At 37.9% G+C, this 72,089-nt stretch overlaps 2 protein-coding genes and 1 pseudogene across 2 annotated transcripts; 1 reads left to right on the plus strand and 2 right to left on the minus strand.

The window, feature by feature from the left end:
• Positions 1–19,718: 19,718 nt before the first annotated feature.
• On the minus strand, positions 19,719–38,259 carry SMPDL3A (sphingomyelin phosphodiesterase acid like 3A). The gene is made up of 8 exons (XM_047759421.1): positions 37,962–38,259; positions 31,445–31,658; positions 30,761–30,905; positions 26,276–26,372; positions 25,299–25,468; positions 24,660–24,840; positions 23,210–23,334; positions 19,719–20,342 (listed from the first exon to the last, which is right to left on the minus strand). Exons 1-8 carry the CDS (start codon positions 38,071–38,073, stop codon positions 20,028–20,030), a joined length of 1,359 nt encoding a protein of 452 aa, XP_047615377.1. The 5' UTR covers positions 38,074–38,259; the 3' UTR covers positions 19,719–20,027.
• A 3,329-nt stretch (positions 38,260–41,588) lies between these two features.
• Positions 41,589–46,435, minus strand: FABP7 (fatty acid binding protein 7). The gene is made up of 4 exons (XM_047769340.1): positions 45,814–46,435; positions 45,180–45,352; positions 44,455–44,556; positions 41,589–41,960 (listed from the first exon to the last, which is right to left on the minus strand). The coding sequence occupies exons 1-4, from the start codon at positions 45,884–45,886 to the stop codon at positions 41,910–41,912; spliced, it is 399 nt and encodes a 132-aa protein (XP_047625296.1). The 5' UTR covers positions 45,887–46,435; the 3' UTR covers positions 41,589–41,909.
• Positions 46,436–63,495: 17,060 nt separating this feature from the next.
• LOC125121009 (DNA endonuclease RBBP8-like) lies at positions 63,496–65,186 on the plus strand (annotated as a pseudogene).
• Positions 65,187–72,089: the final 6,903 nt, after the last annotated feature.

Here is a 72,089-nt window from a genome sequence, read left to right on the forward strand (position 1 = left end):
CTGGACTCAAGTCTCACTAAATTGTAATTTTTTTTTCATTCTGCTCGCTCCCTTTGCTTCTCCCCTCCTGTTATAGAACATCAGTGAAACACATTTGTTGCTGTTGTTACAGTGAAGAGCATTCAGTGATTCTCAATGAAAAGCAGGCATATCTTGGTTTTTTTCCCAGGCTTTATTCTTTTTCTTTGATAGATTTAAAAAAGAAAAAAAAAGCAACAAGAAGAGACTGTTAGGTGCTGCCAGGTTCCCCATCATGCGATGCTGATGTAACAGGCTGGAGGCGCCCTGACTGGCTGCCTGAGAACTGGTCATGCTCTCTTCACACATGGAGCGGCAGTCAGCTTACAACTAAATCACCTCTGAGCCCAAGCTGTCCCCACAAAGGCCACCAAAGAGGCAGCATTCAAAGGCTGACAAAGCATCCCTAAAGTATGAAAGAAGGAGACCCAGAGGCTTGCAGGAGGGAGAGGTTTTCACCATTAATCCCCACTCCACTGGGCACTGTGCAAACACCAGAGGGAGCATGACTGATGGAGTAGCATCTGAAGTTCACACTTGGAAAAAGCTGCAAGTTCAATATCAGGAGTGAGGGAAGGTGCCAAGATATAAAATAAGCAAATAAATGAGGGTGGTAGAATAAGAAGGGGGTGCAGTGTTGTGTGGTAACACCCAGAACTGATGCTGGTTGTGGCATCTTAAGCTTCTAGTGAACTCTATCAATTATTTATGAGCAGAAATTTTGTGAATTGTGTACACTTTGCATGTCATTTTCTTTTCTTTTCTTTTTTGTCTTTTTTTTGCCATTTCTTGGGCCACTCCTGCGGCATATGGAGGTTCCCAGGCTAAGGGTCGAATCAGAGCTGTAGCCACTGGCCTACACTAGAGCCACAGCAATGTGGGATCCAAGCCGTGTCTGCAACCTACACCACAGCTCACGGCAACGCCGGATCCTTAGCAAGGCCAGGGATTGAACCAGAGTCCTCATGGATGCTAGTTGGGTTCGTTAACCACTGAGCCACGATGGGATCTCCGAAATTGTTTGCTTTCATTTAGACCAATTTAAATCACTTTAAAAGCCTGTGGTTATTATCGAAATCCAAAAAAATAACAACCATCTTACTGGTGTTATTCCTGAGACAAAGGATTGAATCTTGATAGTGATCAACTCTGTTTCAGAGAGTTGTACCAACAGTACCGCAGTCAGCTGAAAGGGTTAAAATTGAATTTTCAGTGCATTTGAGGAATGGAGGGTGGGGGAAGGGGTGACAGGATTTTAATCGTATCACACAATCAAATAGAGTCACCAGGTATAGCCTTTCCTCTAGTTTGTGTATGAAACTGTGATGGAGAGACACTTTGCAAAACATATTTTATAATCCAGAGTAGTCTTGCCTCTTTGTTTTTTAGAAGTTACTACTCATTTAAAAAAAGTTTATTCAGGAGTTCCCTTCATGATGCAGCAGAAACGGACCCAACTAGGAACCACGAGGTTGCAGGTTCAATCCCAGGCCTCGCTCAGTGGGTTAAGGGTTCAGCACTGCCGTGAGCTGTGGTGTAAGTTGCAGACCCAGCTCGGATCCAGCGTGGCTGTGGCTGTGGCTGGCAGCCGTAGTTTCAATTCGACCCCTAGTCTGGGAACCTCCATATGCTGCGGGTACAGCCCTACAAAGCAAAAAAAAAAAAGTTTATTCAAAAAAATGTGAAGTAATTCATCACTAATCACATGATTGAAAGTCTTTTTTTTTAAGTTTAATAATCATTGGTAAAATGTGTATTCTATGCTTTGCTAGTGAGACGTAAATTGGAATACACACTCTCATATGAAGAAAAACTGGCATCAACAGCCTTAAAATTTTTCAAATCATTTGATCCAGTAAATATCTTTCTAGAAGTTATTACTAAGATAATAAAAAAATCTACTAGAAGATTAATATGTAAGATATCCCTCACAGCATTGCTTGTGACAAAGCACTGGAAACACTCTAGATTTCTAATATTGAGTGAATACTGGTTACAGTATTGACTATATTATTCATTTTAACTCCAGAGTCAGTTATTACTCATGTTTCAGAGGACATTCACCACCACCCTCCCTCAAGAGATTGTCATTCTGCCCCAACTCCATGCTGAGTAGGCTGGACTCAGCTTTGTGATCTGGCTTCATCCTCTATGCCATCTCCCAGGTTCCTGCCTTGTTGCTTTCCTTTCCAGTTTTCTACAGTGACTCAGAACTGCATCTCTCTCCTCAAAACATCACACTTCAGGGAGTTTCCTGTGGCACAGTGGGTTAAGGATCCCATGCTGTCACTGCAGCAGCTTGGGTCACTGCTGTGGTGTGGGTTCCACTCCTGGCCCAGGAGTTTCCACATGCCACACACCCATAGCCAGAAAGGAAGGAAGAAAAGAAAAGAAAAGAAAAGAAAAGAAAAGAAAAGAAAAGAAAAGAAAAGAAAAGAAAAGAAAAGAAAAGAAAAGAGAAAAGAAAAGAAAAAAGGAAAGAAAAGAAAGGGAAAAAAATTTCACACTGCAAAATCTGGTTCCCATCTTTAATCCCTCAACTGTCCTCCCTTCCTCCATACTCTTCAGGGAGCAAGGTTGCACATTTCTCCCTCCAGAATCTGAAAGTTATTGGTATCTAGGGACTCAGTTAAGTAAAAGCATGTGCTTAGGAATCCATGCAATAATTTAGCTAAGCCAGAGCCAGACATGCAACAGGATGTCACTTCCTTGGGAAATCTGTCTGCCTGGGCCAGAACCCTCATCAAGGAGATGAGAAAGGAGGCTGGGTCCAGAACAATGGGAAATAACTGCTTGGAGCTATTTGATCAAGGTCTTGGTCTTGTGGTTCTACCAAAGATAGGGACAAAAGATTAGGGAGATGCAGGCACCAGTTAGTAACATACATCATCCTTATATCTGGAGAGTGTCTCTGAAGGCAATGCAAGATCTGCTTCCTTGGGCTGGCTTTTTTGGTTGGTCAGAAAGTTCCCCATCTGCACCCGCACCTGCAGCTAGCACTCCACTTTCAGGATTGTTTCCGTCAGATCCCAACTAGTTCCTCTCTCCTTAACAATTTCTGTAAAGGAAACCCCATCTCAGGGTTCTTCAAACATTTTTACATACACACTTTCTAAAGAAATTTATAAATCTATGTGCTCTCCCACACCTTTTTATGTTCACATGGAAAACCACTTAAATTTAACTAATGGCAAAGAATATAAATCCTGATTATTCCAATTTTGACACTTTAAAATAAATCTGTTAAAAGCTCTTTGAAAAGTATCTAAAGTGTGATGGGTCCAAATATGTCAACTAGGCTAGGATGCACTCTTTTCCCCAGAATTCCCCTCCTAATGTGTTTCTGTTAAGAGTGAGGCACAGGAAAATATTTTGCAGGAAATTTGGGCAATAGTGGCAAAGTGGAAGCTACTTTGTGGCTCATGCATCCCTGTTTCCCTGCTGATTCACATTGTTGGCAGGTATCATCACCCTGATGGGCAACTGTTTCCCATGCTCCTTCAGCTCCTCTAGCTCCTGGGACAAGCCTGTGTTCAGCTCTGTGGTCAAGGTACCACCCTCTCTTACAGGCCACCCTCGTCCAGCATGAAGTTTTGAGGACTGACTCGGATCCCAGTCTGTTCTTGCTCAAGCTCACGCTGAAGGGGTCCTGCTCATACTTGCTCTTCCCAACTTTTCCTCCATTTCCCCTTCCCAACTGTCTGCCTTGTTGACTTTAAGCTCTACCACTTCACAGGAACTGTTTACCCGGTTCCCCAAATTGTATCAAATCAAATCCTTGTGGAAAATCTCTTATTCTACAAAAATAGATAAATCCATATAAAGAGATAGGTTAATAGATGGACAGACCCCCCCCCCAAGAGGTTCTGATTGAACCCTAATGCACAAAACACCATAGTAATTTGATTCCCCTTCATTATTCATTAAAAGAAAACACATGATCCATCTCTTCCTGGATGGTCAGAAAGTTACTTCACGCATTTTATTCCTTGAATTCACATTTGCATTCCATTTTAACTCAAATGTTGTAATTTTACATTTTACCCAAATATTGATCTCTCAATCAGACTTCTCTTCAACTAAAATAAATGCATAAATTATTTTTTTAATTCCCTGTGGCCATAATACTTGAAGTACTAAAACATGTCTTATAGATTTTATTTCATTATTAACAGTAAGAAATTGATCAATATTACACAAGTACATTATTATTTATTAAATATTTATTTTGGTTAGCAATTGCTGCTGGCACCCCAAAACTCAGTGATTAAGTCAATTTATTTTTCTAGCTCATGTGTCTGTAGCTGGGTGTCTACTTTGTTCTAAGTTGGTATTGGTTGGACAGATTATCTGAAATAATTCTCCTAAGTGTTCCTCTCATGCCCTCCATGGGCAAGTTCCCTGGCCAGGCCACTTCTTTCCCATGGCCATAACGTAAACATAAAAAAGAAAGTTGAAACATGTAGGTCTGTTGAAACCTAGTCTCAGAACTAAAATACCATCTCTTCCACTAGTCCGATTGGCTAAAGCAAGTCACAAGGTCAAACCAGAGGCAAGGGATTGGGAAATATACTCTACGCCTTTTGTGGGGGTAACTGCAAGATTTCAAGGCAAAGAGAGGAAAGAACAAATATTTGGGGCCAATAATGTAGTTTACCATGGCATCTGTTAAGAATATGGAAGATGCTTTTTTTTTTCCTGTTAATTTATATATTGTTGATACATCATATGTTTGGATAAAACAAAAGTGAGCATTTATTTTGTACTTTTTTTTTTGGCTTTTTTGGTGCTGCATCTGCAGCACAGGGAAGTTCCCGGGCTAGGGGTCCAGTCAGAGCTGCAGGTGCCCGCCTACACCACCGCCACAGCAACACCAGTTTCCCCATCCGCTGACTGAGGCCAGGGCTAAAATAGCATCGTCATAGATACTAGTCAGGTTTGTTAACCACTGAGCTATAATGGTGACTGCTGTACATTTTTTTGTGAATGTATATTGCATACTGAGAAACATTATTTACATAAATAGTAGGGGGAACAATTTCAAAATAGAAATATCATCTATTCCTTGAATCCCTTGAATTCAATGAAATCCCATAGTGATTCATCATAAAAAATTATTTTAATAATCTATCAGTATCTCAACTTAGAAATTAGAAAGAATTAGAAACCAACTGACTTGCAAAAAAAAAAAAATTGTCCAATCATTAAGGATATAAACTTCCTTGACATTGTCATATTTTTAAGTGTCCCTTTATTTGATATCCAGTAAATTTTTACATGGTGGAGTCATGACCCAGAGAAGATCCTGGATGGAGGAGAAGAATTGCTTTCTTTATAAAGTGGGAGAAACATGATTATGACTGGGACAAAGAGAATTTGATGCTTTTATTTCATGTGCTTCCTTAGGCAGTTAAATTTTGGGCAGAGTGCATCAGGGAATGCCTTAGCATTATTTGCGCGTGTAAGCATACTGTCTTCAAGGTTTAAAGTTGTTATGGTCATAGAATTCTAGAAGTAGAATACATATGAGGAATTTCCATTCCATCAAGCTCTTCCATCTATATTTAGACAAACAAAAATAATGCTAATACACACACACACACACACACACACATATACACAACACACACGCCAATTCTTGAACTTTTTGGATAAGGCCCCAACTTCTTATTACAAATCACAGAGGAATTCTTTTCACAATTACCTGCATACCAAAGAGCTTCTTCATTTGCAACAAAAGCCGGATTTTCAAGCTTTTCCTTGGCCAAATAAAACCACTATTTAAATATAAATTCAAATCATTTCTGGAGTTCTCATGTGGTGCAGTGGGTTAAGGATATGGCATTGTCACTGCAGTGGCTTGGGTTACTGCTGTGGCTCAGGTTCAGATCCCTGGCTCAGAAACTTAAACATGCCATAGGCACAGCCAAACTTCACCCCCAGAACAAATTTAAAAAAAAAAAAATGCTTCAAAGAGAAATGCAGCAAAGGGAAAAAGCTTGTAGTGGATTTAATAGTAGAAGAGACATAGATGACTGATTAGATCTGCCTGAAAACTCTCCATCAGAAACCAAGTGTGTCAAAAATTTCCTGTTGCTGGAGTTCCCGTCGTGGCGCAGTGGTCGTGGCTCAGTGGTTAACGAATCCGACTAGGAACCATGAGGTTGCGGGTTCGGTCCCTGCCCTTGCTCAGTGGGTTAAGGATCCGGCGTTGCCATGAGCTGTGGTGTAGGTTGCAGACGCGGCTCGGATCCCACGTTGCTGTGGCTCTGGCGTAGGCCGGCGGCGACAGCTCCGATTCAACCCCTAGCCTGGGAACCTCCATATGCCGCGGGAGCGGCCCAAGAAATAGCAACAACCACAACAACAATAACAACAACAACAACAAAAAAAAAAAGACAAAAAAAAAATTCCTGTTGCTAAAGAGTGCATTTCTTTCAGACAAATTGATGTCATAGCAACAAGAAGCACCAGGAAATGATGAAAATAATCCGGGTCACTGATAACATGAACATACAGTTTACAGTGGTCCTGAGTAAATTCCTTCATTATAAATTGCCAGTTTACTCAATAAAAACACTAAAATTTATATATATATATATAAATTAGTGCATTTGATTGATTTTTGTGTAAGGCATTTGGTAATCACAACCACACACACAAAAGAAAGCTTTTTGTTTTCTTTTTCCTCTAAGCTCCAAAGGAAAGTGTGAGAGAAGTAGTTTTTTCTTCCCAGGAAAATGTAACTTGTAGTCTTATCACTTCTAGCTACTCACTGCTGCATTAACACATGAAAGAAAGAAATATTTTCTTTATGATCATTTAAATAGAGGAATGAGAATCCCTTAAGAGAGATGTTGAAAATGGCAAGAAGCCATGCTAAGAGGAGTCCTCTGTTTTAAAGGCTCAGAAAGAAACTGAAAAACAGTTGTGAGAAAGTAAGAATGATTCATATAGCTCTTGAACTTGGCCTTTAGGGAGAGCAGATATATTCTACCCTGTGTTTACAGCATCTAATCCCTATCCCCTCCACAAGAAAGCCTGTAATGAAAGCCAATTACCTCACAACATGCTGCTAGAAAGAATGATCCATCTATTTTCCATTGTTTACTGAGTTACAAGGGTTACCATGGTTCAGGCAGCCTCATGACAGGCAATGCTAAACATGCAGTGTGAATGGAGATTACATAAAGGCACCAGGGATGGTGTGGTATGAGATCCAAAGGTTCCCTGTATTACAGCAACAAAACAGTCTGCCTAAATGGTGAGTATAGCAAGAGAGTGAAAAAAGCTCAAGATGACATAACTAAGTCACGTTGTGTGTAAAATTTTATAAGCTACCTAAAACAATTAAGAAATAGTTGATGTCATTGAAGCAAAAAATGGACATTTTAGATAGTAAGAAGGGCATAAATAAAACAACCTCCAAAATGTTGCCCCTGATCTTTATGACTTGATTTAAGCATGCCAGTATTTTTTTAAGACAGACTGCAGAAAAAAACAACAGTTGTGGCTTTAATAACTTTCACTTTCTTTTGCTTCATTTTGTTTTGGTTTTCAGCTTGGAAGTTTTCCTTGAATTAACTTTTTCACATTTTATTTTACTTTTCAATATTTTATTTTATGTGTATATATCTGTATATGTATACAGACATAGGTATGCATGTTGGTGTATGTGAGTGCTAGTTTTTTACCTAAACTGTTTGTTAGTTGCGAACATCATACCTTTTACCTCCTAAATATCACAGCATTTATTCCAAGAACAAAGGCATTTTCTTACATAACCACATACAATTATCAAATTTATGAGGTTTTATATTAATGCAATATTATAAAATATACAGCTTATTTTCATTATTCACCAATTATCCCTGTAATATTAGCTATGGAAATTTTTGTCCCAGTCCAGGACTTTGCATTCCATTTATTTGCCGAGTCTCTTTAGTCTCCTTTAATCTGAAATGATTCCTCAATCTTTCTTTTTCTTACATGACATTGACCTTTTTGAAGATTACTATCCAGTTGTCTTGTAGAATGTCCCTCATTGTGTATTTGTCTGATGTTTCCTTATGTGTATGTTTATTTTATGTCATTCAGGCAGAAGTATATATCATTAGTTGATCACAATAGGAAGCTCACTTGTTTATCAGTGACATGTGACTATGAGTACTTGGTTGAGATAGCATCTGCCAGGTTTCTGCACTATGAAGCTACTATTTTAACTTTGGTAATCAATTTGTAATCTGTAGCAATACGATGATGCAATATATTGTTCCTCTTCAAACTTTCATCCAAGTTTCAGCATCCATTGTTGTACTTGCTTGGAATAATTATTATGTGATGGTTAAAAAATCACTTCAATATCTTTTGAAAAAAGCTATATTAGTAGAAAATATAAAAGAGTTTGGATGCTGTCATTTCTCATTTTTGAGTGAAAATTCTTTCCTCTCATGACAGTACCTTACTATGTGTGTGCAGGTGCATGTGGGTGAACTGACTGAACTTAGTTAAATATATAATGAACTCTTTAAAAGGAAAAGATAGGAGATCCCATTGTGGCACAGAGGGTTAAGGATCTTGAGCTGCCTCTGCGGTGGCTCAGGCCACTGCTGAGGTGCTAATTTGATCCCTGGCCCAGTGAAGTGGATTAAGGATCCAGCGTTGCGACAGCTGTGGTATAAGCCACAGCTGCAGCTCGGATTTGATTCCTGGCCTTGGACCTTCCATATGCCACGGGTGTAGCCCCAAAAGAAAAAAAAAAAAGATGAAAAAAGATTTCTAGCAACATATTGAAAGTAATGATTCATTTAGCATGTAAAAATCAATTGAAAAAATAAACTCATACTTGAAAAGTTAATAGAAAAAGGATAAACTCTTACATGATTTCTATATCTTGGTCAGGAGAAAAAGGAAATCAAAATATAAAACAGAAGTTTTAGTTTAATGAAGCAGGTCAAGACTACATCAGGAAGCCTTGGTTGTATTTTCAACTCATCAGCAACCAACAAGTGAGTGTTTCCTCATAAAAAGGCATGTAGCCTCAGAAGAATGTTGATTCTGAGATCTAGAACAGGAAAGTGGCAAGAGGTTACTGAATAAATGTATTTTGAAATACTGACAGTCTTGGAAAAAATCTACTGTCTAACTCAATTGTGAAACAACTGAAATTGTTTTAGTAGAAGAATTTGTTATCTGTTGCCCTGTGAACGTAATGAATTAAACATCAACGTGGAAAGTGCTGGAAACTGCAAATTTGACTAGTATAATGGAAATAGTACTAAACTTGGAGTCAGAAGGTGTGGATTGAGTTTCAGCTTCTTTACTTACTTGGGTATATCCCTTGAGCAGCTTCCTTAATCTTTCTGAGTCAACTCTGTGCATAAATAATGTGGTAGGTGGGCTAAAATCCTTTTTTAACATTAAAGACCTAAAGGAATTATTATTTTGAAAGTTCATGTAGGAAATATACACAAAGATGTACAGTATTATTTAAGAACTTTAATTTCCTTAATGATCAACTTATAGATATTAAAATATATTGAACTGATAAAGCTTTAAAATTTAAGTTCATTCAATATGCCTTCTGTGTCTTAGGTTGAACTTCAGCGTCAAATGACATCTGTCTAACAGCTCACCATATTGCCACTGGTACTTTCCCCTGTACCCCCAGTGCCTAAAACAGCAACTAAGATGTAGGAGGAATTCCATAAATATTTCATGAAGAATAATTAACCAAGACTAGGAGTCATCCTGTTGTCAGAATTGGAAAGAATTTGAACTGCTAAATTGATAGGAAGAACAATTACTGATTTCTGCACAATGTACAATCAAGCAATGTAAACCTGCTGCTTTGAAAGAAAAAAAAAGAAATCTTTGCCTTAACCCCATGTCTGCCACTGGCTCAGAAGCACAAAACATTCACCAACTAGAAATCAAGGCAGGTACCTCTCTCCAGCCTGAGGGCAGCAACCTGAGAATCAGTTTCCCTCATCCTTAGTCATCACATCTCACTCTATAAAAATTAGACTAAAACCTCCAGAAAATAAATAGGCAAAAAATGAGGAGAAATGTTTGTAGAACTCTGGGAGATGTAATCCTCAGAGATAAAATTTTCTGTAAGAATGAAGGTAGCATGAGCCCCAACACTACTGCCTGTGGAAGAGTATGGGTTTTGCCACAATCTGTTGTTTTAGCATCTCAAACAACCAAAGAATAGAGATAAAGCGAGGTATCAGCTCAAGTCAAGCAGAGCCCCATTTACTATGTGTCTGGTGTATATTTAACATTAGCCTAGGAGATAAACAGCAGTGTGCTGTCCAACCTGATATCTAAGATCATATTGACTAAAACTCAGTGTTTCACTGTTGGTGACTTAAAAATATCCCATCAGAGATACTATGTTGTGTATGTGCAAGATACTGTAAGCTTCAGCTTCCAGAACCGGTTCATTGTAATACAGAAAAGTTCATGTGCTGAGGTGGTCACCTCACTTGCTACCAAGAAGGAAAGGCTCTAGAGTAGTCAGTGCCAAATTCTAATCAGGAAGCTGTTACTCTTTCTATTTAGCATACTGGATTTCAGAATTTGTTTGTTTTTTAATCTAGCCAGTGTTGTTTTTTTTAAATTGAAGTATAGTCGATTTACAAGGTTGTGTTAGTTTCAGGTTATAACAAAGTGCTTCAGTTATATACATATATGTATATATATATTCCTTGATTTTTTTTTTTTTAGAAAGTTCCCAGACTAGAGGTCCAATTGGAGCTGCAGCTGCTGGCCTGCACTAGAGCCACAGCAATGCAGGATCCTTAAACCACTGAGTGAGGCCAAGGATCCAACAAACATCTTCATGGATACTAGTTGGGTTCATTACCTGCTGAGCCACAATGGGAAGTCTTGTGTGTGTGTATATATACATATGTGTGTGTGTGTGTGTGTGTGTGTGTGTGTGTGTTCTTATTCAGATGTTCTTTCTTCTGTAAAAAACATAGCCATTAAAACTATGATAATGAATAGACCGACTTTCTTTTTTTCAAAGGATTTAAATATCCATGTATATTAAAACCAATGCTAACAATGCTCGCAAAACAAATAACAGATTATAAGAAACTACATATATTTCAGCTAAAGAGTCCAGATAGATTTTAAGAGAATTCGTGATGAATGAATTTTCAGGTGAATAGAAACTGCCTTGGGCTGCAGCTATGGTGCTTTGATACTACTCAGCAGTAATTTGCAGGCTTAACAGGAAAGAAGACAAATGAAGACAAGAGCAAAATGTTCCATGTCACTCCAGTCCTTGTTCCCAGCACAATTCTATTGCTGTCTGAGTGATCTGAGCTAAATGCTTCCAAGACACACACACTAAAAGGGATAAAGTTGTATCCAGCAAGAACCTCAGTATTAATCTGCAAAATAATAAAATCTGCCTGACAGACTAATCAGAACATAGGGTTCTCTTCTATGTTGTGTCAGCCACTTCCATGTTTTTGCAATTACATGGTTTTAGACAAAGCAATCATGTTAGCAACTTTTCATCATTCTTCCCAAATATTGAAGGCTTAAGTGGACATCTTTGTAATGTAGTTGTATTTCTGACACTTTTGTTTTGTGACTTGAATAAAGTCCATTGTAATGAAAGTGATCCTGTTAAAACTATTTTAATATTAAATCAGTTTTAATTCTTCACAATGTGGTTCAAAGGCAATCAGTGTTCCCAGTAAACTGTACTTACACACACACACACACACACACACACACACACCCATCACACTAACACACATGCTAGAATGAGCTCCATAGGGGAAGGAATCTTTGCCTTTGCTTTGATTTGCTGTATACCTGGAATCTAGAACAGTGTCTAGAACATTATATATATATTTGTAAAGAGATTTGGGCAATACAAAACACAATGGTTATGGTTTTATTTGCATATAAAGAGAATGTTTCCCAGAGCAACATTTAAAAATATGAGATTCTGTTTTCCTTAACTTCATCTTCCATCTTCTATATTTCCAAGCCCCTATCAAATCTACTTTGTTCATACTGGGCATTTAATAATGCCAAAAATCATATCAGTATTTATAACACTTACGTAATTCTTACAATGTCCAGAAACTGAGCTCTGTACTTTACATTTTCATGTAATACCTGCAACAATGTTATAAACCAGGTGATCTTAATAGATGAGATAAATTGAATTACAGAGAGGAGGTAAATACCTTGACTACACTTGAAATGTGTGGAGGAGCTGGGACCAGACTGAAAATACTTCAGACTAGAATCCCTGGCCTCATTAATTTATCATATCACCTCCCAGTGACCTCCTCAGTCACTAAGCCCTCCTCACTACCACAATGTAAGAGGACACGCTACCCTTCATTTCTTATGTCTCAAAATTCCCACTTCCCTTCTCAGTTCCCTTTCCCCAACCAGCCAATGCCAATGCCGGAATCCATCTTCTCTGTCTCAACTGGAATGAGGATGCTCTCAGTCATGTGGGAGGGCTGACTAATCAACTCATTTCCCTTTAGTGTAATTAAGTTTCCATCAATGAGTTGCCTAAGCCAAACATTTCCATCATAAACCTTTAATCTCTGCGGTTTAATGATAATAGAGGATGTTTTTATCTATTCATTAAGGGATTTGGACATCAGCAAGAAACTGAGAAAAACATCCCCCAATTAGATACAATTTCACTCATTTGATACAGTTTATTATAAAGCTTACTTACCTATGTGTCAAGCACTGTGTTAGGTGATGGGGATACAAAGTTAAGTAAAGCAGAGCCCTGTCTTCTCAGAACTAAAGGAAGAAAGGGAACAAGAGAAAAGAAGGCATGGTGGTGGCATTGATGATTTTAAATAAGATACAGTGAGGTCCCCATGGAAAAAAAAAAAGATTAATTCTGCCTGAAAAGTTTAGGTAAATTTTCACAATGCCAATTTTTGGTTTTTTTTTAAAAATTAGAGAAAGAAATGGGGTTTAAATAGGAGAAAGAAAGAATGTGAGCAAAGGTAAAGGAATGGGTAATCCCAGAATGGACCTAGAGTGCGTTGTGCTAAGTGAGACAAGTCAGACCGAGAAAGACAAATACTGTATGATTTTACCTATATGTGGAAACTAAAAAACAGCAATAGAAAAACAAACAAACAAACAAACATTAACTAGCATAACTCAACAGAAACAGAGTTATGGATACTGAGAACAAACAGGTGGTTGCCAGATGGGAGGCAGATGGGGGTATGGATGAAATAGTTGAGGGAGATTAAGATGTACAACCTTCCAATTAAAAAATGAGTCATAGAAATGAAATGTATAACATAAGGAATATAGTCAATTATATTGTAATATCTGTGTATGGTGACACGTGGTAAGTAGACTTTTCATCACGAACATTTCGTAATGTATAGAAATATCCAATCACTATGTTATGCACCAGGATCTAACATAATGTTGTAGGTGAATTACATTTGAATTATTAAAAATATATATATATGTAGGCACTGGGAGTAAATGCATCAAAATTCTAATAGTCATTAAGGTCATTAGTCTCTGTGTGGAGTTTATTGGTGATTGTTATTTTTTATTTTATCCTTTTATTCATTTCTAATTGTCTGAAAAGAATATGTATCACTTTTAAAACTAGAAAGTAAATGATAAATGTCAGCAAAAATGAAAAATACATAAATAAATCCTAACCTTATAATAAAATTAGGAAATTGAAATATATGCTACCTCTAAAGCTAGTAAAAGAATAGAAATCAATCCAATAAAGTGTGCCACTTTAAAAGGTGTGAAAAAAATCAATATATGAGATTTCTAGTTCTGTGTCTTTATCAGGTCTCAATATTGTCAATTTTTGAAAAAACAATTCTAATAGGTGTATAGTAGTAATTTTTTTGCTTTTATTTAAAAATTTTTTTATTTTAAATTGAAATTTCTTTAATGACTAATGTTGTGTATCTTCTTACATAGTTGTTTGCCATTCACATTTCTTCGTTGGTGAAGCTTTGGATGTTTTGAGATTTTATTTATTTATTTATTTGTCTTTTTGTCTTTTTAGGGCCGCACCTGCAGCATATGGAGGTTCCCAGGCTAGGGGTCGAATCCGAGGTATAGCCGCTGGCCTGCACCACAGCCATAGCAACACTGGATCCAAGCTGCATCTGCAACCCATGCCACAGCTCACCATGGCAACACTGGATCCTTAACCCACTGAGCGAGGCCAGGGACCAAACCTCAGTCCTCATGGATGCTAGTCAGGCCCATTAACCACTGAGCCAAGATGGGAACTCCTCTATGACATTTTAAAAAATTAGATCTTTTTCTTACTGTTGGGCTACAAGTTACATATTTCGAATGCAAGTGATTTATTAAGTATGCATATTGAAAATCTTTTAAAATGGGTAATTACATGAGTATTTAGAAACTGATAGTCTTTTTTTTTTCTTTTTTTTTTTAGCTGCACCCATGGCCAGAGGTCAACAAATCTGGCAGCTGAAACTGCCAGATTCTTAACCCAAGGCATGGGGCTAGCATAAAATCTGTGCCACCACTAGAGAAAATGCCAGATCATTAACCCACTGCTCCACAGCAGGAACTCCATAACAGTTTATTTTAATTAGAATATGAGGTGGTATGGGAGGTAGGAGTCTGCACTGAGGCAGAAACAAAGGCCATAGAAACCAACAGAACCACTTGGCCCCTGGTCCTGTATGAAAAGCAGTCCTCCAGGGCTTCAAGCTAATGGTCAGGGACATTCATAGCCATCTTCCTAAGTCACCAGTTTGGGGACATATAACTTTCAAAAGGGAATATATTATGTATAGTATAGAATGTGAAGGACCTGAATTTTTACATTAGAAGAGAAAGGAATTTTAGACTGATTTATTTAAAAGCAAAGAAAAGACTGTAGAAAGAAATTTATTTTATTAAAAGGTAAGGATGAGGAGGAGTTCCTGTCATGGCTCAGTGGTAATGAACCTGACTAATATCCATGAGGATGTGGGTTCCATCTCTGGCCTTGCTCAGTGGGTTAAGAATCCAGCATTGCTGTGAGCATGGTGTAGGTTACAGACGCAGAGGCCCAGATCCCACCTTGCTGTGGCTGTGGTGTAGGCTGGCAGCTACAGCTCTGATTTGATCCTTAACATGGGAACTTCCATATGCCACAGGTGCAGCACTAAAAGGCAAAAAAAAAAAAAAAAAAAAAAAAAGGTAAGGATGATGAATCACCCTAAAGTTTAATGAGAATCTTGTGAAACAAGAACTTCAGATATGTTTTGAAAAACTAATTCTAAAATAGATATGATCCTTATATTGTTTCTTTCAATGTTCATGGAATGGTTGCCTATATTATGTATGCTTCCACACATAATTTCTCCAAGGGGAAGTAACCCAAATAGGGGATGCTTGAGCTTGAGGAAATCCTTTCTCCAGTAAAAGAATAGATAGCTCATCAGTAATTGAATTCCTGGTGTTCCCGTCATGGCTCAGTGGTTAATGAATCCGACTAGGAACCATGAGGTTGCAGGTTTGATCCCTGGCCTTGCTCAGTGGGTTGGGGATATGGCGTTGCCGTGAGCTGTGGTGTAGGTCGCAGACAAGGCTCGGATCCCGGATCCCACGTTACTGTAGCTCTGGCATAGGCCAGTGGCTACAGCTCCGATTGGACCCCCTAGCCTGGGAACCTCCATATGCCATGGGTGCAGCCCTGAAAATGACGTAAAGACAAAATAAATAAATAAATAATTTTAAAAAGAATAAAAAGTAACCCTAAAGTTCTCAATTCAGAGATGGTTAGAATAGCAAAATGCTTAATGACCTAGAGGAACTCTTGGGTGGTCTGTATTAGCTTCAACACATAATAATAGTCTGAAGCTGTTGCTCTGTCTCCCCACACACACTCCCACCAGCCCTGTCCTCTTCAAGAAATCTCAACTCTCTCGTGATGTGACCATCTACCAGTTTCTCCAGTCAAAAATCTAGGAATCATCCTTTATTTCTCTCTGTACTGTATCCCTTACATCCACACCATCGACAAATCCTCCTGCTTCAACTTTTTAAAAAAAATCTATCACAAAATAGGCTACTTCTCTCCACTGCCATCACCTCAGCCCATCTACAATCCCCTCTCTCCTGGGATGCTTCACACCTTCCACCTGTCTCCAAGCTTTCACAATGAGTCATGCTCCATAATAGAGCCAAAGCAATCAGTTTTAAAGCCTGTATCTCTATCTCCCCTTACAAAAACTGCCTAATATTGTATTTAATATATTTAAAAACATATAAAGAAAAATAGGGCAAACATCAACATGGCCACTGATTGCATTAGGAAATAAAACTTCACCAGGACATTTAAACCCCCTTCTATATTTCTCCCAATCAACTTACCTACTCTTTAACCTCTAATATTCCTGTATTTGATGTTTATTTCACCAACACTCCTCTTTGGTGGGGGTGGGGTGTCTATTACATATATCTCTAAGCAATGTATATGTATTTATGCATTTTAAGGTTTGGTAAAATATTTCATTTATCCATTTTCTATTGATGTATGTATAAGTGATTTTCAGTTTGCTATTTTTACTAAAAATCATGTTGCCATAGATATTTTTATACTTTTGCTCTATATTTTTGAGAGTTTACTCTTAGGTACACTTCTAGGACTAAATTGCTAAACAACAGAGCATTTCATCTTCAACTTTATGTTGTAGAACTGACCCAATGTAGTTATTTACAGTGATCCAGCTCTTTTGGAAGATACAACTAGCTCCATTTTTAAAAAATATTGATACAATAGTTTAATATATATTCAATATATTCATATATGTTCAATTTTTCATATTTGTCCTGAAAATATTCTTTATAGCTTTGGGGGAGAGGGATTCAGAATCCAATCAAAGGTCATACATTGCATTTACTTGTCACACCTCCTTAGACTCCTTGTATCTACAACGGCTCTTCTTCCTTTTTTAGAATTGTTTTTCATGACATACACATTTTTTAGATGATTTCCTACCTTTACTGTAATGTTTGCCTTTACCATTGAGCTTCCCATTCATAATTTTCTTGTTTCTAGCTATGTCCTTTTCTTTTCTGTCTAGTGAAGTTCCTTAAGCATTTTGTTGTAAAGCTGGTTTGATGGTTCTGAGTTCTCTCAGCTTTTTCTTGTCTGTAAGGCTTTTTTTTGGCGGGGGGAGGGGGGCTGCACCCACAGTACATGAAGCTTCCCAGGCTAGGGGTCTAATCAGAGCTATGCCTGCTGGCCTGTGCCACAGCCACAGCAACACAGGATCTGAGCCGCATCTGCAACCTCCACCACAGCTCAGGGCAATGCCGGATCCTTAACCCACTGAGCAAAGTCATGGGTCGAATCTGCATCCTCCTGGATTAAAACTAGCTCCATTTTTTAGAGGCTCCACTAGCCTTCTTCCCAAACAGCTTTGTTATATTAACAATGAAAGCAAGATTTTATTTAGAAATCATAGATTTTATTTAGAAATCAGGTTCAGAAATGGTCACATTACCTGTACTTTTACCCCAATTAAGTTCCAGCTTTCTCCTTTTGGGATAAAGCACATTGCATAAAAAAGTCGCTCAAGGAAGTTGTAACAGTATTTAAGAGGTGGGATTCAGCTCACATTTCAAGAATCTAGAGTAACAGAATTCTTTCAGGAGTCTGAACACATGAGGGAATGGTGTCCTGGGACTAGGCACCACCAGGACAGATGCTGAATTCACTAAGCAGATTCTTCTCCTGCATTCATGATAGGAGATACCTGTTCAGTTTAGCCAGCCCATCCATAAAGACTCTCTCCCATTCACCTAACCTTTCACTCCCCTTCCCCCCAGTCAATGTGTGGTGAAGCATTGTAAAAAAACAAACAAACAAACAAAAAAAACTGGTTTCAAAGTAGCAATTTAAAAACATCTAAATAGGATGCTTATGAATTTGCAAAAGCACTATCTAATAAACAGATGCAAATCAAGACAAGTTTTACTGTCGGCATAATAAAATTTATTACATTTTCGAACATGATCTGAAATAAACCACAATAAATAATTGTAACATGTTCTGAGTTTAGAATGGAAAATTTATTAACTATATACTGATAACATTGCTAAATGTTACTCAAACTTTAAGATTATTTATTTCTATTTTAAGGTAAAAGCAAACAGCATACAAAAGGTAACATTAAATTTTTTAAACTGTAGGAGTTCCTATTGTGACTTGGTGGGTTAAGAACCCGACTACTATCCATGAGGATAAGGGTTCAATCCCTGGCCTCACTCAGTGGGTTAAAGATCTGGGGTTGCCAAAAGCCGTGGTGTAGATGCCGCTCAGATCCCTTGTTGCTGTGGCTGTGGCAAAAGCTGCTGGCTGCAGCTCCAATTCAACACCTATCCTGGGAACCTTCATATGCCATGGGTGTGGGCCTAAAAAAAAAGACGAAAAAAAAAATTTTAACTGTAGAATCATGTGGGAAGGACTCTAAGTGTTCACTGCCTCAAATCCCCAGCAGAAGCAAGAATATCCTCCACAATTATCTCACAAACCCAAACTTGTTTCCTTCCCAGTCTGGGACTCACTGAATCAGCTCACGTCACCTTTGGTTGCACTATTTAAAAATGTTCCTTACATGAGCAAACCTATTTTCTTAAAACTTCTGTCCATACATATAAGAATATATAAGTGCATGATGTAATAATTTGACAATACCAACTTTAAATATAAAGGCAGGTAGGACAAGTTCTAAACAATGTGATTATTATTTTATAAGGATAAATTTTTGCTGTGTTTCACTTTTAAAACTTGCTAATTTATTTTTGAACCTAAATTTTTTTAAAGTTTACCTAACGAATATTGATAGTTGTTTAGATGTAATGTTTTTATTTCGTAATATTCACATTCTCTGTCCTCTGGAAATTAGGCTTCTTTGGTTTCATTAAGATGAGAACTTACAGCTATAATCATTTTTTTGCGCATAAAGTTAGATGAGTCCCGTGGATAATGAGTTGCACTCTCCTCTTTGGCTGGCCTCAGTAAGGCTGCTGACTGTGTGTCTTCTACAGCAAGCCAGAGTATGGGGGTGTACAGTCTCTTCCCCCAGACCTCTCTACCTCCTCCTCTTCTCTTCTACTTTAATTCTCCCACTTAGGCTGGAAGCAAAAAACATCTTGAGAGAAGCTCAAGAGAAGCAAGCAACCATGGGAGAACTCTAAAAATCGTTCCATGAAATAAAAGCTCATTTTCATCCTCTCCTGGAATAGCATGGCAAAGAAAATGCCACCTCTGCACCCTAGCTTATTTCTTTGAGAAATATTCCTATCTGTGAATTCACTTCAGCAAGTATTTACTAAGTACCAGACACTGGGTTAGGACCTAGGCCTTGTGCTAGTACTGCAGTTGCGTTAAGTGCAACTTTTGATACTCTCTTCCTTGACACTTAGTGATACTAAAGAGGACTCCCCTTCAACTCACAGAATGAAGACAGCAAGTGAGGACATGTCCTATGATGTTTCATAGACTCCAAGACAACCCTAATGTAACCTTGGTGTTTTCCCAAGGGTATAGGTAGTGCATGAACAGTGTTAACGTCATGGTACTTAAATAGTTTGAACCTCAATTTCCACATGAAGTTTCCACAAGAGTGAATTAAAAGACTGAACACTCCCATATTAAAAATAATTCATCATACTTCTGGAAAAGTAATTTGTTTTATTGTATAAATGACAATTTCAACAAGAGTATAAATTAGATATAATTAGATAAACTGGAAGATTAGATATTTACATCCAAAAATCATTCGCGTAATGGGAAATTTAAGTATATTCAATATAATGAAAAATTTAGAATGTTAAAAATTTCTATATTTGGGCATTATAAAAAACCAAAGACAGTAATTCTTCTCACATTCAGTAACTCACAGAGATTTGCATAACAATTCCCACAAACTGATCTCAGAAATAGAGCAATGTCAAATTTTCTGAGTACAAACTGTGAACTACTATGGATTGTGTTTTATATAATGTTTGAGGCAGTCTGTATAAGAAATAACATCAAGATACAGAATTGCACAAATCTGAAAGGCCTTACATGTCTCATCACAAGTTACACTGGTATCATAACTCACAAAGAAGTAATTGTAGTATTTTATAAACTGTTTACTGTCTAGGATTGCAAATTGTTTAGCTAATCCATACAAATTTTTTGGCTGCAAACCTTCAATGTCATAGGTCTGGGTCAGGTTATACTCCAGCTTCCAATTGGATTCTCCCTTTAGATTAGCATCAGTCAGGTTCAAGTAGTACTGCAGCATATTCTATAGTTAAAACAAGTAATAAAGTCTGGATTATTTTTGGCATGTAAAGTACCACAGAGCAAGAAGATCTTTATAAAATTTATGTGACATTCTTAATTTAAAGTATAATCATTTTTTAAAAGAATTGCTCTTAAAGCAAAAAAAAAGGCATCAATAAAAAAATCTATTTTTTTTTCACTTAAAAATAATGAAAGAGCATAACAGAAAATAGTCTAAACTGTGAAGGGAGATGTACAAAATGAAAAGCCTTCAATTCACACACCTCAGAAGTAACCACTGCTAATAGTTCTGTATAAATCAGTCATATGTTGGCAGTGGCCCACAGTGCTAGCTGTCAAATTTTCAGATGTCTTGTGAGTGAGTTGATAACTCTTTGGCAGCTTAAAACTGGCCATGATGGGAATATTTATATCATGGAAATTGGAAGACACCACAAATAAAAGCACTTCCCCTATAGTGAACAGTTGTTAAACATTTACCAGCACTCTAGACTTTATGTACAAAACAAATATAAATATTTAGAATATATTTCTGTATCTACATTGTTGGCTTTTTCAAAAAATAAAATCAAACTATACAAACTGTTTTGCACTTTAAAAATTACATGGTACTATATCAGTGTGTATATACATATATCAGTGTGTAGATGTATATACACATATACATTTACTTATATATGCACATGCGTGCCCATGTATGTGTGTGTATCAGAGATTCAGATCCAAAAATAAGCAGTTTGAGAGGATGGAAGAAAATATTCCATGCAAATGGGAATTAAAAGAAAGCTGGAATAGCAATACTCATGTCAGACAAAATAGACCTTAAAATGAAGACTATTTTAAGAGACAGGAAGGACATTACATAATGATAAAAAGATCAATCCAAGAAGAAGATGTGACAATTTTAAATACTTATGCACTCAGCATAGGATCACCACAATATATGAGGCAACTGCTAACAACCTTAAAAGGAGAAATCAACAATAACACAATCATAGTGGGGGACTTTAACACCCCACTAACAGCAATGGACAGATCAATCAGACAGAAAATCAATAAGGAAACACAGGCCCTGAATGGAGCATTAGACCAGATGGACTTAATAGATATTTACAGGACATTCCATCCAAAGGCAACAGAATACATATTCTTCTCAAGTGCACACAGAACATTCTCTAAGATTGATCATATCCTGGGCTACAAATCAAGCCTCGGTAACTTTAAGAAAATTGAAATCATATCAAGCATCTTTTCTGACCACAACGCTATACAACTGGAAATCAACAACAAGAAAAAAACTGCAAAAAACACAAACACTTGGAGACTAAATAGCATGCTACTAAACAACCAATGGATCACTGAAGAAATCAAAGAGGAAATTAAAAAATACCTGGAAGCAAATGACAGCAAAGATAAAACACTCCAAAACCTATGGGATGCAGCAAAAGCAGTTCTATGAGGGAAGATTATAGCAATACAAGCCTACCTCAGGAGACAAGAAAAAGCTCAAACAAACAAGTGAACTTTACATCTAAAGCAGCTAGAGAGAGAATAACAGACAAGACCTAAAGTTAGCAGAAGGAAAGAAATCAGAAAGATCAGAGCAGAAATCAATGAAATAGAAACAAAGAATACCACAGAAAAGATCAATGAAACGAAAAACTGGTTCTTTGAAAAGATAAAAAAATTGATAAACCTTTAGCCAGACTTATCGAGAAAAAAAAAAAGAGAGGACTCAATAAAATTAGAAATGAAGGAGAAGTTACAACGGACATCACAGAAATACAAAGGATCATAGGAGACTACTACATGCAACTACATGTCAATAAAATGGAAAACCTAGAAGAAATGGATGAATTCTTAGAAAAGTACAATCTTCCAAGACTAAACCAAGATGAAATAGAAAAGATGAACAGACCTATCACAAGTGCTGAAATTGAAACTGTGACCAAAAATAAGCAACTAATAGTTGCAAGGAAAATTCCTTTGGGCTATTTTATCAATCAGTTGTCTTATTTCCCATTTAATCTAATGTTTACGGATTAAACTAGATTTCTCCTGCCTTGCCTTTTTTGTAAAAACATGTTCTAGGAAATAACAGAGCTATCTCCTATTAAATTCATCTAAGAGAAAAACATACTTATATCAATAGAGTCTTTAACTGAGAAATTCTTTTCAAACTCTGTTTGTTAAAAGGGGCAGTACCCATAAGCTAAATGCCCAGCCCTTTGATGCTGAACTGATATAAAGCACAGAGTCATGTACCAGCTCCAGAGAACTTTGGTCTCAAAGGTCCAGTTCAATTTATTTTCTTTACGAAAACCTTTTTGCCAACATTTATTGAGTGCTTACTATGAGCCAAGCATTTTTTAAAGTGCTTTACAAACGTTTGTTCATGTAATCCTCTAGCAACTCAGCAAGGTCAGTAATATTTTAATCCCTGTTTTACAAATGAATAGACCAGGACATGGAGAAGTTAGGTTAAGATCATTCTTTAGAGAGTATGGTTTCAGAGCCTATTTTCTTCTTCAAAGCTATGTTATGGCAAATAGTAATTATAACAAATATGACATAGTGAAACATTTTCTATGCCTACAAGTCCACAAACAAAGCACTGTCCAATGAGACCCTTATCTAAATAAATGTGAAGTCCTTAGGAGGACACAAGGAGCTTCCCAAAGGCTAACCTCATAATGCCCTTCTTAGAAAGGGCTGCATTCCCAATACAAAAAGAAGAAAGACATCCTGAGATTTCACCACGAAGTACAACTCACGATAGCTCCGCTGAAAATAGTCAACTAAACTAATAAAACCACAAAGATATGTATGTATAACTATGGGGTCAATTCTAAAATCGCTCCAACTTACCACTAATTTATAATCACGAGGATCATACTGAAATAGTCTGATGCCAGGATTGTTGGTCAGTTTTTCTAAAACATTCTTCACTGGGGTAACAGCAGGTGCCACAAACAAAGAATTTATTGGATTTCCTAGACACAACATATGCACATAAACATATTTTTAATAATTGAGTTTATATTAAAAATAGGAGCAAGTTCTAGATTAAGAGGTTAACAGTTCATAACAGCCAAATCATGTGGGATACTGATGGATCCTGATGGATCCTGATTTGAAACAACAGTAAAGAGACACTTTTGAGAAGACAGGGAAAGTTTTATTACAGAGAGATTAAAAGAATTATTTATTGACTTTGTTAGATAAGTTAATGGTATTATGATTATATAAGTTATCTATATATTTTAGCAAAGAATACAGAAGCATATATGGATGAAATACATTTGATGTTTGAGATTTATTTTTAAATATTTCAGAAAAAAAGAATAAAAATGGATAGGTAAAATAAATGTGGCAGAATCTTATAGACAGGGAGATGAATCTGTGATGGTATATAGGGGTTTGCTTTATCATTCTCTCTGCCTTCATATATATTCAAAATGTTTCATAATAAAATATCCAACTTATGATAAGTATACACATATAAAAAATACAAAGCTAGGTTTCTGTACCCTATCTATAATAATATTCCCATAATCATAAAATAAGAATTTGATTAAAGTGTCACTGTGTTTCATACATATCTATTACAGAACTAAATTTCTTTCTGAGTAAAAAAAGATATCAAATGCTGAAAAAGCCCACTTCTTATAGATGAAAAAGGTAAAGCATCTCAAAATTGTTCCCCAGTTATTGAAAAGAAATACATATTGATTTATCTCCTGGCTGACTAGTAAGAAATCAAGACCCTTATTTTGTTAGCTCAGTTCTCTGACTTCATGCAGAAGTGATATTTAAAAATAATCATTGTCTTATTTAAAGCTAGAGCTTTTTCTATTTTTTTCTTTTAATGCTGAGTAGATGATAATGTCAAAAAGCACTTAAAAGAGCTTAATATATTTTATTTTAAACTAACAGTAAATTGTGCTTTGCCCTTTAAATTCTGAGAGATAAAACTAGTTATAGCGAAAGAAACTTGAGTCTTGCTGGTAAATAAAAAGCAATGGTTCTCTAAACTTGAGAATCTAAAAGAACTTTGAGTGAGCTGAGGATTTCAGAGGCTTTTGTGCTGACAGCAATGAAATGATGATGGCCTGGTGGAGCTAATAGGAAGAAACCCAGTTGCAGGACTAAATGTGATTTGGACAGTTGCCATACACTCATAGAGGGTAACTGAGAAAAGGCTGGCAGGTAGATCTAATAAAACTTTTAATTTACTGGATCAGTAGAAATTAATGGATATTCATTGCTTTGCTCTAGCATTTTAGATTGGAGTGATGCAAATAGAACACTATAATACCTTTTTTGTCTGAAAGCACCATGATGCTATCTCTGTGAGTGTGTCCATAAAATTGTCCTGCAATGATGTCACTATATTTTCTAAAAATATCTATCAGTTTTTCATTATAGTACTCTCTCATTGCCGTGGTGCTCCTTGAATAAGGCAGATACCCCACTGGAACATGAGCTATGATGTACACCTGGAGGAAGAGACACAAAGAGGACTGATGAGAATCTGCACATTTCACATTTATTATAACCACTGACATTTAGATACTCAAGATAGAAAGCATGTTAATTACATTTTAGAAAGTGAATACCATATTTCCTATTTATTATCGAAAAAAGATGAAATTTATGAAACTATTAATGGCCCTATATTTGCACTTGTCTCACTTAAACTACATGGTTTGTGATATAAGGTAACTGTGACCTTGCTCAAAGAAAATTTTAATATCGACAGATGTCAATCAATCCTCAAAGCATTACAAACAAAACAAAATAAAATGATCAACAACAGAGGCAAATCTTAAAGTGTTTCATGTAAGAACATCTTTAAATTTTGATACTTTTAATAATACCTGACCCTCCAACTCTAATAAATACACAAGTTTGACCCTCTGTTTATCCCCTGATAATGTTGGTCTATGATATCTACCTTCTCCTTCTTTTGCTGAGAGATGTTCAGTGTATTTTCTAGCCATTCAAACTGATTCGCTGGGTCAGTCTTATTTAGGGTCACGACATTTGGGCTGTAGTATAAATTTGTGTTGAGACTGATGATCCTAAGGTTCAGATTAGTCGAAACTTTCTGTGAATAAAAGCCACCTATAAAAACAAATGTTTAAATACATTCTAGAAAAATAGACACGCAGATACATAGATACTGTGAAAGCAAATTCTTAATTATGGTTACAAGCCATTTAGGAAGGTTACACTTATTGCCCATTATTTAGTTTGTACTTACCTAGGCTGTCAAAGGATAAGAATCAGATTTAACAAACACATTGAAAATCTATGCGGGAGTTCCCATTGTGGCTCAGAGAGTTATGAATCCAACTAGTATCGATGAGGATATGGGTTCAATCCCTGGCCTCATTCAGTGGGTTAAAGATCTGGCATTGCCGTGACCTGTGGTATAGGTTGCAGATCTGGTGTTGCTGTGGCATAAGACAGCAGCTGAAGCTCCGATTCGACTCCTAGCCTGAAAACTTCTGTTTACCGCAGGTATGGCCATAAAAAGAAAGAAAAGAAAGAAACAAACTCTACTAATGTGCCAGGTCCAATGCTGCCAGTGCCACATATTGAGGTAACAGCATTTGTATCCAACTTCACATGAAAAGATAACTAAATGTCTTGGCACTAGGCAATAAGTACTGAATTTTATAAAAGATTAATACATCGACTCCTACTTTTGTATGTTTGGGGATAGTGTGAAATCTAAAATCCAAGGAATGGGAACACACAAGAATCTTGCCAGAGAATACTGAGGAAGAAATGGCAGGGCCTCCAGAAAAACTGGGCACAGGGGCTCTTCAGAACTAGTACGCCCAAGCAAACATTAAAGATCTAAGTCTAAACATGAACTGAATTAAAAATAGAGACAAAACGGGGATAAGCAAATCTTTCACTTACCTTTCCTTAAAGTACTTATAGCTTCCTCATCCAGCCATGGTTTCCAGAGGTTTGCTACTGCATTGTACACCTCGCTGGTGACTATAGGCAGTTGATCCTGGCCACAAACAATATAATCCACCATTGAAACTCTAAAGATATATGGATTAATTAATTTAAATATTACTTGAGTGATTATTACTATGTTAGGCATCTGGAGATGCAAGAATACTAGAGACATTTTTCAAGGAATTTATAACTTAGTTGGGAAGGACAAAATGTAACCAGTCATCTCTAAGCCAGTGTGCTAGGTACCACCACAAGGTTCTGGGAGTGGAGAAGCAAGAACAGTCAAGTCTGGCCCAGAGAGTCAGCAGGGAGAGTGAAAACAGCATTTGAGCCAGACTTTGAAAATGATTTCATCAAGTTGAAAGAAAGTGAATCCAAGCAAAACCAATGGCACAGATACCAGCATGGTGCCATATACAGAAGAAAGCATTTGTTTTGGCCTGGCTGGATAGAAAGGATGTGGACGTGTGCTCATTAAAGACACACTGAAGACAGGTTTAAACCTAAAGATGAAAGGCCTGGAAGTGGAGAAAATGTCATGATTTTAGAATTAAAGTCCTCTGAACACTAGCATAAAGCTTCTTAACTTCTTGAATGAAGACTTGCAACCATATGTCTTTATGTCAGCCTACATTTTATCAACATTTTGATTTTTTAATAGCATATGTATAATAGATTATAAAGTATCTTTTTATCACCCTATTTTATTATATTATAATAAAGCATATTTATGGTAAGCTCTAGGGGAGAAAAAAAAATTTTTGAGAAAGTAGATACTGAATTAAAACACAGAAATCATTTGTGAAATTGGGTAATCATTCATACTTTTTTCCCAAAAAAGTATACTAAAAAATTGAATCCATTTTCTTCACTCTGCTCACTTCCTTCTGTACATTGGTGACACATCTATTTCTTAAAGACGCTAAAGAAGAATATCATCATTAATTAAAATGCTGATTTCCTTTCAAGATGACACCCAAGTCACATTAGTTCCTAATACATATGCCTAATAATGCATGATGAAAACATAAATACATTCAGGGCAAGAAATAAACAAATGACTTCTTTTAACTGAAACTAATTATCCAAAGTATATTTTCAATTTGTGGCAGAGATCAGAATCATCTGTCTGAAAACTACACAGTGGCTTAAGCTAATCTAAATTCTGATTAAAAATTGGTAATCAGCATCTTCAAAAACTTGAAATCTTAGCCATTTGTTTACTTTGGGATGGATGCCAAGATACTGGCATATATAGAATCTTTTATAGAAACATTACTCTAGACTTTCTCCTCTATTTTAAAGGTGGGAAATATGAGCACTAGTGAAATTAGGTGATTAATCCAAGGGCAGCTGGGCTGAATCTCAAGTCTTTCTTCCATCACTCTTAGATCCAATTATTTTTGTACCATGCTATAATCTCAATCCTTTTTGGCTGTGACATGATCACTGCTGAGAAATTGCTGAGAAATAATGGGAACTGACCACAACCCCAGTTTGGTGGCCTCACCAGAGCAGGAGTACATGAGGTCTCCAGCCCAGAACACTTTCTTGAGCAGCAATGGGAAGAAGTTCCTGGGCTATCCACACAAATATCTCCTTCTGATGTAACAGGTAGGGTCTTGTGTCTGTATTTGTATGTTTATGCAGCTTTGTTTAGGTACATGTTTATGGCGTTTTAATGAAGAAATGACACACCCAATTTATTTGTTACTAAACGTTCACCAGAATTCAATCTCAGATATGAGTCTCTAGGAGAATTTGTTGTGGGACTTTCAAATTACAGTTGACATTTGTAGTAACTGAGGTGGAAGGATGGCAGGAGAATAAGAGAAAGAAGATTTTCAGATATAAGAGCATAAGCTAGAAAGAGAAAAAATTAACTGTTTAAGGAATACAGGCTGCCCAATTCATCCTAGCTGTACCTATAATAGGATATATTTTAGAAGTTATAGTGCATCTATATCTTTGGCTTCAAAAAATAGCAGAGATAAAAATAAAACGAAACAAACAAAAACAACAGGATTTCCTATTGTGGCAAAGTGGAAACGAATCTGACTAGGAACCACGAGGTGGTGGGTTTGATGCCTGGCCTCTCTCACCGGGTTAAGGATTTGGTGCTGCTGTGAGCTATGGTGGAGGTTGCAGACTTAGGTGGATCCCACGTTTCTGTGGCTGTAGGGTAAGCTGGCAGCTATAGCTCTGATTCAACCTTTAGCCTGGGAACCTCCATATGCTGTGGGTGTGGCCCTAAGAAAGCAAAAAAAAAAAAAAAGAAGGAAAGAAAGAGAGAGAAAGAAAGAAAGAAAGAAAGAGAGAGAGAGAGAGAGAGAGAGAGAGAGAAAGAAAGAAAGAAAGAAAGAAAGAAAGAAAGAAAGAAAGAAAGAAAGAAAGAAAGAAAGAAAGAAAGAAAGAAAGAAAGAAAGAAAGAGAGAAAGAAAGATCCTAAATGGTGTTGGGAAACACAGGTCCCATGTCATTGCTTAATGCTACAATAACCACCTCTCCACTTACTGAGGGCTTATCATGTGCAAGTAGCAAACTATGCTCTTTCCTTATAGTATCACTAACTTTCCCCAAGGCTTTTCAAGTTTACAAATGATCAGGGTTGGTTACGTGAATTACTGTCCAAGTTGCTCAAGCTATTAGAAGCAGAGTAGGACAGGTTTTTTTAGTTCTAGTAAATGTGACTCTAAACCCCACATGTTTTTCCATTATGCCAGTCTGCCTGGCACCTAAAGCATATGAAGACATTGTGCGCAACTTCCACATTGTGCACAACTTCCACATTGTGTGTAACTTCCAGCTCCTGAAGACTGTCCGTTCCCGAAACCTCTGCCCTGTCTGGGCTGACATCTCAGTTTTAACAAAAACTGACCATCAGTAGAGAGGCTGACTCACAAAGACTCCCATATTGTTCATCTCAAGACTAGAGGCCCAGGGCCAAGAAGTCAATTGAAACTTGAGCTTGTCCTAGAATACAACTTTTCAAAGTCACCTGTATTCAGGTTGGATTAACTAATACAATCAAAACCCTCATGGAGTTCCTGCTATGGTATAATGGGATCATATGGTACAATCAGCATCATCTCTGCAGGTCCTGGTCACAGGTTCAATCCCTGGCCTGCCCCAGCAATGGGTTAAGGATCCTGTGTAGCAACAGCTGTGGTGTAGGTCACAGCTGAGGCTCAGATCTGATTCCTGGCCCGGGAACTCCATGTTCCTCAGGATGGCCAAAAAAAAGGGGAAAAAAAAACCCTCATTAAGCATCCTTTTGATGTGAGATGGAAAAGATATTCTAAACAAAAAGAAAAACATAGGCAACGACAAGCATGAAAGTAAATACCATGTTCAGGAAACATTAATAGGTCAGTCTGGCAAGAGCAAAGGATGTGTGTGAGAGGAGATTTGTTTAGCTGAACCCAAAAGACCCAGGATGTGGGCTCTGCCACTAAATAAGTGACCGTGAGCACTTGAACTAGCAACTTCACATTTCTGGGCCTCAGTTTTCTCATTTGTAAAATGATGAGTTGATCTAGATTAGGGAATCAGAAAACTTTTTCTATAAAAGATCAAATAAACACTTCAGGCTTTCGGGCCATACAGTCACTGTGGCAGCCATCCTATTCTGCCATTACAGTGCAAAAGCAGCCACAGGCAAAGCAGAAAGAATAGCCACAGCTGTGTCCCAATAAAACTTTATTTACAAAAACAAGTGTCAGGGCACATTTGGACTACAGGCCATGGTTTGCCAAGCCCTGCACAAAACAACAGTCTCTAAGATTTCCTGAATACGTACAAATCTAAGATTCTACACTACAATAGCAGATTCCTGAAACCAGGGCTGGTATCCAACTGTTTGTAATACACAGGCTGCTTAATAAACAGCTGTTCTAGTAGGGTGAAGCCTGGGTTCTCTCAAGCCTTAAATATTCTGAACGCAATCTCTACCTTGAATTACATCTTGAACATTGGTTCTTATGATAATTTGCTATGCTTTTGTTTTTAATCACAATCTAGCTTAGATCAGAGTATGGGTAGCATAGTATGCCCAATAGAAATTCTGACAAATTGTAAACACTTGTTAACATTAACCTTTTTTACTAACCTGAACATGGAAATTCAAATGAACAAAATTATTCAAAAGAAAGGAGAAACTGAGGAAGAATATAAAGGAAATCCAGAATTAATAAACCACAAACTGGATAACTGGCTTCCGAAAACTCACTAGGGACCTAACTTTGTATCAACTATTAACAGTCACTTTCAAGTCCCCAAAGCACATGTCTTGCCTTCCTCAATGGTCAGCAGTAAGAGCATACTCTGCCTTCGTGAGGCCCCTCCCTGACCCTGTTATCAGCTAGTTATAAGCATAATTTTAAGTCTACTGATGGGCAAAATCTTTTAAGCATTTCTGTAAGTTGTGGTCAAATTTACCTGTGGCCAGTAGTCATGATTACCCAGTGCAGGGAAAACCTGGAGATCTGGAAAGAGCCTCTGGACAGTGGTTGTCATATTAGCAATCACATTTATGACTCTGTCTGTTGAGAGTTCATGCACTGGAACATGAGGTGGACTATCCCTAAAAAGGAGACAGAATCAGAGAGAACAAGATCAGTTTCTATAAAAAGTCACTTGAGGACTTACCACTATGGCACAGTGGGTTAAGCATCCTGCATTGCCACAGCTGTGGCTCGGATTTGATCCCATGTCCAGGAACTTCTTGGATGGAACTAGAAGATGATGTTTACAAAATTGCTATCACAGATCAACTCCCATTGTTGCCTTTTGGATTTGGATTATTTAATCAAGACCTATTATCACATTAATAAACACTTCAAGAGACTGGCACAAATATGCTGTTTATGGATTCACCTCTTAGTTTACATGGACAACTTTCTCAGGCCTGTGTTCTAAAAAAAAGAAACAAACCAAAAAACCACTGAGACTGTTAAAGTTGTTCTTGCCCCTAAGAAAGGTGATTAATTTGACCTAGTATTTTTTCAATCCAAACGATTCTTAAAATGTAATTAATGTTCTTATGACATCCAGCATTCTAATGAAGCTTAGGACACTGTAGATACATACTGAGTAATTAATGGTATTTATATAGTCACTTACCCTGTCCATATCATGAATGATGCTTCTTGTCCTGACTTTTTAATAAAATCAAATGCTGACAAAATGAGGTGATAAGGAGAATCACACAGAACATCTCCAAAAGGGCCAGGATTGGAGGCGTTTGCCCCTTTGGATGAAGCACACACTTTTGTGTGGTCATCTGTGATGTGGTAAGTAGGGTCTAAGTGCAAGTCAGTCACATGCCAAAACTGTCCTGTTGAGGGGGAAAGAAATGGTGTTAAATCTACTTCTCTTTCGGAATTCCCATACAAATATTTACAATAAGACTAGAGATAGTTGCTCCACCCAGTGACAGAAGAAAGCCCTACTAATTTAAATATGCATATGCCCTGAGGTTATATGCAATCTTGCCCTCTCAGAAATAAGGATTCTAAGGACAGTAGGAAGACTTTACTAGAACTGACTATTTACCCCTATCAGAACTGATGAGGTCAGTGGCAGCATGACTAGTTGACAAAGACTATATAAAAAACTATATAAAAAAACATTGTGTAGCCCTATTTATGGAGACATCCTTCTGGGAAGTCAATAATAATCCCATATTGTTTCTTAAAAGCATGTCTCCTTTGCAGAATTTAAGGTTTTAGAATTGATTTATATTCTTCTTGTAGAAAAATGTTTAAGCTAAGTCTTAAATAAGCATTATTAATAATAGCAACTAATATTGAAACAATTACATTCACTAGAGTCTACAAAAGCAGAGATTTTCCCTGCTTAATTTTATACCTCTAGCATTGAGAATTGTGTCTAGCACATAATAGGCAATCAATAAATATTTGTTGACTGAATGTATCAGATACTATAATAATGAAATCATAAGACAGCCTTATGAGGAAATTATTATAATTGTTATTCTAATTTCAGAGGTGACAAAACTGAGGATTTTTGTTTTTAATCCTTTAAAATTAAGCAATTCGTTTCAAGTTATGGAGGGTATAGTTGATAAAACCAGGAGAGTGTTGGAGTTCCCTTCGTGGCTCAGTGGTTAACGAATCCAACTAGGAACCATAAGGTTGCGGGTTTGATCCCTGGCCTTGCTCAGTGGGTTGGGGATTCAGCGTTGCCATGAGCTGTGGTGCAGGTTGCAGATGCGGCTCAGATCCCAAGTTCCTGTGGCTCTGGTGTAGGCCGGCTACAGCTCCAATTAGACCCCTAGCCTGGGAACCTCCATATGCTGTGGGAGGGGCCCTAGAAATGGCAAAAAAAAAAAAGAAACAAAACAGGAGAGTGTATAAACAGGGCAGGCAGTTCTAGAGTCTGTGCTGTAGACAAGTGCAGGTTTGTGAGATGATCACCAAATGCCATGTCTGATTTATGCAGAAGAACAGACTTAAAAATAAGGCCATATCTTGAAGGTCCTTGCATTTTTTCCAAGGAAATGTGGGATTTTACATCAAAGGCAATAGGAAGTCGTATTAAAAATTATAAGCGAGAGGAATCCCTGTCATGGTTCAATGGAAACAAATCCATGAGAACGCAGGTTTGATCCCTGGCCTCACTTGGGTTAAGGGTTAAGGATCCGGTGTTGCCAAGAGCTATGGTGTACATCACAGATGCGGCTTGGATCCTGTGTTGCTGTGGCTGTGGCCTAGACCAGTGGCTACAGCTCCAATTCCACCCCTAGCCTGGGAACCTCCATATGGCCATAGGTGCAGCCCTAAAAAGCCAAAATAATAATAATAATTATAAGCAAGAGGATGAAATGGTGATATCTTAACCAAAAAAAGATCAGTCTCAAAGCATTATCAACATTCCCTGGAGGGGCAAAAGTCAGGCAACAAGCAGTTAAGAGTTTCTTACAATAAATACACCAAAGATCATGAAAAAGGAAAAAAAGAAAAAAAAAAGAAAAATGGACAAAGAAACATGATGTGGTTTGTTAAGGCTCCACAGTGAATAGACTGCAGAACCAGTAACCACATCTCACCCCTAATTTCTTGTAAAACCTTGTCTCAGCTTTCAGCAAAAACTAGCAATAGCCAGAAGGTTCTTAAAAGCCATTTAATAGAGGAACATCTTCTATCATATTAAGGGAAGCATTTGCTAAAGGAGGTACTTCCTTTGGGTTTTCAGGGAGAAGCCTGGGACCCATCTGATAGCACCCCTGCTTGGAAATCATTTTGAGAAAGATTCTCCCATTGATGGAAACACTAATAATCACAGCACTATCTCTCTTTGTTATTTACTACGTGCCAGGCATCGTGACAAGCAATTTAACACACTATGTCATTTCATTCTCAAACTATTCTTTGAAGTTGGAATCATTGTTTTCATTTTAGAGTTGAGAAATTATTGCTGGATCAATTAGAAAATTTTCTCTAGTGTCTCTAGAGTATATATAGCTTAATAAATGGCAGAGTCAAAATCCAAATCTCCATGTTGAAGGGCTCTCAAGTTTGCTTATATTTAATTTGCATATTTCATCAACAATTTTTCTGCCTTCTCATATGCAGCCAATACACTGCTTTAATATTGAGATTTTTTTCACACTCTGAATTTTGCACTCACTCATATTATGACTAATTTACAATCAGAAACACATCAGAAATAACACAGTAGCATCAGAAGCACAAAGCAAACAAGTAGAATGTAAAGTTTTAGCTACACAAGTAATAAAAGCTAAGTATGAATAAAACCCATAGATAATAAAGAAGAAATCTGAAAGCAATTAATTTAAAGTGGAAAAAGCATATTATATTTGGGACATTGTTTCTCACAGTGTTTCTATAATTTTATAACACATTTAAGATCACAGCTAAAAGGTGGTAAACAAAAGGTCCAGAACAAAGTAGACATAAAATAGCCTTTATGGTCAATTACTTGGTATTCAGTCCCCGTTTGGAAACATTGGTCAAGAGTAACTTATTTTATTCCATAATGTAGAAATACTCCAACATTTTTTTCCAGCTTGGACAAACTTTACCCAGCACATAAAGTGGATTGGCAGATAGCTTCAGAATCACCCTGGAGGCTGCCCTTACTTGGGATATAAATATACAATGCATCTCAGTTTATGTAAATACGTATATTATTACTCATAGAATGTTAAGGTATGTAGTAAACTATACAGAAAACGTATAGTGTTAAGCTTAAGAATGGGGGCTTCAGAGTTCCTGTTGTGATGCAGGGGAAACGAATCTGACTAATATCCATGAGGATGTTAGTTCAATCCCCAGCCTCCCTCAGTGGGTTGGGGATCCAGTGTTGCCATGAGCTGTGGTGTAGGTCGCAGACGTGGCTTGGATCCTGCATTGCTGTGGCTGTGGCATAGGGTGGCAGCTGCAGCTCTGATTCAACCCCCAGCCTGGGAACTTCCATATGTGATGGGTGTGGCCCTTAAAAAGACAAAAAAAAAAAAAAGTCAGACTGCCTGGCTTGGAATCCAAGCTCTAATTCCTAATCTAGGCATGTGATCTTGGCCTGTTTCATCTATAAAATTGGAATATTACTGTTCAGTGAATGAGGGTTAAGTGACTTAGTACAAGTAAGGGCCTGGCATCTGGCAAGTACATTAGTTATACTAATGTTATTAATCTGTAATGTCAAGCTTGCCTTTGAGATTGAATTTCCCCATTTCCAGGTAATAGGTAAAATGTATTCAGTACTTACTATAATTTTAATGACTGTTTCTTATACTTTACATGTATTAACTGATCATTACTTCCATTTTAAAGATAAAGAACTACAGTACACAGAGATCAAGTCCAAGTCACTTATTTCACATGCAGCAGAGCCAAGATTAGCAATTCAGGAAATCTGACTCCAGAGTCCACATAGTTCTTAGCCACTGCACACAGTGTCTCTCTGTGTTTGCTCACATTCAAATGTCCTTCCAGAAGAAATAAAGTCCTTCCATATCACTTGCCTCATGTAAAATAGATAACAACTAGACCTATATGAGATACTGTGACAAGTAAGAGACATAAAATTTTTACTATATTAAATTTTTGTAAAAGAAAAGTGGAAGCACATGAAGGACACTTTCCTCTGATGTCACCTAGTACCTAGACATATATATTTCCAACATCTAGACTGTGTCTGACCTACAGTAGTTCCTAAATAAACATTCATTATTTAGGTATGGGTAGATTCAGGATTTCCTCAAGATCACATGGTGACTCAGTAACGAAAGATGAACTGGAACCAGTCTCTCCAGACTTGCAGTCTAGAGCTCTTTCCACTACATTGCATGCTAGACAGATAAGTGAGGGGTAATTATTTAGATGCACTGAGGGTGTTCTTTAAGCAGAAGCCAAGAATGGAGTTCCGACAGGTTTTTAACTTCAGATTTATGAATAATGAACCTCTGGAGGCTTCACCTCCCACCTCTAATAAAATTTATACAAAATGCCATGTGTCTATTTGTCTGTCTGTCTATCCAAGGCCATAAACCTGGCCTGTGGCAGAGTCCACACACCAATCCAGATTCTCTAGTTCACAGTCCAAAGTTCTTTTTACTACACAATGACTTTCTTGTTCTGCTGATAATCTTTAAAAAGGTTTCCAAAAATGTATATGTGTGTGCTGTCAACATATCTAGATAAATGTTCAAAAAAATCTTGTAACATATGTTAAAAGGTATAATTTATCCCAAAGACTCTATTAAGCCATAATTCAGATATCTGGGCATATGGTTCTTGTTTAAAATAGCTGTTTTTATTTGTTTATAATGTCTGTTCCTACCAATACTCCAGCAGGTCCTGACCTACTGAATCTAAAAAACTGTGGCCAAACTCCCCCAGGGGAAGTCTCCCTATGATCTATAGGACTTGATAGAAAGCCAGCTGAGACTGGAAATCTGTGCGTGTGCACTTGCACGCACACAAGCACGTGCGCACACACACACACGCGCACGTGTGCCACAGTGTTGTAAAGAAGTCCAAGCATTTGAGGTGGGAATCAGGGGGAGAAGAAGGAAGGTCACACCAAGTGGAAAGCATATACACTAATATATCCAACATGGAACTGGTGGATCTACACTTCACGGGGTCTTTGAATTGCAGTTACCCTTCTTCCTTCCTCTTCCCCAGGTGACTCCACTCTCCATCACCCAGCTTCCCTACCAGAACAGGGCAGTGTGTAAGTTCCCTATACCCCAGAAGGTTGTCATCGAGGCTTTCAGCTATCAGATCCTTAAAATCAAAAGGAGAATTTGCCATTGGTTGGCCTCATGCAATCTGGGACATTTTATCTCAAAATCCTAAACAGCCCCATAATTAAAGAAGAACAGCTTTAATTAAAGCAGAAAGCGGCATATGTAAGTATTGGGGACAAATTCTTGTTATGACTGACAGTTGGGAAACCAGATTAACACTTCTTGCTTTCAACTGCCAGACAGCTGAGTCATGAGGACTTGGCTCTTGCACAAAAAGGAGGCAGTTTTCTCCCAGAGCATTTCCAAAGTCGTGTGATATGAGCGATAGAGAGGAGAGGTTTTAGCACTAAGCCCTGTGCCCTTTCAGAGACAGCTGTGGCCAACCACCAAAAAAAACTCCATCTACCTCACTTCCCCCCTCTAGATAACAGAGCCCTTATACTTAGAGGGAGTTGAGGGAGGTTGGGGTACCTTAACCTTTGACACTGATGGCTCCTGTAGCATCATAAAATCTCTCATCCAATTGCCTATTCTGGACCAGTGGTTCTCAAACCGTAGTACCCATCAGAATCACCTGGAGGATTTGTTAAACCAATTGTGGGGGCCCAAGTCTAGGAGTCTGGGATTTGGTAGGTCTTGGGTGAGGCTGAAAACTTGCATCTTTAACAACTTTAGGTGACGGTGGTGCTCCTGGTCCTGGACCTCACTTAGAGAACCACTTCTACAACAGGCACTGGATTACGTGTTGGAAATGAATAAAATTGGCCCTGCCCGCGGGGAGCCCAGTGGTGTCCAGGTAAAGTGAAATGAAGGCCCTGTGGGTTCTAACGTAGACTAAGGAGTGGGGAGCACCGCGACTGTGAAGGTGCCTCTGGTTGAGGAGTGGGAAGAAAAGGCACCTAACTTGGCCAGCAGGACAGAAGAAAGAGAGTCCCACTGAAATTTACACTGCTGAAAAGCCAAAACCGCGCAACTCTCCCTACACGCTGGGCAGATTCCGGGCTTTTGGGAATGTGGGGCATCAAACCCCCAGATTCACTTTCCCTAAAGACACCCAGTTTTCCCCTTCCTTTCCCCCGGGAGCAAAACACACCCGGAGACACAAACTGAAAACAACTTATTGGAGGAGGATCCGGCCGCCGCTCCCCTTGCAGCGCCCCCCCCACCCCACTGTCACGAGTCCTTCCTCCAGCCAGCTCCGACCTCCCTGCGGAGCCGAGTTGGCTCTCTGGTCCCTTGGTCGCCCTCGCCCTCCCGGCGCCCCGCAGCAGAGTCACAGCCCCACGCGCCGAGCCCGGGCCAGGCGCTCCACTGGCTCCACCTCACGTCCCGGCTTTGCGCAGGCGCCTTGGCCGGCGCTCCTGGGCAGCTCCCAGGAAAAAAAGCGTACGGACTACTCACCCACCACGGGAGTGGGACTCTGGCCGCCAGTGCGAGCCAGGGGCAGCGCGAGGCCCTGACGGCTGTGCCAGGTGGCCAGCAGGCAGCAGACGAGAGCGCCCAGCAGCGCCATCGCGGGTCGCGGCCGCTCCGGCTGTTCGGCGCCTCCACTTGGACCGTCGGCCCCGGGCTGGGGAGGAGGTAGAGGACTTATATGAGTGTAGACGCCCAGCGGTCACGTGCGAGGAGAGATTCCGCAACGAGTCGGTTGTCTTGACCCTCAGCGGCTGTTGAGCGAATATCTGTATTTTTGTTTATCAGCGTCAGGGACTGGCCTGGGAGGGAATGTGCTTGTGGCAATCCCGCGCAGATCATCTTCTCTAAATGCCGCCTGCCCTAAGCACACGGGGTTCCTCTGCAGCAGTGGTGCAGAGAACTTCGAACTGTCTTAATCCGGAGGAGATCGGCAGAGGTCCCAGTACAGTAGATCGAAGAGTGTGGTGCCCTTACCAGCAGTGTCAGCGCTACCTGGGAAATCTAGTTAGACGTGAAAATTCCCAGGCCCGTCCCAGACCTATTGAGACACGAACTCTGAGGATGAAGCCCAGTCGTTTGTATTTGTGCAAGTACTCTATATGATGCTAAAGTGAGGGTGATGTTTGAGAATCACTGCTCAAAAACACTAGGTTTCAGGTTTTTTACTTGTTTGGGGTTTTTCGTTTTTGCAACTGAGTTAGAGCAATGTCTCAGAACTCTATACTATGCATTCCAGAGATGCACTAAAATCATATATAGAACGGATTGATTTTACTCTCCAAGGAACTTTTAAGGAGAGTCTGACAAAGTAGCCAAGATCCCCAAATTTCTTTGCGTTCCCTGTTCCTTCTATTACCATTTATGAGGATGATGATCTCTTTAAGATAAAGAAGCATATAGTTTAAATTTATAGGGCATGGAATGCCTTTGAAGAAGAAAAAACCCTCCAGAATTACTAACCTCATAAAGGATGTTTTAAAGTGTACTTGTTTCCCAACAGAGAAACCTAACTTTGTATCCTGTGTAATTTAGTGGGAAAGTGTCTCATGAAAGGGGCTTTGAAATTGGAATCAGGGCACCTCTATTTTCTGTTTAATGTCCTTCCAGGGCTGTTTAAGTCCTGCCTCAGCTTTAGGATGATGCAATTGCCTTTGGAGAACCAAAGTGCTTTCCAATTATGTAAAAACAAAAACAAAAACAAACCTTGGAGTTTCTCTAGACTGTGGAGGAAATGGAGCAGAAAAAAAAAAGGCGGGGGGAAATGGATGTGAGAGAACAAGTTTAAGGACAGCAAAATAACTTGCATGTTTCTAGGACAAACATTTTGGAAGGAAAAAGATTTTTTTTTTTTTAAATCAAACAAATAGCAATTTTCACTCTTTTTCTAATTTCCAATAAACCTTCCTGGAAGAAAATTGGTTGTGAAGTAATAATTGGTTGTGAACATCAGTAAGTAACCATAAAATTTGGCATACACATTTTGAAACTCAAGAGATGCTTACAATTTTTAAAAGACAATGTATTGAGTTAATAGATAGAAACACAATCTTCCCTTCTACTCCCTTTGCATTCTTTGGTTTTCCTTTATACCCTCTCTCCCTAAGAAGCACAAAACTGCATGCCCTAACATCTCTGGGTGAACACCTCACACCTGGTCATGTGTTTGTAGATCCCCAGGTTTCAAATGTAGGTATAATTTGCTGTGAGGCTATGTCTGGGTGAGAGACAACACTGGTAACAAGCTGGAAACCAGTCCTTACTCAAGGTCAGGAATCCATGACTGGATGTCATAAGACAACATTTAGCATGGTTAGCACATTTGAGATCTTGGAATTTCAGAAGCCAGGGCCAGTTGGCCGAATTGACTTTGGGCTTGGTCATTTTTCCTTTTTAACTGTGTTAATAAACAAAAAGAGCAAACCAGCAAAGTTAGTACATTGGCATATTACTGTATGGGTTGAAGGAAAATGATTTGCAACAATCGTAAACATTTAGGAAACAGAAAAATGCATTTGATCCATACACTATTGTAACCCTTGATTCTTAACCCAATGTAACTTTGCATCCCAGTAGGCCATCCCAAAACCTTTCCATCCTTCACTCAGTGAGACAGTTGTTATGGAAATAAATGTCAGGAGGTTATTTGACCTAATTATAATGGGCCAAAGCTGAATCCCTATCTTTGCCCTTCTGTCTTTAAGAATAGAGAGGCCAGAAGCCATGATTCTCTTAGAGCACAGGCTGAAATCACCAAGAGAAAGCAGCCTTCCTCCAGAAGCAGAGACAAGGCTTCCAGAGCAAGTGAGGGATCACCCTCTCTTTGCTGTTTCATGCATTTGTAGACAAAGGTAGACTCTAGTTTTAGTGATGGTTTTTCTGCACCAATCTTATCTTGACATTCACAATAATTGTACATTCTCGTGTTAAATTCTATAGCTGCACTTTAGATTTCTCTACTCTTTATTATAGTAGTTAAAGTAATACAGTAGTCAGGTAATAGTATCATTATGGTGAATTGTGTAAGTTGAAGGAAGTTTCCTCATACTTACATCTGTAAGGTAACTGGACCTCGAACTAACTTACAGAAACTTACTGAAAATAGGCAATTAATTAAAAATAAATATTGCATGTTTATCCTGAAAAACATTTACCCTTTCCCTGCCACCCCCCTCACCCCTTACAGAGGCTAACAGAGGAAAGTTTTCTTAAGGAATGATTCAGGAAAAATAAAATCTTATGTTTTTGTTTCAATGGAATACTTAGGTAAAATATTAATTTTTGAGAGGAAGAAAGGGGAAAATTGCAAGGTTTGCAGTTCTCAGTATTACTCACCAGTTAAGAGAACTTGGACATACGAGTTCAATCTAATTTATTCATCAAAAAAGTAAAAAAAAAATCTGCCTTACCTGCTTCACATTGTGCATTTGAGACAATGTATAAAAAGCGTATTGTAAACAATGAGATACAAAATAGTATTTATTTGTACTTTACAGATGGGAAACTTAGCCACTTACAAACAGATATTTACTTTCATTTGATCAAGGAATTCCATCCCCACCCCTAGGCCTTCCACCCTCCCCACTCACAAAGGATTTCAGATGCCTTTAGGCACACGCTGCACACTCCCTTATATCCACTTTAGCACTATTATTGGCTTAGTTCAATTCACTGTACCTAACTGGAGACACATCTTGATAGTCCAGGTTAAAATTCACTCCCATTTCCTAATACCTCTCCATAGGAAACTTGAGTTAATAACATTTAGATTATATGAGTTTTTGATTATATTTACCTTTCAAAAAGACATTTTCATGTATATCAGCTTGCTTCTTCAGATTGCCTGTTTTATTTGTGCAGGCCAGCCCACCATAACAAAGCTCCTTTGGATCCTGGCCAAATGAATTTCATCGTCACAAATTCTCTAGATGTCTGAACCAAAACTATGGCATTTCCACATTTCCCTAGGCTTCTGCTTGTTTTTTAAATTAGAGTTTTATTTAAAATGCTAAATTTCCCTGCCTCACTTTATGCCATAAAAGGCTATTTTTATTTAAAACTCTGTATACAATTCCCAGCCAGATTAGTGATATTAAAAAAGAAAAACAAAATTTCTCATGGGTCTAAGATTTTTATTCCAACTTGGTTTGCATTCCAGTGGAAAGTATAGAATGTGTCCGCTTCTATATTTTTTTTTTAAAAAAGCTGAAAAGTTTAATGTGAATTATAAAATGTGTTAAATGTGCAGATCAAAATTGGTATTGATTGCACGTAGTAACCAGTTTTTAAAACAAGGTTTTAAATCACATTTTCCACCTCCACACCAAGGATAACCTTCTAATTAGTGATCAGCTATGCTGTAATAGCCGTGTAGCACTGAGACTTGAGTAAACAGAAACATTGTAGAGCTTCTCCGTCCCCAGATCAGGAAGCTTCCTAGGCCTTCTCATAGTGGCGAACAGCAACCACATCACCAAAAGTAAGAGTCTGAAAGATTCAAAAGATAACCAGGTCTTTTCACACAGGAACGTCAGTAGCTGAATATACATAATTTAAGTATTACGCAAAAGAAGAATGGCATTTACAAACATTAAATGCTGAGTAAGTAAGCTCTTCATCTTTAAGAAAGAAAAGAAATTCTCATATTTGAGGGTTTGTTTTGTTTTGTTTTGTTTTGTTGCTGAGCCTGTGGCATCAGACTGTTCCTAGGTGATGGATTGAACCTGCACTACAGCACCAACCCAAGCCACAGCAGTGAAAATGCCTGATCCTTAATCCACTGAGCCACCAGGGAACTCCAATATTTGTTGAGTGAATAATGTGAATACATAGCTCATGTCTCTAAAGGAAAATGAAGTGAAAACTGAAATTAACTATCTAGATTCAGGTTGAAAGAATTCTATTTGCCTTAAATTATCAGGGTAATTAGGGGAGATTAGCTCTCTGCTTTAAAAGTATATGAAATTTATAGTAGCTTTTCATAGTAGTTATCTTTTCTTTTCATTTTTGGCCAAGCCCACATCATGTGAAATTTCCAAGGACCAGGGATCAAACCCGCACTACAGCAGAGATCTAAGCCACAGCAGTGAAGATGCCAGATCCTTAACCCCAATGAGACACAAGAGAACTGTCATAATATTTAATTCATGACCTAGATAAATTTCTAGGGTATTTAGAAAATCCAAATTATTTTTTTTGTCTTTTGTCTTGTTGTTGTTGTTGTTGATGTTTTTGTTGTTGTTGTTGCTATTTCTTGGGCCGCTCCCGTGGCATATGGAGGTTCCCAGGCTAGGGGTTGAATCAGAGCTGTAGCCGCCAGCCTATGCCAGAGCCACAGCAACGAGGGATCCGAGCCGCGTCTGCAACCTACACCACAGCTCACGGCAACGCCGGATCCTTAACCCACTGAGCAAGGGCAGGGACTGAACCCGCAACCTCATGGTTCCTAGTCGGATTCGTTAACCACTGCGCCACGATGGGAACACTGAAAATCCAAATTATTTAGACAAATGGTATTTGGAATGATTTGTTCAACCATCAGCAAGGAAAAGTGAATGTACAAATGTTCTCATTGCTTTGGTTGTCATGCTTCAGCCTTGACCCTTGGTGGTAAGGTGGCTCTAATGTAGCAACATGGGCTCTTATGTCAAATCCAATTTGAAGAAGTGCTATAAATCCTGGTTACAAAATTTAGTGTTTTTTTAGCGCTCATCATTTTTATGTAGTCCTGTGACTGGTGTGCCCTTGTCATCCATTATTTTCATTTCCTTTTTTGAACTCAATCTTGCCTGATTACTCTTACATGCCCACACTGACCTATCTACTCTTGTGTATTCAGGAAAAAAAAAAATAATGATAAAAGCATAAAGGAGAACTTCAGATTGAATCTTTTATAAATAAATCTTTTAGTTTTTTGATGATGACTGCTGAAGGAAAATGTGGGCAAATATTCACTAACATGAAAGGAAAACTGTCCCTCTGTCCCCCACTCCCACTTCCACCCAAGAAAAGAAGTGTGAATATGTAAACCACTATCTCAATCCAGAACAGCTGCTAGTCAAATGAAGGAGAAGGAAAACTAGTCAATCAATCGTCTTAAATAACCAAAACAAAAACCCTTCCTCCTATTACCTTAGTAATATCTAAAACAACTACCTAAAAAAAAAAAAAAAACTTCCAAAATGATGCATTGATTGCTTCAATGTCATCAAATTTCCATTACTCAGCTCAAAAAAAGGGGAGGGGTATGGGGTGCTTGATTAAAACATAACATTTTTATGATGTTATTCCATCATTAGAGAAATTATTAAAATTATTTTTCATTTTATGATTTTTACAAGACTATCCAGTATTGAACAGACTGTCTTCAGGTCATGTTATGAATTAAAAAGAAAGACTGAAAAGAAGTAATATCAAAATGAGGGGATATTATAAAGGATTTTTATATTTTTGTTATACTTTCCAGTTATATTTGAAACCATCTGCACTGAACTTGTTTAACCTTATAAAAACCAAAATATAAAATGTTTAAAGATTTGTTATTTATTTTAGAAGCTATGAAGTAATTTTTCTGAGATTCACCAAACGATAGCATAATATCATCTTTATATATTTTCATAATGATTGATTTTATATTTAGATTGCATTTGAGGATGAGACATTCACAGGAACCCAACAAAAACTGTTTTCTTTGATGCAGTTTTAGCTAAATCAGTGGCAACTTTCAAAAACTATATGTAAGTAGAGTTTTTCTCTTTTTCTTTAATAAGAGAAGCAGAGTGGATGAAACATTAGCTAAGATATTTTTATTTCTCTTGTTTTACACATGATTAAAGAACCTTGCTAATGACTTAATGTTATTAAAGTAGGAGAGATGGGACAAAAGGAGGGAGATGGGAAATGTTGAGGGTTGAGGAAGGGGACAATGAAAGGGTTGAGGAAGGGGACAAGAAAGAAGAAAGAGGAAATTGCTCTTACTTACCATGACCATCTTGCCATCTTTAATCTCTCTTACAAAATTTGTTTCTTTGCCATCCCACTTCTGTACATGAACAAGTTTGTCTCCATCCAGGCTAACAACAGACTGAGACCAAGAGCAAATGCAGAATATAGCAATAGATATTGATAAGATTCCTCATATGGAAATCAAATTATTTCTAAGAGAGTAATATAATTGAAGAGTGATCAAATAATTATCACATTTTTACTATTTCCTGTTGCTTCCAGAGTCATTCTCATGAAAACTCTAGCAATTCATAATTTGATTGCAATGTGTACACCCAGATGCAAAGATTTACATACCACAAATAAAAACTCTGAACTAGTGCTGACTAACCATCCTACTCCTATAAACAAAGCCTTAAAATGAGGCAAGCTATTGATTTAGTCAATCTGAAGCAAAAAATTGCATTTAACAAACCACAATCTTTCTTTCAAATGAACAATATCCAATAGTTTCTGAAATACAGGCTTGATATAAAATGAGAAAAACCTATGGTAAACAAGATTTGATCAAGAGCAGGTAGCCACTGTTCAGAATGTAAGCTATGAACACTAGCATGCAAAATTAACCCGGGGTCCTTCTCTCTGAAGTGAAATACCGAGAACACTTTTCACTTTCCATCATCTAGGAAAAAAGAAACTTTGGGACTCTCTCCTTTATTCTCTTCTCTCCATCCCCATCCCAGAAAAGGAGTGGCTCCTTACCTTACAGTTTCTGTCATCTGCTGTGGTTTCATCAAATTCTTCTCCCAAATGGAAACTAATCTCTGTGTTCTTGAATGTGCTTTGAGTCCTGATCACTACCTTGTCCCCCTCCTGACTGATGATCACCGTTGGTTTAGTCACATTTCCCACCTGCCTAGTGGCAAAGCCCACACCTAAAGTAGCAAAGGAAGCAATACAGTCAGCTGCAACCTCCAAAATAGTTCCCCAAAGCAGGAATCTACTTTCTTATTCTGGAATTCACGTCCTAAAGCGTAAGTTTCATTAGAGTATGCTTAGCTCATTAATTATGCAAGACAACTCCTGAACTGTAACAATAAGTGGATGCTTATCGGGATGCATAAATAGTAAGTGGATGCTGGAGAAAATCGAAAAAGACATCGGAGCTTCATGTCCTCCACGGATTTCGAAATGCTCTGTTATTTGGCCCTAGGCAAGGAAGCAGGCAAATGCCATATTTAAAAATCCATCCCGTGGAAAATGCACAGACTAGCACCCGATTATGACAATGTGATATGTTTTTGTCTCTGGCTAATCTGTTGGGCGGGAAAAGGAATCTTCAAGTGTCTGAAGCCTCAGGTTAAGAAGAGAACAGCACATCTTATTTTTTACCTACCTAGAGCCTTCATGTACTCATCAAAGTTCTGACTGTCTGTCAGCTTCCAGGTAGCACAGAAAGCCTCCACCATCCTTGCCCTAATCCCTTTAGCTTCAGAATCAGGCTAAAGAGGCAGAGGCGAGAATCCTCAGATCTTACGGCCACTGCAATTCAGAAGACCCTTTTGCACCTCGAAGCAGCTCTAGCCTTCTTATTTAGAAAGGAGGCGGGCAGAAAGCCAATGATTTGAATTGCAAACAGTCCGTCTTTACAGGAGGGTGTTGCCAGTGGAGGGGGTGGGAAGGGGGCGCTCAGCGAGGTTCCAATCCTCTTTGTGATTGGCTCAGGCCACTGGGTTAGCGGAGTAGGTCGAGTTCCTCCCAACCCCACACTGCAGCCCTTCTGCTGAGAAATCTCTGCTATGATTCAATGGAGCTGGAGGCAGGGAGCGGAAAATGAGAGAGGGTCTTTCAGGTTCAGCTCGAAAACTTGGCAAAGGCCATTTCGAACTGTGAAGAAAGGAAAAAAATGCACAATAGGACATTCAGATTGATTTCCGTTGATGGCAAAGCTGGTTACAAATGAGGACCCCCCTTAAGGAAAAGCACTGAAATGCCAGACTTTTCAGACAAAGGAGGCTGAATAGTGTCTTTTTTCCCTCATATTTATAGGGAGAGCAAAACACGAGCTAGAATATGCCAAACTAGGGGAAGAGGAGGAGGAGGAGGTGCAAATGCCTCCTAGAGATTGTACTGCTAGAAGGCTATGCCAGCTGAGTGTTAATGGCACTTTAATTTTGGCCTCTTCCCAACACAAACTAAGTGAAGTTAAAGATCCCATTGTCCTTTTCTAAGAATGTAAGAACCAGAATGAGATGGAAATGGTATCTAAGGGTGAGTATGGTTAGGATTCACTAATGAGCTACAAAAATAAAGCAAAGTATGTTCTCTTTTCCTTCTCCTTCAACAGATTATAGAATCCATGTGGGAAAATGGGACAGAAGTTCATTTGGTAAGATTTTTAAATGAGCTGCACTATAGAACCTTTTAATACCCTGAGGCTGCATCTTCATAGATACAATCTGATTACAAGTTGCCAGTTAGCATGGGGGGAAGGCAGGAATGGAAGCTACATTGGAAATCAGGAGAGCTTTGAATCGGGTTTGTCCTGGTTTAGGGCATCTCAAAAATGGCAAGAGGTTCTAAGTAAAGTATTTAGAGGACTCAGACTCTCCTTTACTCAGAGCATATTCCTGCTTTACTAGTGTAGACCACCAGTGAAAAGCAAGTTCCTCCATTGTCGTGAGGAGAGATCAGGGGAATCTGACTTTGCAACCCTTGCTCTCCTCCCTCTTTCCTCCATTTCCACCTCAACCCACTGCTTTCCAGCTTCTGTCCTTACCAAATAAAGACAAGAGACAGGGCTCAGAGCACATCTTACTCCAACTGTAGGCTCTATGATTCTACTATGGGGTCTCAAATGTAACTCAAGTGTTCATTTAACATAAACTCAGTCTTTCCCCACACCTGGTCTTCCTCCAGTTTTCACCTTTTTTGTGAACGGCACCATCATCCACCCAACTGCAAAAGCCAGAACAATTGGAATCCTTTCTAACCCTTTACCCTTGAAGTCAATGTCAAGGCCTATCTATTTTACTTCCTGAATATTTTTCTAATTTGTCATTCTCTATCTATCCCCACAACTACCATCTTAATTCAAGCAACCGCTGTCTGTTACCAGTCCTATGGCAATAGCCTCTTAACTGTTCTCCCAGTAGTTATATCTGATCTGCGGACCATTCACTACACTACAGTCAAGTATGCATTTAAAATACAAATTTGCATCTTCCTAGTGACTAATGTTGCTGAGCACTTTTTCATGCACTCCTCTGTGGTTAATGTATCTTCTTTGATGAAGTTACTTTTCAAATCTTTTGTCCATTTTCAATTGGATTATTTGGTCTTTACTAAATTATAACAATTGGTAATGATTTTGTAACAATAAAAATTAATAATGATCTTTTATATGCTCGAGATAAAAATCATTAGTTGAATGTGTTCTTCAGAATTTTTTTCTGTTCAAACAGAAATTTGATTTACACAAACCATCCTCTATGTAGAAGTTCTCAGGACAATTTATATCAAAATATTCTTAGATATTCCACTTAATAAAACCTATTTAAACTAGTAGAATATTTAATTGTTGCTCTAAAATACAATAAACTATTTCTTTTTCATAGTCCAAGAATGGAAAATCATTGTGGCAGGGCCCCTATATTAGACATCTTCATCTTAGCTCCTTATTGATCATGGTGCTAAAATATTCATCCATATTCATTTATTTCTTCTACTTTTTAGAAAAGGAAAGTAGCTAGTGATATATTTCTTCTAATTACATTTCTGTAATTCTGATTCTTTTATACCTTAAATGAAACATAAAATCCCAGCAACTTAGAGATAGGTTTTTGCTTTTGTTTTTGTTTTTGTTTGCTTTTTAGGGCCGCACGTGGAAGTTCCCAGGCTAGGGGTTGAGTCACCACAGCCACAGCAATGCAGTATCCGAGCCAAGTCTGCAACCTACACCACAGCTCACAGCAAGGTGAGGCCAGGGATCGAAGCCACATTCTCATGGGTAGATACAAGTCAGATTTGTTTCCACTGTGCCAAAATAGGAAGTCCCAAGAGATAGGTTTTTTTGGAATTTATATATTAATTTACTAATAAGCCAAAGAGAATATTGTTAAACAGATGTCTGTGATAGAAATTTTAGGAGAAGCTGCTTGACTATTTTGTAATTTTCTAAACTGACACATTTAATTTTATTTTGTTTTTTTTGTTTGGTTGGTTGGTGGTTTGTTTTTTGTTTTTTGTCTTTTTAGGGCCCCACCAGAGGCATATGGAAGTTCCCAGGCTAGGCGTCCAATCGGAGCTACAGCTGCTGGCCTACTGTACAGCCGGGGCAATGCTGGATCCAAGTCTCGTCTGCGACCTACACCACAGCTCACAGCAATGCAGGATCCTTAACCACTGAGCAAGGACAGGGATGGAACTCGCAACCGCATGGTTCTTAGTAGGATTCATTTCCACTGTACCACTACAGGAACTCCTAATTCTACTATTTTAATTGTTCAGGATATAATAGATTTATACCTAAAAATGGTTGCTTTCAATTTATAGGTTATTTTCTCTGTTTATTGAGGACTTCAATAGAAGAGAAAGTGAAAGAATAGAGAAAAGACTGTCTTGTGCTAAAGATTCAAGTAATAGGTTTTTTTTTTCAATTTTCCTAAACCCAGGAGAAATTTAAGATTTTGCTATGGCTTTTGTGATATAAACTCATCCACAGGCTTAAAAAAAGGAAAGAATATGACAGCTTAACCCCTCTCTCAGGACTATTACTTTTATATATTGACTAATGGCAGTAAGGACCCTTAAAAAATCCATGATAAAGAATATTTTTAATGAAATAAAACAAATAAAGAAAGGCAAGTTGCTTTGGGAGATCTTGGCAAAATCTGGAGGTGGGGCTGACTCTCCTGGCACCTGCTTTATGGAAATTTTTTGATCTTAAGAAAACAGAAGGTTTGAATAAAATTTTAACACCATTCTTGAGCCAAGTAAGCCAACCAAGAGCACAATATTATTTCCTATAAAATAGCTAAGGATCTGCACCAAAAGAAATTAAATAACTTTCAAAATAATTGCTCGAGGTTCTTTTTGTTACCAAACAACACAAAATAGTAATACAGTATCTCTGTAGTTGGAAATGAAGTGTAATTACACCATGAATGCACTCTTGACCCACCATCTCTCCCATGATAGGTAATATCTTTAGACAACACCTTCTCCTGAAACAGTGGTACAGTGCTTCCATAGCGAATTTCTCAGCTGTCTGTCATGTGCAAGCTTGTATCACACTCCCTCCCCCCAAAGCAATCAACCAGCTAAACTAAGCTTCAGGAGTGATAAAGATTCCAAACTTCAAGCAGGAGTTAACTCCATATGGTTGTGGAATTCCATAGGAGGTGTGTGGAAAAACACCTGTGAATTATCTCTCCCTCTGTGTTGTGAAATTTTTATTACACTTCTATTATTACACTTTTTAAAACATAAACTAGGAGCTCTCGTTGTGGCTCAGTAATTAATGAATCCAACAAGGAACCATGGGGTTGCGGGTTCGATCCCTAGTCTCAGTCAGTGGGTTAAGGATCTGGTGTTGGCATGAGCTGTGGTGTAGGTTGTAGATGCGGCTCAGATCTGGTGTTGCTGTGTCTGTGACTACAGCTCCGATTAGACCCCTAGCCTGGGAAATTCCATATGCCACAGTTGCAGCCCTAGAAAAGACAAAAAGACAAAAAATAAATAAATTAATTAATTAAATTTAAAAATAAAGGAAATTGCTTAAAAAACAACAACAACAACAACAACCAAATGTGAACCAGACCAGAGAGGAGCTATACCTCCAGGTGTGACACAATCTTGAAAAGAAGTGTTGTATTTTTCTACTGGAGGATGAAATGCTAATAAAGGCAAGCTATTGAGGTTTGGACTGTCTTTCCACGGTTCTCATCATTCTTTTTGATTTTTTGCTATTGTTTCTCCTTTTATGTCCTATTATCTCAGTATTCCACTCTTCATATTTTCTTGAACATAAACAAATTAGGAATTCTTCTACCTGCTTCTAGATCTGACGAAGTGATTTGGGAGGGAAATTTGTTCAAGGTTTGTTATGAAAGAGTTATGAACCATCCCTCCTCAGGCTATTTATATGCCACAACTATCCAAGAAAACCCTCCTTTTCAGACCCATAGTTAGTTTACTCTTGCCTTTTAGAGGTTAGCTCAAATAATATTCACTCAAAGAAGACTGGATCAGAATAGCAATCATGTCACCCCATAGTTTTGTTTATATATCATATCATAAATTTAATTAAATAATTGTATAATAAATTGTTTAATATCATCCTCTCCTATTAGAACATGAATACCCTGAAGCATCTATTTTAGCATCTAAGTTTTTTTATTTTCCATTGTGCTCTGTCCTCATTATCACAGTGTCAACTTCACAGTGTCTATTCAACAAATGTTAAAGGTATGAACAAATATAGAGAATAGACATCAAGAATCAGAGAACTTCAAAAAAGTAAGAACATAAACTATTGTACAAATGATCTTTTCCAAGTCTCTATCCAAACTTGTCCTTTCTTTGCAACCTATATAATTCCCAGAGGAGTTCTGAACCTCTTCCTCCTTCCTGTCTTGTGAATTTGGAAGGGAATTAAGGTCATTGTTTTTAGGATTCCTTTCTTTGAAGTAAAAACATATAGAATAGTCTGAGAGACCATCCAAATGTGTGATGGCTTTACTAAATGCAAGGGTAGGAGAGGTTTGTGTTTATGCCATACATGGAAACCTGCTACCAATGAGCATGCATGGAAATGGTCCTTTTGGTGGATCTTCTGATCTTTTCAATGTGGGTTATTGGCTTGTAAATCAAAAATTTTAAAGTTTTTTTGTTGTTGTTCCCATAATCCTTGAAGAGCTCTATTGCTAACTCTGCTCATAAAATGCCAAAGCAAGCTTTGAGTAATGATTATCAGATAGGTAGCTATAAAAGGAAGGTATTAATCTGGGATCAGTTGAAGATTAAAGAAACTACTCTAGCTATTTTTAACAGAAACAGGATGAAATACAGGGAATTATATGCTTACAAAATTCTTACAAGGGTTGGAGGACTAGGTTTTAGGTTGAGCAGAGCTCTCAGTAATTTCTCCAGAACATACCATTGCCTTAAACCAACTGGCCTGCTAAGGAAAGACTTATTTATATTAAAATCAGAAGGCTGGAGAACTAGGAAGCTGCTTTCGCACCTGCTGGCTCCAGAAATTGCTAGCCTCAACTGTCATCCAGAAAGGGTACTGTCAACCCAGAAATAGTGATTCCAGAGGCATGCCACGTGGGCCAGGTCTCAAGAACAAAATGAATATCTTGGACACATTCTCTCTTACCACGTAGCTGAGTTTTGAAATCAAGTTACTCAAGCATATATGATAAGCAGGACCTAAATCAAATGCAGGTATAAAGGATCTTGGGAAATGTTGTTTTTCTCTCTGCTGCCTCTGCAGAGCAGAGAAGACTACAGAAGGCAATGGGAGCAAAAATTGGGAGTCATTCTACCACACCCCATCCACAAGATAGAGATAACTAGAAGTGTTTCTAAAAAGTTTCTTAAGCGTGGAGAGTAAAGAAAAGATAGAGATCTTATGTGTCTTTTAATATCTTAGAGTAGTGAAATGCATAACCATTAGAATCACCTAAGGAGACATAATACAGAGTCCAAAGATATCCAGAGGGATTTTGATACAGGTGATCTGGGGTAAAGCTGAGCTTTGTACTGAAAAACAAATTTTTAGTTTGAAATTCTATGTATGTTAGCGCATTCGGTGCCTTATGATTTATAAAATAAATAGTATATTCTAATCTCTTAAAATCACATTAATTGATTTGGATTCTGATACTCCTTCAATGCAAAATGCAAGGTGACACCCAGAGAACAGTGATGCCACTAGTTTCTTGACCTTCCAATTTCAGAAGTGGTGTGTAGGAGTTCCCATCGTGGGTCAGAGGAAATGAATCTGACTAGCATCCATGAGGATGCAGGTTTGATCCCTGGCTTCACTTAGTGGGTTAAGGATCCAGTGTTGCCTTGAGCTGTGGTGTAGGTCTCAGACACGGTGTTGCTGTGGCTGCAGGCCTGCAGCTACATCTCTGGTTGGGCCCCTAGCCTGGGAACCTACATGTGCTACTGGTGTGGACCTAAAAAAAAAAGAAAAAGAAATAGTGTGTAACATATCAAGGATGGCTCCACATTTAAAATTATGTGTATTACACATGAAACTTATGCCATGCTAAAGGTCAATTATATCTTAACGAAACTGGAAAGAAAAAAACTTAAAAAATAACATGTCATGTGACACTCGATAAGGAAGAAACATGATCCTACTATCCTAAGAATGAAATATATTAAACCAATGCTAACATGTAAAATTCTGTGTTGTAATGGAGACTATAATAAGTCATAATACAAATTTCCAGGAGCTCTCTATTAATTTATATGGAAATATCACTGTAGACATTGAGAAGTCTTCTCCCAAGAGAGCATCTGGTCTATCTGGGCCTTCTCATTAATATTTTCATATTCACTTCCCAGAAGAAACAGAATTCCTAAATAATGTGTTCCATATAAATTTTGTCTTTACAACACACAATTTTCAAGACAAGTTTTTGGAAAAGCTCTTGATATATTTGATCAGTAGCATCATTATAAATTATTCATGGGCCATTGAGATGGTATTTTTCATCCAATAGCTAATTGGAAAGCATAGTAGTATAAGCATATCTTTGAAAGCTAGTGATATAAAATAAAAATAAAATGAAATGGGTATTATTTATTTTTTTCATTTCCAAAGCAACTTGTTAAGCTGAAATTCTCAGCTGAGACCATTATTATGATTGTGTTATTTTTGTTATTGTTGTTAGGCCCTTAGGAATAGGTTGACAATGGTTAGTACCCATCAGTTTGTTGAAGAGTGAGTCTCCACTTGAGATGTTCAGAAAATGCCAAAGTAACATAAATTTTCTGCTCTTCATGTTAATTTACTGTCTATTTGGAAATATTTAAAATCCTGAAAATAACATTTGTAGATAAAAATAAATATAAAGGAGTTCCCGTCGTGGCTCAGTGGTTAATGAATCTGACTAGGAACCACGAGGTTGTGGGTTCGATCCTTGGTCTTGCTCAGTGGGTTAAGGATCCGGCGCTGCCGTGAGCTGTGGCGTAGGTCGCAGACGTGGCTCAGATCCCATGTTGCTGTGGCTCTGGCATAGGCTGGTGGCTACAGCTCTGATTAGACCCCTAGCCTGGGAACCTCCATATGCCGTGGCAGTGGCCTAAGAAATGGCAAAAAGATATAGAAAGAAAGAAAGAGAGAGAGAGAGAGAGAGAGAGAAAGAAAGAAAGAAAGAAAGCATTCTGTAGAGAAATTATAGTAAATTGAGGTGTTCCTGGAACTCAAATACATTTACTGATACCATAATTTACTTTGTATGTTATTTTGTATGTTTCTGTGTATTTACAAATAAGGCTTACAAATGGAAATGGTTAAATAAGTTGTAATTATAATTTTTATAAACACAATTTATAAATTATAAATAAGCAGCAATTCGAGGACACTATTAAAACTTGGGGAGTATATCCTGATTTTATCCTTAGTCTAATCTGTAATATTTAAAATAACATTGAATGAGGATAAATAACATTATTTGGAAAATCTTTCCAAATCCTGTGGAAGTCCATGTCATCATCAGGATATCTTTAAATTCCCTGAGGTGAATTTTCATGGGTCCCTTTTAGATTCCTGCTGCTATCACAAAAGGAAAATTTCAGGGCATGGTTTGCCTTGCAGCTCTCAGTTGCTCAAACTGTTTTTTACCCTGCCACACAGATTTGGAGCACTTTTTTTTTTTTCCTTTATTTCCATAGAGAAACAAACTGACAGGAGACAGTTATGCATTTGGCACATTTTCCAAAAGTTTTGGAAAGATAAAGTTCACAGTACAAAAAATAAAAAACCCTTTTTAATATGGTGTAACATCTTCATTTCTTTCTCCATTTTTCCTACAACCAAATTTTTATTCATTTATAATCCAGAGCACTTTAGCCATCTCATTTACTTGACACCTGTTAATCCATGGCTACAATATTTGTTGGTTACTGAAATATTTCCAACAAAAGTCAGCTTCTTCCTTGAGAAAATTCTGGCTATTTTTGGAGCACAAAGTTAGTTTAATCATACTCTGTGGTTAATGTTAAAATCTTATTTGTTCATACAGGGACTGTTTTCCCTTTCTTAATTAGTTACATGGTTAATTGTTTTTATTAATGTAATAAACAAACACATATGTACCCTCTACCCAAACAAAGCCTAGGATTTTGACAACAACCATATGGTTTTCTTGCATTCATTTCTCTCCTTCCTCCCACTCAAAGTGTCTGTCTTCCTGAATCTCATGCTCCATCTCCTTGCTTTATTATTTTTAGTTCATCTATATATTTTCCTAAAACATATATGCTAGTATAGTTTTCTTAACTTTGTAAAAGGAATTAACTTTTACATCTGCAATATTTTCTTTTAGGTACATAGCTTGGATTGAAATTGCTGGGTCATAGATTAACCTTCAGTTTTAGAAGATAATGCCAAATTGTTTTCCAAAGAAGCCTCAGGTGGATTTATATCTTCCCCAACATTTGGTATCACCAGGTTTTTTAATGTTGGCCAATCAATGCATATAATATGACAATTTTTTGGATGCAAACTCTTATATTTGGATTGGATGGGTGGTGGGATCCTGCTGTACAGCACAAGGAAATGTGTGCGATTGGGTCATTTTGTACAACAGAACTCAATGAAGCATTGTAAATCAACTATACTTTAATAATGATGATAATAATAATAAATTTTTAAAAATAAGATGACAATTTTGTCTTGCCTTGTGTTTTCCTAATCACTACTGAGGTGAACATCTTTTTGTGTGTTAACTGGCTTCTGTGAAATGTCTGTTCATCTGCTCAAAATCATATAGATTTTTTGTGTTTTTCTTATTTCATGTTCTCGGTCATAATCATTTCAGAGTGTGGGTGGCATGAATATCTTCTGCCAGTTTGTAACTTTCACTTTTTTAATGTAGCTTTTGGTGACCAAAAGTTCTTTATTTAATACTGCCAAATTTATTAAAATTTTAAAATAAAATATTTTATGGTCAATGTATTTTTGTCCTGTTTAAGGAAGCAGCTTACCTGAGATAAGGTGAGATAGCTATCTACATTTTCTACCAAGAATCTTAAAGTTTTAATATTTGAGTCTTTATCTGGACTATATTTTTATACATCATGAGAAATAAGGATCCAAAAATATACTCCACCTTTATAATTATCAACATTCCAGGAGTTCCTGTCGTGGTACAGTGGTTAACCAATCCGACTAGGAACCATGAGGGATGAGGGTTCAGTCCCTGGCCTTGCTCGGTGGGTTAGGGATCCATTGTTGCCATGAGCTGTGGTAAGGTTGCAGACGTGGCTCGGATCCTGCATTGCTGTGGCTGTGGCCTAGGCTGGCAGTTACAGCTCCAATTGGACCCCTAGCCTGGGAACCTCCATATGCCACGGGAGAGGCCTTAGAAAAGACAAAAAAGACAAAAACAAACAAACAAAAAAAAACATTCCATACAACTATAGATCTCTTTCACTGCATCTTATTTAATGATACTAATCAAGTTTACAATCCTTCTATCATTTCTAAACTACCTTAATTTTTATAGCTTTACCCTATACCTAGCATCTGAAAGAGCAAGTCTCCTCAACCTGGTACTCTTTTTCAGAAATAGCCTATCTGTGGCCCTTCATTTATTTATATATACTAGAATTTTATTAATATCCAAGAAAATTCTGGGGTTTTCTAATTGGAATTATATCGATTTCTATAGACCAATTTGGAAGAATTGACATTTTTGATATTGTCTTTCTATTCATGAAAATGATATATCTACATAAATAGTCTTTAATATTGTGTGACATTTTATAATTTTTCCTGTTGGGTTTTCACACATATTTTAGAAATTTAATCTTAAATAACTGAGTTTTCCTGAGATTACTGAAAATGGTATATTCTTGTTTTCTAGTAGTTTGCTGCCACTATATATAAATGTAACTGACTTTGACAAACTTGTTTCTACATTAACCTATTATTTCTAATAATCCATAGATAATTTTAATGTAACTATCATAACATATGGAATTAACAGTATTTTAATATAATCTTTTCTAATTTAATTTCTTATAATATTATACAGTGTCTAAGAACTTCAACTCAAGGTCAAATATAGTATCACATAGGGCATATTTGTCTCACTTGATTTTCAAAGGAAATTTTCTTTTTTTTTTTTTTTCTTTTTACGGCCACACCTGCATTATATGGAAGTTTCCAGGTGAGGGGTCAAATTGGAGCTGCAGCTGAGGCCTATGCCACAGCCACAGCAACCCTGCATCCAAGCCATATCTGCCACCTACACCACAGCTTGTGGCAACACTGGATCCTTAACTCACTGAAGGAGGCCGAGGATCAAACTTTCATCCTCACGGACAGTATGTCATGTTCTTAACTCACTGAGCCACAATGCAAACTCCAAGATTTCATTTTTTATGACTAACATTCCATTGTGTATGTGTGTATTGTGTGTATGTGTATCACGTCTTCTTTATACATTCATCTGTCAGTGAACACTGAGATTGTTTCCATAGCTTGGCTATTGTAAATATTGCTGTAATAAACATTGGTGTGCATATATCTTTTCAAATTAGTATTTTTGTTTTCTTTGGGTAAGTAACCAGAAGTGAAATTGCTGGGTTGTATAGCCATTCTATTTTCAATTTTTTGAGGAACATCATACCATTTTTCATAGTAGCTGTACTAACTTACAATCCCAGCAACAGTTGGTTCCCTTTCTCCACATCCTTACCAACACTTTAATTTATTGTTTTTTTTATGGTAGCCATTATGACAGGTGTGAGTGAGTAGCTCACTGTGATTTGATTTGCATTTCCCTGATAATTAATGATTTTTGAGCAGCTTTTCATGTGTCTGTTGGTTATTCATATGTCTTCTTGGGAAAATGTCTAGGTCCTCAGACTATTTTTATTACTTTATTTTATTTTTTATCGTTTTTTAGGACTGCACTCGTGGCATATGGAAGTTCCCAGGCTAGGGGTGGAACCAGAGCTAAAGTTCCTGGCCTACGCCACAGCCACAGTGATGTGAGATCTAGCTCTGTCTTCAACCTACATCACAGCTCATGGCAATGCCAGATCCTTGACCCACAGAGTGAGACAGGGGATTGAACCTGCACCTCATGGATAATAGTTGGACTCATTACCACTGAGCCCCAATGGGAACTTCCTGATCATACAATTTTTATTCTTCAGTATGTTAATGTGGTGTATTACAGTTGGTTGATACATGGGTATTGAACCACCATTGCCTCCTTAGAATAAGGCAATGACTTTCAGTTCATAAGAGATACACACACACACACACACACACACATCCTTTACTGAGGGAGAGCATCCTTAGTGTGGAAAGAGGATATTTTCAAAATTGCCATTGTTTTGGTTTAACAAATTAAAGGAAAGCATGCGGTTTTTATCAAAGAGGGAATGGGTGATAAAATGGTGAACTAATGTTTCAGTTCAAGATCTGGGGATACTCCAGGAAAGGATAGTCTTTCTGTCTCTTGACTATCTTTTCAAAGTGTTAACAGGTCAGAATTAAGTTAAAATTTATAAATTTTTTGAGTTCCTGCTGTGGTGCAGAGAGTTAAGAATCTGACTGCAGTAGCTCAGGTCACTAAGAAGTGCAGGTTATAATTTTTTTCAGAAAAGATTGAGTCATTAATATATGCAATTTTTCCATTTAGAGACCATAAGATTTTAGCTCCAATTATTCCTTCAGTATTGTGTTTATCTCTTGCATATAACTTTGTGTTCTCGATCCTTTGAGTCTCTTTAAGATACCCTTTAGTTGCAAAAGTAATTAAACAAAAACGAAACGAAGCAAAACTCCGTAACTCAGGGATTATCAGTTTTAATCTTAAATCTGTTCAAATCCAGCATTTAGATAAATTAATATAAATCTTTGGCTGCCCTATATTAAAAGCCTATTACGAGAAGATTTTCTTTTTTGGCTTTGCAAGATTACTGTCTGAGTTCACAACACAGGGTTTCTTCCACTGGCTATATATTTATCCTTAAATTATCCTACCTCCATTTTCTCATTTCTTTCATTTTGTAATTTTCAACATATCCATTTTGGTTGGTATAATATAACAATATGTAACAAAATAATATAACAATAAAGTGACTTTATTTAATGTAAATAATACTAACTCAATATAATGTTATAACAAATTAAGATATTTGCTATTTTCACAAATGAGCCACTCATAAGAACAAAAAATGGCTGTTCAATTGACCAATTTAATAGTTAATGTATATTACTCCTTAGCCATATTTTCGTAGTCAGAAATGAAATGAGTTATAGCTAATAAGCCAGAAATGGCTATAAAAATGAAATGTTAAAAAATGTCGATTAATCCGAAAGAAGGTAGAAACAGAGGGAAAAAAAAGGAAAAAAGAAAAGATAGGATTAGATAACTAGAAAACAAAGAGCAAGATGACATAACTTTTTTTAAAGTCAAAAGTATATGCTGTCTTCAAGAAATTTTATTTTAAATATAAATTTGCATGCATTAAAAGTAAAAACGATAGAAAAAATATCATGCAAGCACTAATCATAAGAAAGCTGAATGGTGTTGTTTTTATAAGACAAAGTAGACCAGAACAAGGAAACTTACAAGGAATAAAGAGGGACATTTTATAAGTATGAAAGAGTAAATTACTCAAGTACTCTTTCTTGCAAAAAAACATAAGTAATGAAAATGTTAGTAGTCAATTCTATATTGATTAGTTTGTTGGGTACTTGGGTGTGTACATTTGTCAAAACTATCAAACTGTACACTTTAAATGAACATATTTGTTGTATGAAAATTTATCTTAATAAAGTTAAAAAAGAAAAAGAAAAAAATGACATTTACCAAATGAAACAGAAGTGGGCTAGAGTTGTATTGAATCACAATGATTCAGAATGTATGCTCTTTGGCTTGACTAAGAGGAGCTAAGTAGAGCCTCTACTCCTTAACATGTATAAAATCAACTAAATTAACTTTTCTGCACTTCAGTTCTTCTTCAAAATGGTCACTGTCATAACTGAATGGTTGTTGTAAGGATTAAATGAGTTAATACAAATAAAATGCTTAGAATAGTGTCACAGTAAGTACTCAGTAGATGTTTAGCTGCTGTCAGGATTCTGTATCCTCTCCTTAACCCTGATTAACAGTAGAAGCTTCTAACAATTTATCACATTACTTCAACACATCAAAAGGAGAAAAATAAGAGCAGAAGAAGAAGAAAGAAAAACTAGCTCTTTATTACAAATCAGTTTTCATCCCTGGAATTAATGAGAATTAGTTTGCCTGTCTAGATTTTTAGCTTGAGCAATGACAAATGTCTTTCTGTATTTGATTTGCATAGTTGGCACACACCCTGTGGGGAAAGATGGCAGCCAAATACAATTTAGAGTTGCTGCCAGGAACTCTTGTTACTTGATTTGGAAACTCTCAGGAGGAACCTCTGAGCTCTGTCCTGTCACACTTTACACATAGGGTGTAGTTAGTATATTTGAATAAATTAATGAATGGGAAGGCATGGGATTCATTCTGTTTGTGACACTAGTGGCCTTGCTTTATAGCTTTACAAAAGAACATCCAAGAAGAGAACAAAATATGATGGCAGTCCCGAAGGAAACCGTTTCTTTAATAAACTTTTTAAAGCACTGTGTAACTCTACGGTTTCCACTATAAGATTTAGGAGCAGCCTTGATAATTGCTCTCCTAATGAGCAATGATCTGTAAATATTTTTTATTTTGTATCCCATGAATAAAAATGTTTATCCACCTCATATTTGTAGATTTATTCATAACTCATGTGCATACATTGCCATAATAACATAGCATGTATATTATAACACATAAAATATAAATGAGAATGAGATGAAGACAAAAATAAATAATATTTTTGTATATTATCTTGCTAATTATACATGGCTTCATATTACAGCTAGCTACTAGTTTGAGGCCAAATATACACTTAGGGTTGAGTGGTTGAGTATTACTTTCAGTAATAATGGACATAAAGTCATATTTAAAGGGCTCTTCTTATAATTTTGAACTTTCTTGGCCAACTTTATTTTTGTTAAAGCTATTTTTATGCTCCAAATTTATACCCTAGAATGCAGCTGACAAAAAGCTTGCACTAGAAGTAGAATACATATTAGCACTCTTTTTTGTTGTTAGGTTGTATGTTCTTGGCCTTATTTTAAATCCTCAGTTTTTGAAATACATTTTCCCAATCTTTTTGTCTCATTTTAAATAAAACTAGATAATGTAATTTATGAATTTGCTTAATTGGGTCCATATACAATACTGTACAGCATAGTAAACTGAAATGGGATGAATAATTACTGTCTGTTATGCCCTCTTTTCTCAGGACACTGCATGCATGACAAGTGACTGATGTGTGCCAGAGTAAAGGACAAATGTCAATCCATATACATATCTTGGTAAAGAATAATTTGTATCTAATTTTATATAAAATTAAATGAGTGGGGGCATTAGTATTTTCTTCTGGTCCCTTTATAGAGCATCTTGCTGACTCACTGGGATGCATGTAGCCTCTTTGGGCAGCCTGTCAGGAAAGAAGGCCCTCCAGCCACATGAGGAGAGAAACCTCAAAGATAGTGGGTATGAATTCGCAGTCCAGACCTACATATAATAAAGTATATTTTTGTTCTTCTGTAACTGAGCTTGGTTACTAACTTAGGTCTCATTTTTGCCGAAGAGCAGAAAATTTTATATGGTCACTTTTTTGAAACTTAGTAAAAGTTGTGATTACTGAGACATTTTAGGTTTTCACTAAGTCAGTTCAAGGGTTTCCTCCTCCTTCTTCATGAGGTTTCATCTAAGACATGAAGACAGGGGATGAGACGAAAGGGCAAGAGGCCAGGGCCAGAAAGAGGTTGCTGTGGTGGCATCAGAGCATCAGATCCTCAATCATTTTCTTTGGACACTGGCGGAGTTCACCCCCAGGGCATCAGATGCTGAGGTTTCCTGTCCCACAGGAGAGAAAGGGCAGTGTCAAGGAAGATGACAAGATTTTGTCTGGAGCAAATCATTGAATCATATTTCCACTTAATACTTTGAGGAAACCCCAGGAGAAGTTTAGTAGGGGTAAATCAGCACTTCTCCTTTGGAAATGTTAAGTTTAAGATGTCCATTATAGAAGTTCCCATTGTGGCTCAGTGGTAACAAATGCACCCAATCCATGAGTATGCAGGTTTGATCCCTGGCCTCGCTCAATGGGTTAAGGATCCGGCATTGCTGTGAGCTGTGGTGTAGGTGGAAGATGCTGCTCAGATCCCAAGTTGCTGCAGCTATGGCTGTGGCTATGGCCAGCAGCTATAGCTACCATTCAACTCCTAGCCTGGGAATTTCCATATGCAGTGGGTGTGGCCCCTAAAAAATAATAAAAAAAAATGTCCCTTATGTATTCAGGCAGATATCAAGCAGACTTTTGAATATGGCCCCCTGGAACTCAGAGGAAAACTTTATGGTAAAGATACATATTTTGGAAGCATATGGTTGATCTTTAAAGACATGGGGCTGAATTGGATCATTAACGTCAGGTTCCAAGGAGTGAACATGTGCAGTGCAGAGAAAGGATTCAAAGACTGAGCCTTACCACCTCTCCATTGATAAACAGGAAGGGTAGAAGTGTCCAGACACAGAATCTAAGAAAAAGTGGCCATTAGGTGGGAAGCAAACATGGGTAATGTTATGGATCAGAAGCCAAAAGAAGAAGCACTTCAAGGGAAGTGACTGTCACATGAGGATGAGATACTGGCAGAGATGAAGACAGAGCTGATCTTCAGATTGGGTAACACGAAGACCATTGGTGCCTCTGATAGGAGTGATGAGAATGGGTTCCAGAGCAACCAAGAAAGGAATTGGATGTAATCAGTACAAACAGGGCTTTGGAAAAGTTTTTCGTAAGAGGAACTCATAAATTGGGGAAGTGGTTGGAAGGTTATGTGAAGCCATGGGAAGTCCTTGTTTGTTTGTTTAAAGGGGAATATTACAACATGTTGGGAGTGAGAGTTGTGCAGTCGATAAGGGAATGACTGTAGGAACAGAGCACTTAGGTGGGCAAGACAATGCAGGATCCAGGACATAATTTAAAGTTTGGGGTTAGATGCAACTAGAATGCAGACCATATCTCTACAGATGCCTGCATATTGGTGAACAAGCTCATGGAGAGAGGAAGTCTTTTCTAATTACTTTTATTATTTCATTGAGATTAGATACAACTTTATTAGTAGAATAAAGAGGAAATAGTGTTTGAGGAGCAGAAATGTATGAGAGAGATGCATCAGAGAATAGGGGAAGGAATTTACCCAGGAAATGTGTTTAAAGGTGTAGAAAGGAGTTCTCATTGTGGCTCAGAGGTAATGAACCTGAATAACATCCATTAGGATGCGACTTCAATCCCTGACCTTGCTCAGTGGGTTAAGGATCTGGTGTTGCTGTGAGCTGTGGTGTAGTTTGCAGATGTGGCTCAGATCTAGAGTTGCTGTGCTGTGGCATAGGTCAGCAGTTATGGCTCCAATTTGACCCCTAGCCTGGGAACTTCAATATGTCATGGGTGCAGCCCTAAAAAGACAACAAATAGCGGGCTGCCCCAAGGGGGTAGCATTGTTGCTGGGGGACTGGCAGATTAGAGAGGGAAAGAGGAGAAAAGCAAACGGCCATTTCTTCACAGCCCCAGAGGGTGACTGCTTCCCTGCTGAAGCATTCCAGGATCTCGAGGCAATCTTGCAGGCCGTATTTAAACTGGCGCAATACAACTTCAGGCATACATAATGTAACAGAAAAGGTCTGAAAAACACTAGGCAATAGAAGTGTGAAGCATATTAAGCAAGATGAATGTCTCAGGAGGCAGTTGTGGAAGCCCTGGTTCTGCAGGGATCTTTGGACAAAACTAAAGAAGTATCATGATAAAAAAGCACAAGGTTTACAAGTAAAAGTAAACAAACTGTAAAAGGAACAAATGTTAGATGCACAGAGACTGGAAGAATTCTTCACCAAAAATCAACAGCTGAGAGAGCAACAAAAAGTCCTTCATGAAACCATTAAAGTTTTAGAAGATGGATTAAGAGCAGGATTATGTGATCGCTGTGCAGTAACTGAAGAACATATGCAGAAGAAACAGCAAGAGTTTGAAAATATCTGGCAGCAGAATCTTAAACTTATCCCAGAGATTATGAATGAAAAGAATACTCTACAAAGAAAATAAAAGACTTTCTGAACAGCTGCAGCAGAAAATTGAGAATGATCAGCCACATCAAGCAACTGATCTTGAATCTGAGGAAGACATTATTCCAGATTCACCAATAACAGCTTTTTCATTTCCTGGTGCTAACCAGCTACAAAGAAAGGAGAACCTTCATGTCCTATATGTAGAACAAACACAGACCAATGTGGAGCACTCTGGGTGTGCAAATGACTTGAGAAAAGTTCTGAAGTCTTCCACTCATCCACAACATAAACCTAATGAAGGTGAAATTCTAGTGGCCGACACTTGTGATCAGAGTCAGGCTCCAGTAGCTAAAACACATGGAACAAGCAGTTGTCCTGGCGATAATTTAGCTACAGTTGTTGCTGAAACACTTGGACTTAGTGTTCAAGAAGAATCTGAATCTCGAGGTCCCAGGAGCCCTCTTGGTGATAAGCTCTACCATTGTCTGGAAGGAGATCACAAGAAACAACCTTTTGAGAACCTATTTCAAGAAGAAATAGTGAAAATAGTTGAAGATTTTCAGATTCGATTTCAAAGACTCCTCCTCAAGAAGAACTGACTACTCGGGTGTCATCTCCTGTATTTGGAGCTGCCTCTAGTGTGAAAAGTAGTTTAGGTTTGAATACAAGTTTGCCCCCTTCTCTTTTAGAGAGTGGGAAGAAAAACCACCTGAAAATAATGCCTTGGAGAAACCTAGATCAAAATCTGAAGATAGTACCCTTTCACACATCATAATCTTGGGTCTGAAGTGAACAAGATCACTAACCTGTCATCTAACAAGCCAATGCTTATAAGTAAAAATGTAAGTGAACCTGTAAGTGAACAGAATGATATCGATCACATTAAAGATACTGTTACCCATAAACACGTTGTACCCCTGACATCATTAGGAGGCAGAACCAAGAGGAAGAAAATTGAGGAAGAAAATGAAGATGAAGTAAGCTGCCCCCAAGCCTCTTTTGATAAAGAAAATGCTTTCCTTTTTCCACTGGGTAATCAGTCTTCCATGAATGGAGATTATGTGATGGATAAACCTCTGGATCTGTCTGATCGATTTTCAACTATTCACCGTCAAGAGAAAAGCCAAGGAAGTGAGACCTCTAAAATCATATTTAGGCAAGAGACTCTCTTTGAGGCTCTGAAGCCCGTTCCAAAAGGCTCTTCATCAAACCATAAGGCCTTGAATGGGAGCTGTGGGTTAGCCAAACATTTCCCTATTTACAGGAGTCTCTTCTCCAGTCCCTGCATAAATCTCCAGATAAAACACTGGTACAAGTAAAAGAAGAAAATCCAGTCTTTAAAATCCCTCTATAGAACATGTGCTTCGAAGGATGCTATGCACATACAGAAGAGGAGTGTTAGGGGAAACAACCCTCTGGAAAAATTGGAGACAACAAGGAAGAGAGTCACTTCACTTCCAGGCTCAGTGGGAGGACAAGGGTCACCACTGTTCAGGGGAAGAGAGAATTCAGAGCAAGGTGTGAAGGAAAAATCTAGTTATGAGGATGAAGTATGTAAGGATTTGCTGATGATGGACTGTGAATTCCTGCAGGCTGCTACGATGGAGTTTTAGGGGGCTGGAGGGGAGCTACGCTTACAGCCTGAAAGGGTATGAGCTACGAAAGATGACAGGGAGAGTAAGGCTATTTGTAATGATGGACTCCTAGAGGAACTTAGTGTTGGCTCTCTTTGCAGCCTTCATGGAAATGGTATCATTTACTATCCATGGTGGTAAAAAGTGGGAGGGGTGGGGAGCAGTGGTGGTCTCAGCAGAGGCACTGAGCACTCTTCAGTCTGCCTCAGAGCCTGCCATAGGCAAAGTCAAAGTTTGACACCGTAAAACTTTGTACAAAATGACATTGTAAACCAAAGTACAACAGGATAACGTAGTTTGTACTGTTTAATGATTTTTTACCCTGGAAATGCTCTTTTATTCCATTACTCTTTCAAACCAGACTTCAAGGCACCTATTGTCACCACTGAAGAACAGGGGGTGAGAAAGGCAAACAAAAAAGTTTTGGGAGCTAACACTGTTGAGTTGAAAAAGCCTGACCTTTTGAATTACTTGAAGGTCATGTAGGGGGGATATAATTTCAGGAGAGAAATCCGTAAGAAGTTTGGACATGTCTGAGAACTACAGTGTAGTGAAGGCGTTGCCTTAGAAATAGCAATATTTCTTCCATTGAAGCAGGGGGGATGGCAGGCACATGGGCACTGAAGCAGGAAAACTAGTGGATTTGATGAGAGAAAATGAGGAAACACTTGTCTGGTTTTCTTCTAGGAAATACAATACATTCATCAGCTGAAAACAAAACTTTCCTGAATTGAGATTATCTAGAATTGACAGAGATTAGGTGGAAACCACTTTATGGAATTTATGGAGTTCCATAAATAAAGTTATATTTCTTTTTTTTTAAACAAAACAAAACATTATTTATTTATTTTTAAATTGTGGTAAAATATGCATCAGCTATTTTAACACTTTTAGAATGTGTAATTCCATGTCATTAAGTACATTCACATTTTTGTGCAAAATCAACACCATCTATCTCCAGAATTGTTTCCATCTCGCAAAACTGAAACTCTGTGCCCATTAAGCATTAACCCCCCATTCCCTCCTCCCCATAGCCCCTGGCAAACATAATTCTATTTTCTGACTCTATGAATTTGGCTACTCTAAGGACCTCATGTGATTGGAATGAAACAGTATCTGTTCTTTGGTGTCTGGTTTACTTAAACTAGCATAATGTCTTCAAAGTTCATCCATGTTGTAGTGCATGTTAGGGACAGTGCCAGTTTTTAATTTTTTTTTTTAAGGAAAATAACAAAAAGCTTGAAAGAGAGGAACAGTTTTCCAAAATACTGGTTCTCTACCTTCTGACTTGGCTAGTGAGTTCAGAATGCTTGGGAAAAAGGTTGACTGCTGGGTGATGATGGCCTCAAGAAACTAATCTCAAGTCTCCCAGGTGTCTGAGCTAATTTGGTAGGGACTAAATCAGTATAGCTGATATTGTTTTTGGTGGAAAATCAGGGCTGCTAGTACACAGAGCTTGAAGCAAGGGGCAAGACAAGGTAGAAATGGAAATGTCATCGTGAAGGGAGTGATTAGCATTGTTTACCTGTGAGTAACATAATTGTTCCATTTAAAGTTATATTTCTTATACAACTGAGTTTTGTGGGCTAAAGTGCTACCCTACATGCAGAAGCCTATCTCTAACAAAGGCATGCACTGCAGAACAAACTGGCATGTGGGGATAAGGCCAACTCCAAAGTCAATACTGATATTAGACAAACTGCTGGACAGTGATGAGACTGAGGGTGAGAAAACTACTGCATTTTCTAGGTAGATGCAGGGGAACCTATATATGGAAAGAAACAAGGGTCAACAGAGCCTTATACATTGCCACAGAGATTCAGTTCTCTGAATCCCTGGAGAACACATAGGAAGGAGTGGGAGTTTTATTTACAGCCCATTCCTTAGGTTCTGAATTTCTTTTCAAATTGTCTACAAAAGCACAGCAAGACAGAGAGCTCCATTACCTTGCAGAGCTGTCATTAGGCAGTAGCCTGGGGTACATGCCAGGCAACAGATCATGCTTTGGGAGAGGAGTTTGGACTCCATGGTAAAGTCAGAAAGAACCACTTAGTCCCTAGGACAGAGAGTTTCAGACAGCTGCTAGGCATTAAATCTGGGATAAGTATTTTTCTTTTTCTTTGCCTTCATGAAAACAGCATTTTGTTTTTAGCTGAGACTCTTAAAAAGAAACTACAGCTAAAACCAGAGACTATGCAGGTTTAGGCAGACTCAACAAATCAGAGAGGGGCCCCAGAACCTACACAGCCTAAGCTCAGCCAACATTTTCTTGAACTGGACAACTCATGGCAAAAGTCAAGGCAGTCCCTATATGGAAGAAGTGGATATAACTAGAGCTTTGTCGTCTGAAAACTATGCCATAAAGCTAGGTTTGTTAGGAGGGAGAGAAAATATTCACAGCTATTGTCCTGGCATAATTATGAATACTATCCCCTTTCAGAGTTCCCGTCATGGCTCAGTGGTTAAGGAATCCCACTAGGAATTATGAGGTTGCGGGTTTGATCAGTGGGTTAAGGATCTAGCGTTGCCTTGAACTGTGGTGTAGGTCACAGATGTGGCTCGGATCCCTCGTTGCTGTGGCTGTGGCATAGGCCAGTGGCTACAGCTCCAATAGACCTCTAGGCTGGAAACCTCCATATGCCTCCGGTGTGGCCCTGGAAAAGACTAAAAGACAAAACAAAACAAAAAAATACTATCCTTTTCACTTTCAAAGGTGTCTGAAACAATGGGTACAAACCACTTTGTCGATAAGCAAAGCCAACTATTTTTTATATTTTTTTTTTAATTTATATTTTATATGTTTTATGACAAAGCCAACTCTTCACCTATTATGGAAGAGGGTTTCTTTGTTTTTTTTTTGTTTGTTTTTTGCTTTTTTACAGCCCCACTTGCGGCATATGGAGGTTCCTCGGCTAGGGGTCGAAATCGGAGCTACAGCTGCCAGCTTACACTACAGCCACAGCAACACAAGATCCAAGTCACGTTTGCGACCTACACCACACCTCTAGCAATACCGGATTCTTAACCCACTGAGCAAGTTTAGGGATGGAACCCGAATCTTCATGGATACAAGTAGGGTTTGTTAACCACTGAACCATGAAGGAAACTCCAGCCAGAGCTTATTCTTACAGGATAGCTTCAACCTGCATCACGGCCAGCGTTCCCAGAGAAGGGCAAGAGAGGATGTGAGAGATTTACACCACTGCTTGAACGAGGAAAAACCTCTTTAGAATGATGGGCAATTCTAGTCAAGAGAGTTGCATGTGAAACCTACTCTTTAGACTTAACCCTGGAGAAGGGGGAGGAAAAGAACAGCCTGCAGGCATTGCATGATGAGGAAGTGATGATTCTTGTGAAATAACTTCAGTTCTCACACTTTTGGAGACTGCAGACCAGGACAAACACACCTCTATGAGAAGTCAGTTTTCTTTCACAGAACACAAAGACTTACTAGAACAAATTTTTTTTTTTTTCCTTTTAGGGCCGCATCTGAGGCATATGGAGGTTCCCAGGCTAAGGGTCAAATCCAAGCTGCCTCAGCAATGCCAGATCCAAGCCACGTCTGCGATCTACACCGCAGCTTGCAGCAATGATGGTTTCCTAACCTACTGAGTGAGGCCAGGGATCAAACTTGCATCCTCATGGATACTAGTTGGGTTCTTAACCTGCTGAGCCACAATGGGAGCTCCTAATATTTTCAAATACAAATCCTTGATCCTTTATGCTCCTTGGCCTTTCCAGCAATCAAATTAGTAAATTACTTTGCTAGACATTTAAGCCTCCTGGAGGAGGTGTGCCCACAGAGAAGAGCAGGAGAGGGGCATAGGGGTGGAAGCTGGGGAGGGCAGTGGATTTTCAGCTACAGATGTCAAAGTATGTGGGACGCAGGGACATCAACAATGGATCTGGAGGAAATTCTGATGAAATACAAGCCAGTTCTCCAGCTCAGTTTCCATAAGGTCTGCAGGAAGTAAAGATTACCTGGGCAGGGGCAAAAGGATGGGGAAAAAGAAAGGAGGAAGTGGAGCAGGAAGCAGAGAGCTTGGGAGCTAGTGAGTCCCGCCAAAGCCCAGGGTCCTCCACCACCTTCCTTCTACTTCCTAAGTCCCAAAGTGGAATATGGGACAGAAATCCTGTACTATGCATTTGGAAGGACCTGAGAGACAAGAGTCTGTGCCTTAGTTCTCAGGTGGAGTGGGAAGAGGAAGCAAACTTGTTGCATTCCCTTCTTACTCAGCAACACAGCTGAGCATTAAATAAAGGTGGCCCATTGCATTATCTAACCCATGTCTAACCCAGAATTTTCCTGAGCCAAATGTGTGAAAAGAGGTGTGAAAATAGCTAAGTGTGAAGTGAAACCAGAAAGGCCTTGTAGACAGGATGTGGTAGTAACCTGAGTGGAAACTTTAAAGGAATGTGACTTCTCAGCAAGGGTCTAGCAAGCAGGCAGGGACGATGAAAATCAAGGGCAGGATGCAGCCCCACCGCCCTTTCTTGCCTATAACCCCCCATCATCACTTAGGACCAACAGCAAGGGTGAGGGTGGAGATAATTATAACATTAGCAAACATAAAGGGCTTTCTACAGACCAGGTGCTATTCCATGTAGCTTACATATATTGACACATTTAATTCTCACAACTCTATGAGGTAGGTACTACTCTAAAACCCATTTTACAAATGAGAAAACATCTCAGAGAGGTTAAGAATAAAGATCCTGAATTAATTTTGATTAGGTAGACCTGACACATGAGTTTCATGATACCTTCTAGACTAGAATGAGCAAAGAAAAACTATACATATATTTATGTCTATACTTGTGTATGCATTTATTAAAGCTGAATTTTCACACAAAGATTTAAACTCACTAAAAAGATGCCTAATGTGCCTGTTTCATTATGAGACATATGTATAACAGATAATCGAGGGTCAAAGTAACAGCATATTTAGCACAAAAACACAGAAAAATAGGAAAAACTCCATCACATAAACCTAGTCTTTCAACTTTTCTTATTATCATATTTGTCAGCTGCCTCCTGACTTCATTTTTCTCTCTTCACAGGCCTTCCCCAAAAGCAAATCATCTCAATGCTGTTTTTATCAACGCCTGAAATTCTTTCATGACATTCAGGTTTATACCAAATTTCTTGCCCTCTCTGTTCGTGCTGCATTTTACCCTACTGGATCCCAGAGTAAGAGTAAAAATGGAGGCCCACATGCGGTTAAATATATGTCCTATCTCCCTACAGTCATAATCCAAAGGTATATGTAACAGGAAGATATGATAAGGATGAAAATTAGCAAAATACTAAGGACAAATGAAGTTAGTTATTACTGCACATGTCTTATTTCACTGTTAATGAGCTACCAATAGATGGATGACATAACAAAAAGCATAATTTATAAATTATACAATTATTCAAAACTTTTTTAATGTTCACTTAAGTAAACATCATAATCAAGATTTTTCACTTATTTTGTGTCCTATTGGCAGCAATTATTCTAAAGGATTAGAAGACAGTATGTAATTATATTCAAAGTGTACAACACTTGAAATAGTTTTGTTAAAGTAAATTAAAATTAATGCAAAAAGTTGAAAGCATTTTCTATGTTTTCAAAGTATTTTTCTTCTGAAATAACCAATATCATCTACAAATTTATAAAGAAAATACAGGCATTCCTGTCATGGCACAACAGAAGAGTCTGACTAGGAACCATAAGGTTTCGGGTTCGATCCTGGGCCTCCTCAGTGGGTTAAGGATCCAGTGTTGCCCTGAGCTGTGGTGTAGGTCACAGACGCAGCTCGGATCTGGCATTGCTGTGGCTCCGGCGTAGGCCGGCGGCTAAGGCTGTGATAAGACGTCTAGCCTGGGAATCTCCATGTGCCGCAGGTGCGGCCCTAAGAAGACAAAAAGACAAAAAAAAAGAAAAAGAAAATATAATTTAAAGTTAGTAAATATTAAACAACTTATTAACATTAATAAATATTAAACATTTTATTTAATTTTAAAATTTACATAATTCTTATTATATACATTAATAAATCTGAAACTACCCAGAATTCTAGCATTCAATTTTCATCTAATTGAACTGATATCACAATTTAAAATTAAAAGTAATATAAATTGCTTAATATTCTAAAATATTCCTCTGCCACCATGTGTCACTGTGGCAAATGCTGTTACAGTTTATGGTTAATACTGGAAACACAAATTGCAACATGAAAAGGCACAAGAATCAGAATGTCTGGTATTATGGAAAATTATATTTCGTGATGCAAGAATCTACAGCATTCTTACTGCTTTTGAGAAGGAATGTGACAAGTTAACTTTGTCTTTTATCTTAGCTGAATCATTCTCCTCAAATCTTTCCTGCACTGGAAGCATTGCTTAACAGTAACAAGGAAACAGCCCACAAATATTCATGGCAGTTAAGCATAATTAGCTGCCTTAAATTTCAAGATTATAGTCTATAGGAAAGAATATAGATTCTTTTTTCTTTCTTTTTTTTTTGTCTTTTTTAGGGCCACACTCCCAGCATATGGAGGTTCCTGTGCCGGGCCACACCACAGCTCATGGCAATGCCAGATCCCCAACCCACCGAGCGAGGCCAGGGATCGAACCT

The sequence above is a fragment of the Phacochoerus africanus genome, chromosome 2, assembly GCF_016906955.1.
Source record: "Phacochoerus africanus isolate WHEZ1 chromosome 2, ROS_Pafr_v1, whole genome shotgun sequence".
In the NCBI taxonomy this organism is placed as follows: domain Eukaryota; kingdom Metazoa; phylum Chordata; class Mammalia; order Artiodactyla; family Suidae; genus Phacochoerus; species Phacochoerus africanus.

Coding starts and splice junctions, on each gene's coding strand:
- FABP7 (XM_047769340.1), bottom strand. CDS start 45,886: ATGGTGGAGGCTTTCTGTGCTACCTGGAAGCTGACAGACAGTCAGAAC. Junction 44,557..45,179: donor CAGATGACAGAAACTGTAAG/GTAAGGAGCCAC, acceptor TCTTGGTCTCAG/TCTGTTGTTAGCCTGGATGG. Junction 41,961..44,454: donor AAGATGGCAAGATGGTCATG/GTAAGTAAGAGC, acceptor TGAATCTTTCAG/ACTCTTACTTTTGGTGATGT.
- SMPDL3A (XM_047759421.1), bottom strand. CDS start 38,073: ATGGCGCTGCTGGGCGCTCTCGTCTGCTGCCTGCTGGCCACCTGGCAC. Junction 30,906..31,444: donor TCATTCATGATATGGACAGG/GTAAGTGACTAT, acceptor TCTCCTTTTTAG/GGATAGTCCACCTCATGTTC. Junction 25,469..26,275: donor TATAAGTACTTTAAGGAAAG/GTAAGTGAAAGA, acceptor TTGTTTTTATAG/GTGGCTTTTATTCACAGAAA.